Genomic DNA, 60,948 nt, shown 5'->3' with positions numbered 1-60,948 from the left:
CTCTATATCAAAAAGATAAAGTGAAAGTAACTGAGAAGAGAGTAAGGAGCAGAAACTAGACCTGAGTGTAATATAAATGATAAATTGTAGTGGCAAAAAGTACAGGATTTGGTATTCAACAAACCAGAATCCTATAGTAGTTACTTAACCTTCTGAATCTTAATTTTATAAGCTTATGTGTTTTGTGAACATTAATTCACATGTTTGAAAATACTAAACAGTGTAAATACTCAACAAAACTACAGAATGCCCAGGAAGTATTAGCTATGGTTATATTTTTTGGGAGAATTCATGGCCAGAAGGTAAATGGTGTCACTATGGTATGTGTCCATTGATTCCTCAGAACAGGAAACAATGTGCCTTGGACATTTCAGGATGCCATTGGAGAAACAGTAGGAAGCTTTGAAAGCATGTTTAGGTTAGAAAGTCTAAAAAAAAATGATAGATTTCAAATAAGGAGAACCTGTGATTTTCTGAGCTCAGGGCCACTCAGCAAATGTATTCATAATCTCTAGGTGCCATCTGTTTAATCAAAATGATTTACCTCTCAATAAATCAGCAGTGCTCTAGTGTTACTTCTGTAGGTTCAAATTCATTATGTCTATAAGTTTTTCATATTGAGAAAGTATAATATTATGAGCAGCTGGGTTAGGCCTTTCAAAAGGCCATATATGAACCAAGCTAATCTTTTTTGGGGTTTTGGGACTCAATATCAAAAATGAACCTAGCATTAAGTAAACAATTGTTGGAATAAACCTAGCTATCAGATGATATTAAAACAAAGCAAATGGTCATACTCAGTATCTAAAATTTCCATGAATTAATATTTGTTAAACGAAGAAAGATTAAAAACTCAGTCATGATTAAATCATTTGATGACTACAACCTGCAAAATCCAGAACCCAATGAGGCATACATAGTGCTGGGCATATCAATCTGTCTTGTTTGTTTAGAGACAATGTCTCACTATATAGCCTTGGCTAACCTCAAACTCTTGATCTTCCTTGTCTCACTTATTTTTTCATTGCTGGGACAACATAAAGTTAAAGCAGGAGAGGTTGATTCTGGCTCAGTTTATAGATGTTTTGGTTCATAGTCAGCTGGCTCAAAGGCAGGATGGCATGGCATAAGGGCACAGCAGCAGCGGAAAGCAGAGAGAGATCAGGAGCAGAGGGAGGGAGATATATCCTTCTAGGCTACACTGCCAGTGATCCACTTTCTCTGGCCACACTCTACCTCCAAACATCACATTTAGCTACAAATTCATCAGTGGTCTAATCCACTGACAGGTATCACATTCCCATAATCCAATCACTCCCAAAAGGCCCACCTAAGAGAGCATGAGGCTTTGGGAGACATCGATAACCATAACACACCTGCCTCAACCTCTTAAATGCTGGGAACATCCACCATCTCTGACCTACAGTAACGTCTTCTAACGGAATTAAACTTTTAATATCTTTTCCCCTCATCTATGAGAAATGAGTTTTTACTTTCCATACTTAGGCAAAACTTTAAAATGATTATTGGCACATAGGTATACTCTGCAAATTCATTTGTGCTAGTTAACTAACTGTACAAAATACTTTCTCTAAAAGTTTCATATGAGTCCCCTGGAAGACATACCCACACCATACTATATATCTCTTAATAACAGTGAGATACTTTTCACTTATTTCTTATCAGTTTTATGCTATGAAATAAATGTTGGTAGATATATTTTCAAATAAACATCTTCAAAGGATTGCAATACAACTTGGTACATTAGCATATGCTTGCACCAAATGTCATCCTGTACACATAACAAGGGTTTTATAGCTAACAATGGAAGCATAAACAGACACTAACATTTACTAATAGTCTACTACTCACCAGGAGTTATTCCCACATTTTTCTCATATAGTGCTCACAGACATAGTCCGTGAAGGGGTATTATTTTTCCTTCTGCAAATGAGGACTTAGGAGTGAAGACTAAGTAACTCGTTTAAGGTCACGTAATTACTTAATAAGATTCACATTCACTTAGTGAGATTCACATTCCAAATGTGTAAAAAATATGTCTTACTCCAAAGCTTGTGCTTTTATTCCAGGCATAATCAACTAAAGACAGGTGAAGCAGGCTATATAGAATTTCAGCAAGAATATAACCTCAAATACTAAAATAAAAAAAATGCAATGAAAGCAAATTTGCTACACTGCACCATTCTAAAGCACTTAAAAATATATGGTTCATTAATATTGTTCTACCATGACCAGTATGTACAATATCTCCCTAAAAAGGAAATACCAGGCTTACTCAAGAGACTAATATAGCCAGTTTTAACTACTTATGTCAAATGTATGTGTTGCACCCATGAGTGAAAAGAGTAAATGAAAGGACTAGGTTATTTCAAAGAATGGTTCTTCAGGAATTGCCTGATGTCACCCAAGCAGATACTAAATATCTTTTCAAACAATATACCTGCCTGGCAAGCTCAAGGTGTTGAGTTCAATTCCTAGTACAAAAAAGAAAAAAAAAGAAACATATTCTTGAGATAACAATGTCAAACTATTCCTGTAATGTAAGATCCTACAAGTAGACTATTATCTTTATTACACGATCATGGACAAAGGTTTTTAAAGCTGTGAACGATAATAAGGATCTTTAATCTCTATCAAATTACATACAAACTTTCTCATTACACTTTTAACAAAACAAGCAACAAGAAAAATGCCAGCCTCTCATCTTTTTCAGGTATGATTCTGGAAATATTTAATACTTTTAAATTATATTCATACATCTCCTTTAGGAAACATAGATAACATAATAAACTATTACATTAGCAAGCCATAGTATTAATATATAATTATACTACACTTAGGTAGTTACTTCTAACTTGAAAGAAACAGAAAAGTATGCCTTAAACATATGACTCAAAATAGCAAACTGGTTATTCTTCAGAAAGGCCAAGTAAGCTGTCTTATTTAAACTTGCACTGGCAATTTTATTTATTTTTTATTTTTTTGGTACCAGAAATCAAACTCAGAACCCCATGCTTGCCAGGCAGGCACTGCGCCACTGAGCTAAATCTCCAGGCCCTGGCAATTTTATCATAAACTTTATCTGAGCTATGTGCAGGAGGTAAGTAACTAGTCAGGTTTCTGTTCAGAAGGAAATAACCGTTTGCAAACAGACTAACAAACTGGCCAAAGACAGCATATCAAACTTAAAGACAAACACTTCAAATTCAAGACCACTCATGTGGGTCTGCATCCCAGATTACAGAAATTTTCTGTTGTCTCAAAATCCATATATCATAAATACCCTGTTTAAAACTGTGTGCAGAGAAACTTCTGAGTGCATGTTGACAAAAACTAGGATTTTGTAATGCTTACACTGTTCAGAGCCAATGCAAGGCTACCAAAACACATGAACTTCACTGAAATAATTACACTGATTTCTTTTTATGTTCTCCTGCACAAGGAAAATGCCTACTAACTCTTCTCTCTTTCATGATGGTCATTAAGTGTGCAGCCTTGGCAGTCACACCCACTGAATCCTACTGGGTGTGCATACCTCTGAGCTCACAGCTGGAGATGCCTCAGGCAGTTCATAGACACGCTTGGGTACACCTTTATTCCTTTTGTAGCCAGTCCATCTTGAGTTAGATTTTTCTTTTTCTTCTTCTCCTCCAGTGTCTTGATTGCAAGATTCCCAGGGTTTCAATAAATCAGGTCTTTCTTCAGATTCAAAACATAAGAGAAGCGACTTAGCTAGAGATTCTAGTTCCCTGTGGCCAACTTGAGATATTTTATTCTCACAATGGTCAACAGAAGTAGAAGACTCCCTGAAGTCACTACAAACATCATTGACCAAGGTGCAAATCGTTTCAACACAGTTCTTGAGGAGATGCACATCACTGCAGCATCCTACACAAGAGAGGAAAGTTCATTACCCTTTTTAGTTTTTATCAGGTATTTATTACCACTACATGACTGTAGATAACTTTTAAGGCAAAAAGACCTTTTTGAGACAATTAGAAGCTATTTAAGACTATCCAGCTACAGTGCTAATCTGCTAGATAAGTACCTGGTTTTTTAAGAACTCTTGAATTACAGAATTCTAATTACAAATTCCACTTAGAGCATATTACCTCTCAGTGCAGAAATACTAATTTGAATGATTTTCTCTAAGCAGTGGCTTAACTTCAAGAATTTTAGGGCAAGATCAGTTATGTTCTTGGAATCTTGGTATCCAGAATCATCTTCTTGTACTTGAGTTCTGAAGCTTTTCTGTGTAAATAAAGTAATACTTTAAAATACATAAAGGGCTACATGGCAGAAAACTCAGTCAATGTAATCTTAACTGCCAGTATCTTATCTTTAACAAAGTTTAATTTCCTTATCAATATTTAACTCCATTTCTACAAACAAGACCATAATAAAAACTAAGAATTGTTATTTTTCAAAAGAAATGGAAATTTTCAATTACTTTAAATTATTATCCCACTACATGAGAACAAAATAAAGCAATCATTCCGTTTACTATCCAACCATAAAAGAAACATATTTAATTTTTAAGAATTCAACTTTAAACATCTCCTACTTTACTTAAATAAAAAATTTCAAGCTATACAAATTACTTTCCTTTTAATATATCGATTATATACTTTATATATTACTTTATATTTTTATTTATCTTTATAGACAAATAATGCATCTAATTCACCTATATTTAAAATCTTGAGCACAATGATAATTACAGTTTTAGCCCATGACAACAGACTATCCAAGCAAAAGATGACAATTACTAAACCATCATCTTAAGAAACAGATATAAAATATTAACAAATTTTTACACGTTATGCCTGTTACTAAAACTAGTAAGTTACGATGTCTAAGAGAAAGCTAGAAAACTAGTATATACTTCAAATAAACATACAAAGCAATTGTCTAGCTAGGGATAAAAATACAAAAATATCTACAAGTGAACCACATGAAATAAGAAAATACACTAAACAAAATTTTTAAAAGTTAAGGTTTTCTTACTGTTTTCCATTCAGAAAAGATATTTTCAAGAAATCTGATCAATTCAATGGCATTTGCTTTCATCTGTTCAGTAACCTAAAAAATGTTAAAATACTTTATTACACAATTACTTACAAATATCCTCAAAATGAATGTAACTAAAAGTTCTAGCCTAGAAGACAGAAGACTAAAGTTCTATCTAAGACTCCAAGTAAAATACTTGAGCACACCTACATCGTCTAAGTGGAATTTCTTTCAAAATAAGTTGCACATTGATTTTTATACTAAATAGGTACACCTTTTGATATATTATTATAATAACAGAATTTTTATGTAACTATAAGTATGAAATTTCCAAAACTTCCCTTGGAATGAAGATAACATATGAAGCAAATATTATGCTCTAAGAATTTTAGAAATGTTTGCTATTTTGGTTCTCAGTTACAGTCTTCTGCTGTATATGTAATGTCCTCAGATCCCAGGTCTTAATTCCTTCATTGTAAATTATAAACTTTATAATTTATTAAATTTATAATTTATAATTTATTAAACTTATATAATTAAACTTATTATATTATTATATAATAATATATATTATGTATAATATATATTATTATATATAATATATATTACATTATATTAAACTTAATAAATTTATAATTTATTAAACTTATTTCCTTCATTGTAAATTATAAACTTTTGTTTTTATACTGCTCAATGCTGCCCCTTAGGGTGCAATTTAAATTGTCAGGTGATCTTGCCTAAGTATTTAATTGGCTTACCCCATATAGCTTTTATGAAGGGTTAACTAATATGATTTTAAAAAGTCTGAATTTGTTTTCCATTAGAGGAGTTTTCTCTAAAATTATAATTGTATTTCTTTAGACAGTCTATTTTTCAGCCTTTGGTTCTGAGTTTTTACTTACAAGATGTTATTTATGTACATGTACTAACTGCCCACAGGGAATGTAAACATATGTACTCTGAACATTAATAAAAAGAAACAAATTGACTATAAGAAAAAATTAAAGGGGAAAAATGATAAGCTAAAATCCCACCATTAATCAAAAAGTACAGCTATGGCAGACAGCAGAAAGAAAACTTGAGAAGGAAGAGCATGTTCTACAAGAAGATGCAGATAATATAAAATTGTGTACCAGATGGGCCTGACTCTTTTTCTTTTTATTTGCTTAAAACAGTAACAAAGCTAACATTGGCATCTATTTGAACAGCTTACCAACAAGCACAAATTCACATACACTATTTTCACCCCGATTTTCATTAACTTATTCTATAATTTTGGTACTTATTGCTTGCAAAAACTTTACTGACAAAATTCCAGTGGAAGATATAATATTTTAGTTTAATATGACTCTTTGCTCAAAGCTGCATTATAGAACCCAAATCAGCATAATGCCTATTGAAACATGATGAGACCCACAGATCTTGGTTGAGTGACAATGTGAGCTTCTTCTGTTTTGTCAGAGAAAAAGAACATGTGCAAGTCAGATGTGTGACTTCAGATTTTCCAAGCACTGTTTTTAGCATTCTACACACAGTTTCTCAGTCTCAAATAATTTCAGGACAATTTTTATGAAATGTTGGGAGCCGCAGCCCCGAGCCCGGTCGCCTCACTTGGCGGACGTGAGGCCTGTAGTAAAGAGTGAGGCCTGAGGTAGATTACCCCTCCCATCGAATATGTTAGTTTCCTGCTTACCGCGTAAACAACCCGCTCAACAATATAGTCTGCCTGGCAACTGATGATGTTAGCCAATCAGCTTGCCTTGCTTACTTTAACATGATTGGACACTGTACCCGTATATATACCGGTGCCACCCCTGGGCGGAAGAAGAAGCCAGATAGAAGCCCGGAAGTAGAAGCCCAAAAGGAGCCGCGGAGAGCGGACCGGTAGAGGCTTTGGGGCAGACTGAAGCACAAAAGGAGCTGCGGGGAGCGGACCAGAGGAGGCTTCAGCTGGGAGAACCCAGGGCAGGCTGTACGGAGAAGGAAAATAAAAAGAAAAGGTTGTCCACTACCAGACTTTGTCGTGTGTCCTTCCTGCCGGCCGGGAGCGGACATCGACATTTGGAGGCCCGCCCGGGGACTGATCACCCCCGCGACGTGGAAGTGGACAACGCTCCAGTACAGAGCTGCGAGACAGGTGAGTTGGGGATAAGCCTGGGCTCTGGGTGGCGCGCACCTACAGGGCTTTTAGACTCCCCTCAGGCTCACGCGTAAGTGGCGGATTCCTTGGGCCTCACGCGGTGAGTAACATATTAAAAGATGGGAAACATGCTAGGTAGCAACACTAAGAGCGAGGGTGGTTGTGGAGAAAGCTCTCAAGAGCTTACAAAAGTACGCAGGGTATCTGAGCAGGCCCAGTCAGGGAGCTCCCGAGAGGGGTCCGTCAAGGGGAACAAGGATGCTAAGGAGGAGGACGGGGCTCTAGCCTTGGAGTCGTCTGACTCCGAGGACGAGGGAAAGTTGAATGGCAGGGAGGCCAAAGAGACCAGCTGTCAGGAGCCTAAGTCGCTCAATAAGGAGTCGCAGGGTTCTTTTCCAGCGTCACGCCGCGAATTGCGCTCTGCTCAACCTGGTCTGCGGAGGAGTAGAGAGCTCCTGAGTGCGCCCCGGCGCGAGAGGGAGGCGGTCCCTCGCCACGAGGCGGCCGCCTGGGAGCTCCCTCCCCTTTCGCCAGAACAGGAAGTGATGCACGGGCCCCCATTTTCCGCCCAATCACGGCCGCCGTCTTATGCTCCGCCGCCGGCGGGTCGGTATTTTTACAGGCGGCTTTGGCAGGGGGGACGCTTGTCTCATGAGGTACATCCACCTGGGATAGATAGTGGCCCCTACGAGATATTTCCTGTACAAGTAGCTATGGGCCAGGGACGCAATGTATGGGAGCCTTTTGAGATAAAGCAGATTAGAGAACTTAAAAATGCAGTTACAACCTTTGGGCCGACTGCGCCTTACACCATTGCCATGCTGGAGAATCTGTCTTCTGGGCCCCTCACCCCCGCGGACTGGATTCAGCTGGCAAAGGCGTGTCTGCCCTCAGGCAGTTACCTGGATTGGCGAGCCTGGTACGCAGAGTTCTCTGCAGAGCAGGCTGAGAGAAACGCCAATCGAGGAAACGGGGGCTGGGGATTTAGCTCAGCGGCATAAGCGCCTGCCTTGTAAGCAGGCAATCGCCAGTTCGATCCCTGGTACCAATAAAAAAAAAAAAAAAAAAAAACGAAAAAGATAAAAATAAAAAATAAAAAATAAAAAACAAAAAGGGGGAGTAAGCCAAGGCCTGCCTCCAAAGGCGCGGTTATCTATGGCATGACAATGGATGGGCCCGGATCCAGTGGTCAGCTGGAACCGAGGCGCGGTTTGTGTTTTCCCACAGGAATCGGGACGAGAACCACTGTGGATACCGGAGAGACTGACATGGGCAACAAAGCCCTCGACTGAAGATCAGACCTGCCCTACTGGAGATCCATCACAGACCAACCAATAAGATGAATAGAAATAGCGGTAGCCCAAAATGGACAAGAAGATCCTCAGGCATATGCATGGCTTGCTCAATTGGCCCACGACCGAGTCTAGATATGGCGGGCATCCCTCATTCTCCTCCATAGGGTGACAATACACAGCAGGGTAGGTAAGTCAATGACGGGTAAGAGCGTGCCTCCCCAGCATGACTCGACCTAAGCCAGGCCCTACCCCATCCTGCACGTAAGCCGCTGGACTGTTAGATGCTGCCCAGGTCTAAATTTCTCTCCGAGGGGATTTCTTTACGGAGAGGAAATGAGTGCAAGCTTGTGTGCATCCAGGTTCCGTCCAGTTTGTGCCTGGCCCTAGAAAAAGGACGAGGGCCTCAGGGCCTTGGCAGACCATGGGACGGCCGACCAGGGTCTAAGCCAAGGACCTACGGTGGGCCTACGCATAGGGCATAAGCCTCTGCACCCAGTCCAGGAAGGGCTACGATGCGCACATTCATAAAAAATAAAAAAGGGGGAGATGTTGGGAGCCGCAGCCCCGAGCCCAGTCGCCTCACTTGGCGGACGTGAGGCCTGTAGTAAAGAGTGAGGCCTGAGGTAGATTACCCCTCCCATCGAATATGTTAGTTTCCTGCTTACCGCGTAAACAACCCGCTCAACAATATAGTCTGCCTGGCAACTGATGATGTTAGCCAATCAGCTTGCCTTGCTTACTTTAACATGATTGGACACTGTACCCGTATATATACCGGTGCCACCCCTGGGCGGAAGAAGAAGCCAGATAGAAGCCCGGAAGTAGAAGCCCAAAAGGAGCCGCGGAGAGCGGACCGGTAGAGGCTTTGGGGCAGACTGAAGCACAAAAGGAGCCGCGGGGAGCGGACCAGAGGAGGCTTCAGCTGGGAGAACCCAGGGCAGGCTGTACGGAGAAGGAAAATAAAAAGAAAAGGTTGTCCACTACCAGACTTTGTCGTGTGTCCTTCCTGCCGGCCGGGAGCGGACATCGACAATGAAATAAGAATAATCAGCCCCATTTTTATAATGGAAAGACTAAGGCACAGTTACACTATTCAAAGATACATGGGAACTAGGAAAGCAGGTTGCTGTTGGTTTCTTTCTGAGTCTGAGCTAGCCTGTCTAACAGAGGTAAATCTTTATCCCTGTGGTCTGAGGAGAGGGATGGAGAAATTCTCTGGCTTACATAGCATGGTTTACCTCAGATGAACCACAAGTACATTAATGCCAAGGTTTTTCTTAAAAAGAAGGGGGGAAAAAATGTAGCTTACTCTATGCCTTCCTGGAAATAGTCATCCACAGCAGTAGAAGATAGCAGTCCTGCACATGATCTATTTTTCTAGATTAATCAATATTTATGTAAATTAGTAGACATATAGTAAGGAAAATCTCAGGAGCCTAAATAAATTTCTACAGGTAGAAAGCATCAAATAGTTGATTTTAACAAGTTGTCACAAGATTCTAAAACAATCAATTCTCTGGAATTCAGTGTCATAAAATTTGAGTTTTTATATTCCCAATCTCCACTTCACTAACGGTAACTCTCAGTAAAGAAAATGAATCAATGATAATGATTTATAAAACCCACTTATGATAAGTGTTGGAATTGGACAGTATACAATGTTGGCCTCAGAGCTTTATAACTAGTTGTCAGACAAGGCACTCAAACTTACTGAAACTCAAAGGGATACTAATAACTCTGACCTTCAAAAGTTAGTATACGTAAAGCATTTAGTCTAGTAACTATTACAGGAAATTATTCAACAAATAAAGACCTCACAACCTGTGACAAGTTTTATAACATCTGTCAGATGAAGAAACAAGATGAGAGCACTGAGTGATTTGCTAATAGGAAATGGAAAGTGCTAGAGCCAGGTTTCAAACACTGGCTTCTGATGTGTCCTAAGGCACCCCCTCCCCCCCCCCCCACGACAGCCTTGGTTTCATGCTTTAAATTAATGCTAGCTGTAGGGAAGAAAGCTGCTTTAGGAAGACACTCAAATCTCATTGGTTCTGTGTCTTCATAATGAAATAACTGATATTAATTTCCTTTGAAAAATACTTAGTTCAAGGTAACTAGGTTAACAAATGGTAATTTCCATTTTTGGCTGAAAAACTAGAGACCTAAAAGAAAAAGACAATCTGAGAGCAAATGCTAGGTGTCATTACCATATTCCACCCTGCTTAGGATGTTGTCAGATTGAACTGTCACTGAAACATCTTTCAAAAACCATCAAAAGATTAATAAGCCAGAGGCTGCAACAGCTCAAGAACAACTTGGGAAGAGATCAGCATGACACCATGATAACACCAGCCCCTTTAATACTTCAGCACAAACTAGGATACACAAACTTCTGAAAATCTAACTCCCTGCATTAAACTATTTTTTTTAAAAAATCAACTTCATCATCATCTGGTACCATACAGTACATTCTTTTATTCATCATACCTCATTTTGTGCACTTTCCCGTAAGAGGTCATGCTGAAGTCCTTTTGCTTTTTCCAGACCAGAATCTAACAGAATCTTCATTCCTGAGCCTACACCATCCCAAACAGCATCTATAAATTCTTCCTAGAAAAAGTGTTTCAGCATTAACTGGTAAATTCTGGTTTTCGTATTTTTTTAAATTACAAGGTAAATAAGCTTTTTTAATGAGGTTCAACTGAGGCCAGAATAAAAACTAACAATCTATTAATAAATAAAATGAGCAAAATTATAAATTACTATTCCACACATAATATGTGGTAAAGTGTTTCCTCATTTTAGGAAATGCACTCTTCAGCTAGAACACAGTAACATTCTAACATAATATTGTGTTTCATTAACATAAATAAAGCAAGCTAATATAAATTCCCTATAATTATAGTTTTCAGGTGTTTATTAAGAAAACTTACAAGAGTAGATGGCTATTATCAAAACAAGAATCTAAAAGGCAAACTAATAATTATAATATCCTCTAGTATATTTAACCAATTTGGATTGAAAATATTTAAATTGTATTGTCAAACTATTAAATGCACACAATATTTGTTTTCTTTCTTTTTCTTTTTCTTTTTTTTTTTGGTACCGGGGATTGAACTCTCAACCTCACACTTTCCAGGCAGGTGCTTAAGCCGCTGAGCTAAATCCCTGGCTAGCACACAATATTTTGAAAAATAAAATGCATTTGTCATGTTTAGTGACACTATCATCAGAAGCCTCTAATATTCTTTCAGATGAAATCTTTCGAAACTAACTTTGCTAAATTACCTGGACTTTGGCAGCCTTATTATTACTACTTTCCAGAAAGTAGAGCTTGTTCCCTTTCAGAACTGCCAACTTCCCCACATATTTAACAGCTTGTCGTATGATATGGATCACTTTTTTCTGAGATTCTTTTACCATTGATGAAATATCTGAACAGCATCCCTAGAAGACAGAAATGGATCGGTGTGTCAGAGACAGGAGATCACAAAGGATGGTAATGCACGACGACAAGACAGGGGCTGAGAATACAGCTTAGCAGCAGAGCTTTTGTTCTTTGTGTTCCCTGCCCCCTCTTTGGTTCTTAACTATTTCTTTTGACCTGCTTTCTGGAAGATGCTAATCATAGCACCACAAGCTAAGGACTCTCAAACCATGTTTCCAGAGAAAATGCAGCCCCTAACACCAGTCCTGCTGGCTTCACACAAGTCTCTTCTGAGCTGGACCTCACTAGCCTCCAGTCCCTTCAGTGTCCATCACTGAGGCCTTATGTAAAACATTTCCCAGCTTACAGGTACTTTCTGAAAACACGATTTCATCTGGTAATCATAGCAATCCTGCTAGGTTGGTAATATTTTTTATTTTCCGAGTGAAAAAAATGGGAAATTCGAAGTGAAGCAGTTTGCCAAAGGACAAACTAATTTAGCACACAGGTCAGATGATGAAGTTCTGGCCAAGCGTATGTAAGTAAAAGCAACATATGGTAATTTCCAGAAACTTCCCTTAAAGAAGACACCCTTAGCTCTTTGCTTCTTTGTCACGTCTTCCATCCTTCTGCACTGAGCTCAGATGAGGCGCATCACAGTAGACCATGAAATCAAGGGCAGTACTTGAGGTCCAGCAGAGGGGTGGGCTGGAAGAAGCCTAGAACCTTTGGACTTTATGAAACACAGCTTTCATACCTACCTCCAGCTTTTATGTGAAACAAAGTAAACTTTCTCTTTTGTTTTTTAATTTTAAAAAGCGAAACAGAAAAAGGATAGAAATGATATGGAATTTGAAAAAAAAGCAGGAAATTAACACGGATTAATATATCTAGACAAAAATAATTAAACAATGACAGTACAAACTGCTTTTTGATGAACTAACAGAGGTTGATAGTATAGTTATCTATCTTGCACACAGATACATACATAACTTTATATTTGTTTATCAACATACATATAATCTTTTCCTTTCTCCCTTTTCTCCTTTCCCCTGTCCCAGCTGTTCTTTCCTTTTTATCATGTTCTTTCACTTTCATTATTACAATACCTATTGTACATTTCAGATCTTATTGCTCTTTCAGCCTCTTTTTATACCAAGGAGACAATATGATACTTAAGTGAGTTTGATTTATTTCACTTATGAGTATGGTCTCAAGTTGCCTCCATTTATATATTAAAGCCTCAAGATTATCCTTTTTTATAACTGAGTAATATTCCATTGCATAAAAATACCACATCTTTTTTAATCCATTCTTCAACTAACAGCATTTGGGCTGTTTACAAGACTTATCTAATACAGATTATGCTGCTCTGAACATGGGTGCACAAATATCGCTGTGCCATGACATTTTCAATTTTTCTGGGAATGTACCCAGAAAGGGGATAGCTGGATTGAATGGGACTTGCAATCCTGGTTTTTTTGAGGAATCTCCACACTGATTTCCATAGTGATTGTACCAGTCTACACTCCTACCAGTAGTGGAAAAGTGTTCCTTTTTCCCCACAGCCCAGCTAACATTTGTTATCAGTTGATTTCTTGATGGCAGCCATTCTTTCTGGAGTGAGATGGAATCTCAGTGTTGTTTCAATTTGCATTTCTCAAATGACCAGTGACACTGAATATATCTTCATGCATTTATTTGCCATTTGTATTTCTTCATTTGAGAAGTGCATTCATCTCAGATGCCCATTTTTGGACTGGGTCTTTGAATTCGGGGGGCCTGATGTTTTTTAGTTCTTTATATGTTCTAGATATAAGTCCTTTGAGGGGCAGCTGGCTAAAATTCTTTCTCATTCTGTAGGTTTTTTCTTCACTCCGTTGGTGATTTCTTTTGAAGTACAAAAACTTTTTAGTAAAATGCGATCCCAGTTGTTAAATTCTTTGAAGTACTACCCTGTGTAGTTTGTGTGTTGTTTATGAACTCTTTGTCTACCCCATGTCTTCAAGATTTCTACCTACCTTGTCCTCTAGTAGATTTAGTGTTTCTGTTTTAATATTTAGATATTTGATCCATTTTTACTCTAGTTTAGTGTGTGGTGATAAACATGGGTCTAGTTTCAATTTTTGGCATGTAGAAAGCCAATTTCTCCAGCATCATTTATTAAACAGGCTATTTTTCTCCCAGCAAACATGTTTAGTGCCTAACAAAGTAAACTTTCATCTTGCTTCTTCCTCACAGCCAAACCCACTCCAAACAAAACTGCTTTCCTTGTCTCCATGTCAGTAGACTTATGACTAACTCAGCAAAAGCTAAAATCAATAGCCAGAGGAAGGTATGATCTCTTCCCAATAGCAAGACTTCCTGGGTTCAAATCCAGCTATAACACTTACTAGTTATATTTCCATAATGAAGAGTACCTAAAAAAATTCATGACCACCAAACCAGACTCCAAAACTATTCTAGGATATCCTAGAAGGAGACAATGAAGTTAACAATGCTAAGAGTCCCAACAGAATGAATACACCAGACAGGGTGAGCAATTAAACAGAAGAGACAGAAAGGGAATCAGCTGCATTAAAATAATATAATGAAAAATAAGTCAGTACCTTTAAGTTATAACCATCAGAGTGAATGGTCACAATTCATCAATCAAAAGACACAAATTAGCAGAGTAGATCAAGAAATAAATCCAACAATACGCTTTATACAAGAAACACACAACCCAAAAAGAAATTCATAGACTGAAAGTCAAAAATTCAGGTGGATCCATAGTAGCAAAAGCAAGAGGCATCACAATCCCAGATCTGAACTTATATTACAAAGTTACAGTGATAAAAGCAGCATGATACTGGCACAAAAACAGAAATGTGAATCAATGGAACATACTGGAAGATGCAGAAACCACCACAGATTCAACTATCTGATCATCAATCAAGTGCCCGAAAACTTACACTAAAGGACAGAGAGCCTCTTTAATAAGTGGTCCTTGGAAACTTGGCTGTCAACATGCAAAGACTGAATCCAAACCCACATCTCACTATGTACTAAACTAAAATGAAAATGGATCAGAAACAATCTGCTGGGAGATAAAACAGATAAAATTCTTGACAGCATAAGCAAGGACTTTTTTAAAAAGAACCCCAATGGCATGAGAAATAGTAGAGAATCAACAAATGGGATCATATCAAATTAAAAAGCTTCTACACATCAAAGAAAACAACCAAGAGAATGAAAAGACCGAAGGGGAAAAAATTCTGCCAGTTACACCTCACACAGAAATTACGATTTAGAATACATAAAGAACTTAACAACATCAAACCCTCCAAAATAAAAGACCCAACCAAAAACTGGGCAACTAAAATAGATTCTTCTTTGGTAGAAATACAAATGGCCAATAAATAACAAGGAAAAAAATGTTCATAACTGACCATTAGAGAAATCCAAATTAAAACAATACTGAGATTCCATCTGACTTCAGAAAGAGCGGTTATCATCAAGAATCAAATAGTAGTGCCAGCGAAGCTGGGAGGCGGGGGGTGAAGGAACCCTTGTACATTGTTGGTGGGTACACAAACTAATACAACCACTATAGAAATCAATATGGAGATTCCTCAAAAACTAAAATTAGAAATTCCATTTGATCCAGGTATTCTTCCCGAAAGAAGGCATATTATAGTGATATAAGCATATACCTATGTGTATAGCAGCACAACTCATACAACTAAATGTTGGAAGCAACCTTTATGTCCATCAACAGATGGACAGATAATGAAAAAGAGCTATTTACATAAAGTGGAGTACCACTGTCTCATGAATAAGGACAAATAAGTCATTTATAGGAAAACTGATGCACTTTGAGATCATAATATCAACTGAAATAAACCAGACACACAACCTTATATATTTGTGTAGTTTTTCTTATATGAGAAATCCAAAATACACATAAAGAACAAAAGTATAGATCATAGGAAGTAGGGAGATAGAGTGCAGTAGATCTTTTTCAAATTTGAAGGAGATCAAGAGATGGAAGGAAGGGGAAAAAGGGGCGGCAACAGATGACAAAAGAATTGTAAGGTTTTACGTACATGTACCAACTCTTCACAAGAAATGTAATTACACTGCAAACTACATATGAACTAACAATAAAAACTGAAGAAAAAATACTGAGCAAATAAATTGTTCCAATAATAATAAATCAATTTACCTGTAAAAATAACTGTAAGTAGCCTCCCAGTTTTTTAATTTCTTGTCTCAATTCATCTTCCAGGTTTGCAATGCAGGTACCAGGCAGAAAATCATTCAGCCAGTGTTTGATTAAAACTGCAAGCTGTTCAAAACAGCAAGCAATCTGGATAGTAAATGACTGGACTGCTCGATCCGAGGAGAACACTTTGAGAGAAGGAAAATTATTGGAAAGAATAATCTCCAAATAAACATCTTTAAAATATTTTAGGGTAATCCACAGATGTCTGCCAAATGTGTCAAGTAATAATTAGAAGTGTGATATGTAGAGAACAATCATCATGTGAACTAGTAAAGCAGTGAGATTGCTTACAGTTATCTGGACTTTCTTCATCTTGTTCTTCATGAGCTTTGGAGATGGTAAGTAGCCCGTTATAAATTTTTAAAAGATTATTCATCAGGCTATCTGCTATAGTTTTTTCTTCATCAAAACTATGTCCAAGAGAATCCACTGAAAAACCAATCAATTCTTTGCATATTCCAGGAAGAAATGATTCTGCTGAAGTTGAGTAAATGGTGCTTGACTTCTCCATTAAACCTACATTGCCAGAAAATAGCCATCTTAAGCCGTTTTCAGGTACCGTATGTTCAAACATATAGAATCATTGGTCAATAAATTAAAATTAGGCTATTCTAATTTCAGCATGCCGAAGTGAAGAGTTCCTTGCAGTTATCAATTCATTTCTCAAAAGCATCAGCTCGTAGGTTGAGTAGCTTCTCAACCATTATATGTGTAACAAACATCCGAATATTCCATGTGCCCACTGACTTAATCTCCTCTACTTACTTTTCGGTAAGGATTTTCTGTAACATCTAAGAAACTATAAATTGGGGAAGCAATGGCAAGTACGTAAAATGAAATTAGAAATCTGATAAACACATAAATTGAAAACGAGGCAACAATATACTATACAATAAGGAAACTCTCAGGACCTCTACTTTAGAATAGTTCCTTCTCACAGTATATACCATACTCAAAATAGATGAAAGTCTATTAATTATCTGCAGTTAGTACAAACAGAGAGAGACTTGCAGAAAGTATTGTCCAAAACAGAAGTAAATGAAAATGTTTGAGAGAATGCATTCAGATCCTCCAGAAATAACTTTATCCTAGAGTACTAAGATATAAGTATAAAAATTCTCACTTAATATGAAATATTAGTTTTCTGATCATGGGTGATTAAAAGTAGCAAACAAAAAGGAAAGTATAATAGTTTATATGTTAATAGAGTGGGAGACATTAAAAACCTAGACTACTGTTAGGAACCTATAGCTACAGCAGGCTATTTGTATAACTGAAAACTCTTAGTTCTTAGGGGTCATGGTCACTGGTCTAGAACAAAGATAAGAATTTGGGGAAAAGATTAAAAAAAAAAAAGTACCAAACCCAAAGCTACAAGATTAACAAACTTGCACTGAAAACTACTCTGGTAAAACATCTCTCAAATAACACTGACTAATTAAGTTGCTACTAGATATGTACGTTTTATTTTGTTAGTTGATAAAAAGCCTATAGCATATTTTGATCTACCTTAGTAGTATTATAATTACTCTCCTCCCGATTTTGTGTGTGGTGTGTGTGTGTGTGTGTGTGTGTGTTTTGAGTCACGCTCTCACTATGCAGTTCAGACTGGCCTTGAGCTCACTTTGTAGCCCAGGCTGGTCTCAAACTTACAATGATCCTCCTGTCTCAGCCTCCTGAGTGCTGGGAGTACAGGTATGCCCAACCACACCTGGCTACATAGTTACCTTCCTAAAAGATAATTATATGATCAAAAAAAGGAAACTCAAATTTCTTAGTCAAGATGAGATATAATTTCTTTTATGGCCACTTATATTCCATTAGGACTACTATCAAAAAATTAACATATTACTAAATTTTTTATTTACTCAGGTATAACTTACATATTCTAAAGTACACATATTTTTAGTGTATTCCTTAGCTTTTTACACAGGAGTATGTCTCTATACCCTGACTTAAATCAACATATACAACACTTCCACCGCGCCCCCCACAGGCTTCCTTCTTCTAGCCAATATCCCCCAACAAAGATAACCACTATTCTAATCTGAACTACCATCACTTCTGTCACAATAGATTAGTTTTACATGTTCATAAACTTCCTGTAAATAGAATTACACAGTATATATTCTTTGTATATGCCTTTTTTCACTTAACATTTGGTTGGGGAAATTCATCCAAGCTGTTGTGTGAACCAGTCATTACTTCTTTTTTATTGTTGTGTAGCAGTACAGTGTTACAGGTAGTTAACTTTCTTTTTGCTTATTGTTCAGGCTAGCTCTTAATGCCTGGGCTCAAACAATGCTCCCCTCCTCAGCTTCCTGAGGAGCTGGGAATACAGATGCCACCACTGTGCTCAAAAGTAATTTTTAAATTACTACAAGTAGTTACACATACAAATTTAATATATCCTTCCTTTTATGAATAAAATGAATATTAGTACAAAATAATTAAAGTAGTTATTCCTATACCTTTTTCTTTAAACATTTTTCCTTTCCTTTCCTTTTTTCCTTTTTTTACCTCTCTCCTTGTGTTCCTTCCTTCCCTTTTCCCTTTCTCTTCTCCTTTCTTCTTTTTTTCTTTCCTGTGGTGCTATGGATCAAACCCAGCCCTTAAAATATACATCAGAGTACAAAACTGTACTGTAGAAGAGGTTATGTAATTCAAACTCCTCACTTTACAGGGGAAACAGAGGTTTCTAGGAAATGAGATGATTTGCACAAGACTACAAAAGTTCATGATAGAGCCAGGACTTAGTCCTTTTCTCACCAAGAAAATTTGACTACAAAAATAAAACTTGATTCAAGGGGCCGGACATTTAGCTCAGCGGCCTAAGTGCCTGCCTTGCAAGTAGGCAGTCATGAGTTCAATCCCCAGTACTGATAAAAAGGAAAAAGACAAAAACAACAACAACAACAACAACAAAAAAACCTTGATTCAAAAAACAAAAAATAAATACCTGATGAATGTGAAGAACATAGATTCTGAACTGGGTGGACGTGTACATCATGTAAACAATCAGAAATTCTTCTATTCTTCATCAAACTCCTGCTCCTGAAAAAAGAGAAATAAAAGAAGCAGTTATATACTACATGGAATGATACTATCAAGAATATTTATTTTTAAATTCTCTAAAGAAAATGGATATGTATAGGTGTACTTTCTATCAAGGGCTAAATTCATCATAAGCAAGAATATTACTATTTGTAAGCAATATTCTAAGCATATAGTTAGTTAAGCAGATATTTATTGAACAATGCTATTTACAAGCTTTGAACTCTGAACTGAAACACAGCAGATAGAATGTGGCCTCACTAAACGTAAACTCCAAAACAAAAAGAAGTCAGTCAGTCAATTACAGTAAAGAAATGAATGCTGGGAAGGCACAGAATGCTGTGGTAGATCCTGGGGAACTTGCTTGGCCCAAGTGACTGGAGGCTTCTCTGAAACAGTGATTCTGAAGCATGAGCAAGAGTTAGCTCAACTGGCAGGGGAGAGCTTGGGAAGCAGAGGGCGGCAACTCAGACACAGATGCCAAGACATGGGGAAATGTGCTGATAAACAAAAGCATTGTACATGCAGAGAAGCTAGCAAGCTTGAGGACTGGAGCTGTAATGTGGGGGAGAGAATGGCAAGAAATGAGGCTGGATGGAGGGCAGGAGCCAGCCTGAGGCTGACCTTGTGCGCCAGGTAAGGAAGCTTGCATTTATCCTCAGCAAATTACGCAGGCGTTATGGTCTGCGTCTGATCCAGTCACGGGAGGGGTGCTTTTAGGAAGCGGCGGAATCTGGGATCCACTGTCCAGCGCTGGGACTACGGGTGTAAGCGCTACACCTACCTACCATAGGCTGGGTAGCCTACATACAATACACAGGACCGAAAAAGTCTTCTCCATGCTCCTCCCTTTTTGCTGTTGTTGCTTTTGATGTCTTCTGCCACCATCACCTATTGCTCCTGTGCCATGCCACCCTGCCTGGGAACCAGCTGATTATGGACTGAAACCTCCACAAACACAGCAAAATAAACCTTCCCCTGTTTAATTTTGAGAGTCAGGTATTTTGTCTCAGCAGCAAGAGAAAAGTAAGAAAGACACCAGGGAAGGATTGTAACCAGGGAAACGATCTGGGTAAGTACACATCAAAATAAGAACCTGTGACACTGTGCAAAGCACGCCTGTGAGATGTGGCAACAGCTCAAGTGGAGTCAATGATTTTATCCACAACTGCTCTTTTCTCTCGCCTGTAAAGTTCAGAAATCTCTCCTTTGAGTGTGACTGCTATTTAGGCATCACTCTAACTGCTTCTCCAAAAAAGAGCCTACTCTCTCTACTCCTAGAAGCTGCAGACCACTTCCATTTGCCATTCATCTATCACTTCTCTAAACTCCAAGGCCAACTCATGATGTCAACTTGAGCAGTGACCTAGACCTAAATACAGTGATCTTGTGGTGTCCTTTCCTAACAATACTTTCTACTGCTGTTGACCACTCAAAGAAAAATACTATTTGTTGAATACATTGTTAAACAAAGCATTTTTATCAGTAGACTAACTGTTTCAAACATACCTGTGAATCTGTATAGCAACACAAAAATATGAATGATAAAAAAGAGAGAAAAACAATTCTCAAATATAGTACTACAGTTTTTATAATTAGACATGAAATGAAAACGTACATTAATTTAGAAGTTCTAAACTGGGAAACCTCTTATTCTTACAACACTACCATACTTAAACAATGTTTAAATCCAAATAAAGAAAATGCTTGTCACATTCCTTTCAAAGAGTTTTTACTTAACCTCAGAAGAAAATTTACTTTTAACTGTCAACAGTACGTATCAAAATTTATAGGCAGTGAAACCAGCCTATTTTATTGCAGAAGAACCGAGGCATCTCATTGCCCAGTGGCAGTTCTATAATTAAGAATCTGTCAGTGTTTCCATTACCTACAGGCATTCTCAGAGTTTGCAATTCTGTCATAAACATCCTTACAAGGCTGAAACTTCATACACAAGGTCTCAGACTAAGAGCAATTCATTTTTTTAAAAATATGATACTTTTAAATTATAGAATTTCTCAAAAATATCTCTGCTGAGTGAAAACAATTTCAAAATCTTATAAAATAATTTTGATTTTTCAGTAACATTCTAAATTTTTTGTTGATTTTCTAGCTAACCTAGAAGTCAGCAAGAAATAATATATAGATTGCCAGCATTCAGTAGGCTAAAATTTTAGTGCCATGGATTATTAGTGCTCATAGAGTAACAACAATTCTAATACACAATTCCTTTTACAATGAAAACAGTAAGAAACCAGCAATCCTAAAATCGAAGACATTCATACATCTTTCTGAAATGAATTTGTTGGTCTGGCTTAAGTTTTTGGGAAGTTTGTATTACTTTAGATTGGCTAAGTGTCATAAGCCCTGTCCATCAGTTCCACCAAGGACCATCTTTAGTTCACTTTAGTGCCAGAGCCCAACTCTAACTTGAGTCCTCAAGATAAGTCACCTGTAGATACTGAATCAAAAATCCTATCTTCTCTGTACTCTAAGATTTAATTTTTTGTATCTGTTAAATACTCAACAAAAGTTCAAACTACCATTTTTGAACATGCACCCACTGTAATAGTAGCTCTATTTACATTATTGCTAGCCTCATACCAATTCTGTAACATCATTATTACCGGTTCTGTGTTGCAGATCATAGTGGTCACAAAAGTAGCAAAAGCAGCTGCTATACACATAGAACCTTATTTACCTTACAGATAAATACCTGAAAGGAGGTACCTATTACTGTCTCCATTCTAGAGATGAGAAAACTGAGGCCTTGAAATGTGTGGTCACTAGTCTATGACTGCATTGAGCATAGATAAAAGCGCAGAGCTCTAATATTGGAGCCTGTAACCTTTTTACAATGCTACATTACAGAGGATACAGACAGATTTCCTACATAGAGAGAGCTTAGAATCTGTTTGGAGAATACGCTTTTGTATTTCATTCAGGATACTGCTTGTGTTGGCTTAGCAACTATTAATGTAGTTTAGCTGTAGCATGTAACAAAGCAGACATCTAGAAAAGTTTACAGTACTACAAAGTAGTTCCATCTCTTTGAGAAAGCAAATGAGGTTAAAATAAGCACTGTCAAAAGCAAGGGGCTTGAAAATGTTTAGAAACCCAAATGGATCCAGAGCTGCAATGGAAGGAATGAAATTTAAAAAGACAAACAATTTAACCAGAAAGACACCACTCAAGATGCCACTCTCTCATTTGCAATGGAGAAGTAACATGATAGAGCAGTTGAGAAAACTGGAAGATTTGGCGTCACCTAGTCTTTGATGTGAGTGCCAGCTCTTTCTCTTATCGGTTCTGTGACTTTGGACACATTATTCAACTGCATTTATTCTCAGTTTCTTCATCTATAAAATGGGAGCTAATTACACGGCTTACTTCATAGGTTTGTGGTGAACATTAAATGAGATCCACGCTTTGAAAGCATTCAATAAATGGTCCTGATAATGACAGTTTCCTAAATCTCCTCTTCTAAGATGTAGACCTAAATATATTACACGTACCTACATGTTCCCCGGGAATCCCAAATTCATTATGCTCAAAAAATACTTACCCACATCTCAGGGAACATCATTTTCCCCTAGTTAGTCATGCAGCCTAAAACCGGCATCAGGCTTGAGCCTGTCAACACTTTCCACCCCACAGACACCAAGTCACACCGATTGTGTACCTCGCATACAAATATATTAAAAGCTTGATTCTCCTCTCCAGTCCTTCTGCCTGGTCCTAGCTCAAGTCTTTTTTAACAGCCCTACCTTTATTTTGCTCAATTCCTGGTCCACAAGGACATGGAGTATTTTGTATTCACCTTTTTTCCCTCAGAACACGGCAAAGGGTAGTCATCACAGAAATATTTGTTTTAAAAAAAAGGGCAAAACTCTCCAAGTACAAGGGCTGTCTCAACTGTTTTGCCTCTATAATCTGAGCAGCTGAGGGCTAAGCAGAACTAGATCTTCTCTGAACACTATCACTTCACTGCAGATGTTTTTTATGTCTTAAATTAATAAGCCACATTAGTCATTAATCAAGTTCTCTATCGCCATGACATTCTTTTAGAGTGCTCTTGCTAACTTGACTGCATTTAAAATTCTATAACTTACATATAAATGTAATATACATACAAATACAATATATTACATATAATATTTTATATGTAATATAACATATATTACATATAATATGCCAAGTTCTTAAGAAAGGGTAATTTAACAGCAACACATTTTTATAGGCAATTAGATTTATGCTACTCTAAGTTGCTCTTAAAATTTACATGATAAAATACTGAACAGTTTTGTTCCTCTAACAGACTGATAAGCAATTTAATGCTCTACTAACTTAATCACTAACATACTATCCCACTCACATTTCTAGGTTCCCTTCACAAACCTGTCCATCATGACAATAGTTTTTAAAAATTTCTTACTCTCTCCCTCTCTCTCTCTCTGCTCACCCCCTCCCCTCATATATCCAGAACAACAAAACCAACAACCACAGCATTATTACCTCCTTCTAGAAAATGAAGAAATTGGAGCATTTGTAATGTCAGGTTCCCATTCATCTTCAGGATCACAAAAAACATCTTCACCTCTGTTACTACCATTACTCTAAGAAAAAGAAAATACATAGCTTCTATTAATTTTGAATGAAAAAAATTAAATAATAAAGTTGAAATTATAAGATACAGTAAAAACAAAAATAATAACATCCTCAGGGTAAATACAGACATCGCTTAAATATATTAATCATAATAATAATTTATATATTTAATATTTATAAGATATCATTTAAAATTCTACCAAAATAAATACTATACAGAGTTTAATTCAGAGAAAGTATAATTATGTGGAAAAATAAGAACTGCCATGAATGGTTGAAAGTGGGAAGAAGCGAATAGGGAGGGAGACTGTCTCACTAGGTTTTAATGTGTCCAGTGCTGTTTTTAGTTGTTTTAAATACACAATCAATTCACTTTCATGTAGAAAATTTGGAAATTGTTAATACACAAAAGCACAAAGAAAAAAGTTAAAACCATTTACAAATCCATCACTTAGAGAAAAACACTGTCAATTCTTTGGTATAATATAACTAAATCTTTTTGGATTTTCCATTATGAGTATATTTTACATGCCTAGAATAAACCCTGCTGGCCACAGCTTCAGTATGCTTTAAGTATTGCTCTGGGTTTACTAACATTTATGATTTTTATAACTGTGCTCATATGAAGATCAATTTATAATTATCTTCTGAATCACCTTTTCAGCTTTTGTAGTCTTTGTTTCTTTTGTTTTTAATCAGTTATTATAACACTAGACATTCCACAGTAGTTAAAACAAAAAGGACTTATTCATTACTGAAAATGTAAAAGAAAATACATAAAACTGATTGGAATAAGCGACTTTTCCTCTCCAATTATTTTTTTAATCTTTCTTTGAAGCTAGCTTACTGACAAATTTTTCCATGTACTTCACGGTGATTCCTCTATTAAGTCAGTTTTCATAATTTATTTTCTCCTAAAAAGTCTTTTCTTTCTAGAAAATTGTCAAATTTAACACCATAAAATTTTACAATGTATTTTTTTATTATTTTATATTACTTTTTAGATCAAGTTACATATTTAACTTATTTTTATCTTTGTATTAAATAAAGCATTAAAAAGCTGTGCCCGATGTATTTAACTATAATACCAGCACTCTGGAAGGCTGCAGCAGGAGAGACAGAAGTTCAAGCTCAGTCTGGGCAAAATAGCAAAACCCTGTCTCAAAAAAAACAAAAAACAAAAAGACTGGAGATAGAGTTCTGAAACTTTGGTTCAGTCCCCAGTACCAGAAGAAAAAAAAGGCATTACAGCTATAATTTGGCAACTTCTTTTAAATTTTTTTTTTTTTTTGTCTTTTTCCTTTTTTATCGGTACCAGGGATCGAACTCACAACTGCCTGCTTGCAAGGCAGGCGCTTATGCCACTGAGCTAAATCTCCAGCCCCAACTTCTTTTAAATTTTAAAATGTCTTCATTACTGTTATTATCTAAGTAGTATAGAACATAATTCCACTACAGTCACATTTGAAAATGAGATATTCGATAGTCACAATGCAACAATTTTAATTCATGTTGCAATTATTTTAGAGACAAATAATAATATAGAGCAAAATTAACTTTATTTTCATATTTTCATAAAGCATCACAATAAGTTCTATGTGATTCAAAAATATAAAATGAAAAAGCAGAGAATTGAACAAGATTTCAGTAAGATCTCTGGTTTGATAGACTCAGACTTACCAAATTAAAAATGCCTGTATAACAAAATGAAACCAAGAAAAAGATTATATAATCAAGACAAAAATGTATATGATAAATACTTTAAAAGACTTATTACCAAACTATCTAAAGAACCTGTATAAATATAATAGTTCATTACTCATATTTCACTTAATGAAAAACTCAAAGTGTCACAAATACATAATTTATCCATAAGGAAACAGAGTCAAAACCTCAGATCCATTAATTATTAAAATACAAACTGAAGAACACTGGGAACACTGGCAAGTGATGATACTTCTAGCAAGCAATTTGTCAGTAAGTAAAAATTATAAGTAAAGTAAGTATGTAAAAAGTAAATAAGTAAAAATTATAATTTTTAAAAATCCATATTTGGTCACCATTTGAGAAGTAGAAGGCAAAGGAATAAGACATTAAAAACTAATACATACAGAGATACTATTAAAAGCAGCAAGCAATTAGAAACACCCAAAGCACAGTAACAGAGAAATATAATTGTATAAAACGTACATCATTAGGAATAGGAAGATGCAAATTGCTTTATGTCTGTCAAATTTCTTCGCCTATAGTTAACTAGAAATGCAAAATCTTAAAACTCAATTGTAACTCAATATTCAGCACTAAATTTCTGTATCATACATATATTGAAACAAACTAATAAAACGTCATTTAAATACATGTAAAACATACGCATAATTATTAATATTTGGTTGAGTAACTGATAGATTATCTTTTATTTTTCAAATTTTCTTCACTTTGAATATGGCTTTTATATAGTTTTATTTTAAAAGATGTATAGAGATTTTAATAATATTCCAAACCTCATAAAATTCTTTCATTGCTGCAAGTTTAGATTCAAACTTTTCGAGACTCCAGAAAGTTGAGACCCCAAGCTGCAGGTTACGAACTCGAATAGATGTCTCAGAATGACCTTTATCTGGAGCATCATGCCTGAAACAAAATCAAATAAAAATGCTTACTCAAAATATACACCATCATTCATACTCAGAGTTTTCTGGAATTGAATAAGTCCATAAAAATTCACTCCACTGATTAAATAATTCCATGTGAAGCATTTTTATTTTAATAATAAACACATCTAATACATACTACATAAAAATAATTTCTCACATATAAATATTTTAAATTTAAAAAATCTACAAAAATGTATTTCTTTTAAAAAGTGGAATGCAGGAATGGGGATACAGCTGAATAGCATATTTCAATCTTTGGGGCCAAAATAAAGAGAAATTTAAGTCAAAATAAAAATCTATAAATCCTTAAAATATCTAAAATTATTCTGCTTATAAATATATTCTTGTTATTTGTTGAAATCTCATTTACTCCCAGGCAGTGTCACTGGGGTCTCTTATACCAGCTCTTTCCTATTAAAAGCAGCAAGCAAAAAAAAAAAAAAAAGAGTACCACATAAGAGACTTTAGAAAAATGACTTTCTTTAAAATCACGTCAGCCAACTGGTTTAAAACAAAGAACTGCTTTATAGTCAGGATAAGTAACTACTCACCTGCCAAAAACATAGTGTTTTTTTAACTTGCTGCTGATGGTATTGGCTTCCTGAATCATCATTGAGACTTTCATGGAGTTCCAACTTGACTGAACTAATAAAAGCATACAAAGAGGATTCAAAATACATATATGATCACTAACATGCATCACAAGACAGAATAATTCCAGACAAAATGATTTGTTTTTTTCTGAGACAAGGTTTCACTATGTAGTTCAGGCTGGTCTTGAACTCATTATGTAGTCCCAGCTGGCTTTGAATTCTCAGAAATCCTCCTGCCTCAGCCTCCTGAATGTTGGAATTACAGGCATGTGCTACCATGCCTAGCCTAGAAAAAAAATGATTTTAAATGAATGGTTTAACTCTATAGCCCAGAAAGATAAAAGTGGTACTTGAGTGATTTGTTTTCAATCCCTGTTCTCAAGATAAAATATTCTTCATATAAAATGAGGTCTCTCATTTGCAAGAATGGTAGAAACTGAAATTGCTATCAAGAGGATAAAGATGTTCTAAGAGAGAAAACCCCAAAGACAATGCTTTTCTAACATACTTATTAGGTATTTTTCTTTTTCCTAATTTCTAATAAAGACTTGCTCACACTAGAAGTAATCCTTTTTAAAAAAATTTTGTCAGCAGGTATCCTATAGGACATAAAAATAAAATGGCATTAAAATACAACGGCACACTTCTGTAAGGCCAGCATTTGGGAATCTGAGACAGGAAGATTTCCAGTTTCAAAACCAACCTGGGCTATATAGTGAGTTTGAGGCCAGCCCGGACTACAAAGCAAAAACCTGTCTTAAATAATGAGGAGAGGGGGGAAGGAGAGAGAAAGGGAAGGGAAAGAAGAAAGAAAGGAAAGAAGGAGAGAAGGAGAGAGCAGAGGAGAAGACAATTTAAAATTCTACTTTCTAATTTAAATGTAAGATTTTGGATGGTTTTTTCTCAGGACTTTTTTTTTTTTGGTACCAGGGATAGAACTCACAACCTCACACTTGCCAGACAGGCACTTACACCACTCAGCTAAATCCCCAGTTGGGTGGTTTTTTTATTTGGTTTTTTTGTGTGTTTGCTGGGGGTGCTGTTTATTTGCAGTGCTAGAGATTGCATTCTATGTCCTTGCACAAACTAAGCACATACTCGTTCTACCACTTAACTACACCCCTAAGTGTAGTTTAATATTTTACCATAAATATTTTCAGCAATATCTAAAAGCAGCCATTTTAAATATATAAAGGCAACTAATAAACATTTTAGTAATTATATATAAGAACAATACCTAACTTTAGCAAATGTCTGTTAAACATATACTCACTTGTAAAACTTTTATCCCTATTATTCCGACTCTGCTGTAGAATTTGTACTTCTTTAGCAATTTTTTGCTTTTCATTTTCTAAAGCTTCCAGAATTTTTGCATGACGAATGCTGTGGTCTTCTAAAGCCTGACAGATATTTATTTATACAGACACATATATAAGGATGCAAAGAGAGAAATTGAAAAATCAGATTCAGATGATAGTTATGTTAACTGAAATCACTACAGTAACTATTTATATACATATCCATATCATTTTGCATACTCTAACTTCCTACAATAAAATCAATTTTTAAAAAACCAGATTGATTATGGTAGCACACTATTATTGGATCTCATTTTACAGTATTTTCATTATGTATAAATGGCTAACACTTTATTAAACATAAAAGGCCTACAAATTATTTATAAAATGTCTTAATAATGTGTTTACCTACAATAACATCAGTAGGAATTTTTAAGGGTATAATCTATTTCCTCTGGACCCAGAACAGCAAAGCATGTGGTCTCACAATCCCAGATTTGAAGTTATATTACAAAGCTAAAGTGATAAAAACAGCATGATACCAGTATAAAAATAGACACGAGGATCAATGAAACACAACACAGATGCATAAATAACACCAAGCACATTCAATGATTTGATTTTTGATAAGGGGGTAAAAAACATATACTGGATAAAAAATATTTTTAATAAATTGTGTTGATAAAATTGACTATCTACATGCAGAAAATTTTAGACTAATTTTAGACTAGTATCTAGACTAATACCTCTTACCATGTACTAAAATTAAATCAAAATGGATCAAGGATTTAAGTGTTAAAACAGAAACACTTAACCTGGTAGAAGAGAAAATAGGTAAAACTCTTGAAGTCACAGGCATAGCAACAACTTTCTTCACAGAACCCTGCTTGCATAGGAAATAATACCAAGAATCAACAAGTGGGACTATATCAAATTAAAAGTCTTCTGTACAGCAAAAGATACAGAGTGAAAGATACAAAGTGAAAAGATACAGAGTGAAGGGACAACCTATAGAATGGAAAAAAACTTTTTGCTAGCTATTCTTCAGGTAGAGGATTAATAGCCAGAATATATAAAAAAACAGAAATTTAGACCCCTACCCCAAATAAAAGACCCAATCAAAAACAAAACAAAACTGGAAAGTAAAACGAACAGACAGTTCTTAGAAGTATAAATGGCTAATAAGCATATAAAAATACTCAATTTTGGTGGTCATTAGAAAAATATAAATTAAACAATACTAAGAGATTTCATTTCATTCTAGAAAGAATGGACATCATCAAGAAATTGAATAAGAACAAATGTTGGCAAAGATGTGGGCAAAAGGAAACCCTTTATGTGCCAAACACATTCACTGGAAGAAAGACAGCTTTTTTAGTAAACAGTGCTGGAAAAACTGGCTTTGCATATGCTAAAGATTAAAGTTGGACATATATCTTTCACCATGCACTAAACTAAATTCAGAATGGATCAAAGATCTAAATATTAAAACACAAACATTACATCTTTCTGGAAGAGTGTAGGTAAAACTACTGCAGACATTGGTGTAGGCAAAGACTTTTTTTTTTTTTTTTTTTTTTTTGGTACTAGGGATCGAACTCATGACCTTGCGCTTACCAGCAGGCACTTAAGCCACTGAGCTAAATCCCCAGCCCATAGGCAAAGACTTTATGAACAAAATTCTGATTACACAAGAACTGTCACACAAATCAAAAACTGGAATCTCATCTTACTAAAAAGTGCACAGCAAGAGAAACCACCAACTGAGTGAAGATACAATCCACGATGTGGTAGAAAATGTTTGCCAGCTGGTCCTCAGAAAAAGATTATTATTGAGAATATATAAAGAACTCAAGAAAATCAGATTTCCCAAATTTAAAGACCCAATCCAAAAATGGACATCTGAGATAAATACACACGTCTCAGATGAAGAAATACAAACAGCAACTAAACATATAAAAAATGTTCAACATCACTGGTCTTTCGAGAGATGCAAATTAAAACAACACGAGATTCCACCTGACCCCAGAAAGAATGACTATTATCAAGAAATCAACCAACAACAAATGCTGGATAGACTGTGAGGAAAAAGGAACCCTTCTCCACTGTTGCTGGGAGTGTAGAGAGGTGCAATCACTGTGGAAATCAGTGTGGAGAGTCCTCAAAACTCTAGGATTGGAGATCACATTTGACCCAGCTATTCCCTTTCTGGGCATCTTCCTAGAAAAATTAAAAACATTGTACCACAGCAATATATGTGCACCGATACTCATAGCAGCAACAATTTGTAATAGCTAGATCTTGGAAACAACCTAAATACCCATCAACTGAGAAAAGGATAAAAAAGATGCTGTACTTTTATACAATGGAGTACTACTTAGCCATAATGAAGGACAAACTTGAGACTTATAGGTAAATAGAAGCAACTTGATACCATATTCATAGGTGAAATAAATGAGACAGGCATGTGTAAACATTGTATTGTCTCACTAGTGTGAGAAGTTAAAAGAAACCATAGATAGATACATAGACAGACAGACAGACAGACAGACAGACAGATGTAGATGAATACATAGTTAACATAGTTATAGTATTGATTCTCTGAGTTCACTGAAGAGAAAGGTTTGCACTGGTACTGTTCCGACAATTGAATTCAGATGTCCTGCACTCTGGGTGACCAATTTTGGGATGGCAATGTGCCAGGTTCGTGTCATTGTCCCAATTGTTGTGTTTTGAAATTGCTTTTTTTTTTCCTCTTTGAAATAAAATGGATTAAAAAAAATTAAAAATCCTTTTACATTGCTGATGGGAACGTAAGTTAGTACAACCGTTATGGAAATCGGCAAGGAGACTCTTGAAAAACTGAAACTAAAAAATTCTATTTGACCCAAATATTCCCTTTCATGGTTATCTAACCCAAAAAGTTAAAAGCATTGTATTATAGAGATACATGCATACTCACATCCCTAGCAGAACAATTCATAACAGGTAAATCTTGGAAGCTACCTATGTCTCACCAACAGATGAATGAATAAAGAAAATGTGGTATTTGTACACAATAGAGTACTACTCTGTCATAAAGAAAGATAAGATTGAGTTATTTGTAGGAAAATGAATGTACCCTCAGTCCATTATGTTAACTGAAATAAATCAGACACACAGGCTCAAATATCCCACGATTTCTCTCACATGAGAAATCCAAAATACAAATAAAAAGCAAAATAAAAGGTAGTAGAAAGTAAGGAGACAGATGTTTCTCAAACAGGAAAGGGATTAAGAGATGGAGGGAGAGAGGGGATGAGAAAAAGAATTAAGATGTATTATGTGCCAACCCCACCAAGGAGTGTAAACATTATATACTATAAATATGCACCAATAAAAAAGTTTAAAACATTTTAAGGGGACTGGGGATTTAGCTCAGCGGCATAAGCATCTGCCTTGCAAGCAGGCAGTCGTGAGTTTGATCCCTGGTACCGATAAAAAGGAAAAAGACAAAAAAAAAATTAAAAAATAAAAGGATTTTTAAAATAATCTTTTTCTTCTCATTAATATAAAGTAAAAACCTTCCGAGAAAAATAAAAACTGCTCAAAAAGGGCACACTAAAGAACATATGCTAACTAAATAAGACACAAAAACATTTGACACAAAAAGGCATTATAACACCCCACTAATACTGTTTTTAAACATTTAAACAGCTTGTCTTTCTCCTAAAATTCTGAGGTGGTCTATGTCATAGAGCAGACTAGTAGTGCCATCACTACATCATAGGTACCAGTACTTTGGGATTACTAGGAGTATTTTTCTTCTTCCCCTACCCTCATCTCTGACTTCCCTCAAGCCACAAACTTAAAAAAAGGGAAATAAAATTGTCATTTGGGAGTAAAACCTTAAGATTAAGATAGCGTCAAAGCAGAGGTTAAAATGGTGGCCCTCAGCTTTGATCATTCATCAGTATCTCCTACAGTCCTTGTTAATCGGACTCCGGGCTCCACCCCAGGGTTTCCAATTCCACCCCAGGGTTTGGCTCTGGAATGATCCGAGAACCTACATTTTCAACAGTAGTGTTAGCACTGACAGTACTGGTCCACAGACCACTGTTTGAGAACCACTAACATAAAGAATGCCTAAAAATACTGTCAAGTAACTAAAGATCCTAACATTTGGGATGTACCTTCAATCTTGTGACTTGATTAATGTAAGTCAGCCCTAGAAAGCTGCCTCTGTCCTCTATGAGAAGACAGAAGTAGGTGTGTGAGCTCCTAAGACTGAGGTATTGAATGCCATGCTGTGAGTTCTCTTAGCAAAAAGCCTACTTGCTGTTCGTTCACAGTCAGACACAGTTCAGGATAGACCCAAGACACGCTGTGCCCTTCCTACTGCTACAAGTCACACCCTGGCCATTTCATTTATTTACTTTATTTGGCATGACAGAAGATATGACAGTAGTAGATGTACAAACAAGAGGAGTAGAATGGAACCCATTTGGAAATAAGCGTTCTGTTTCTTCCTAAATATCTTTGTGCTGATGAGCGGTTCTGTGAGCAGTACCAGGATGTAAGCTTCAGTAAAAAACAGTTCTCATTTAAAGATTCAGACTTGGCTCAATTCTATGAAGACACTACAATGCTTTAAAAAAAATTCACCTTTTTGTCAGAATGGAAAAAACAAACTATAAAATGAAGTTACCTGCTTTGTAGCCAAAGTTTCCATTTCTAATCGCTTTTTATTGACATATACTTCCTGTTCAAGATGCAGTTTTGTCTTTTCTAATTCCTCGATTTTATGATTAGCCTTTTGGTTATTTATTTCCTGCATTTTCTTTCTTTGAGATTCTTCTTTCTTTAGAGAACATTAATACGAAGTTGAGGCAAAAATGCACAGCAATTTTTTATATGTAATATCCCCCAAAATACAAATCTGTTCCTTAAATCAATGCACAAGAAATCACTAATAGAAGAATAGGGCTATAGCTCCTCCACTTGATTCAGGCTAGCTCATCTAACTAAAAATAAATGCCACTAGTTAACTGTTTTAGAGTATCTTCTCTAAAATGGATTCTGGGAATAGAAGGCTGCCAGTCCCGCAGAGAAGCCCCTCTATTTTCTCCCCCTTTCAATAGCCCTGTCTACTCCCAACTTGCTTCTTGAAGTAAAATCAAGGAAGGCCAGTATTCACTGTGGCTCTCACTGCCTAAATCTCTGTTAGACTCGCACTTCGCAAGAGTCCCAGTTACTGTTAAGGCAACACATCATTTGGGCTGCACTATCAAGAGGTTAAACGCATTTCTGCATGTTACCAGTTCTGCTTCTAGTGCTTGTATTCTGCTTTCATATGCTGCTTTCTGAGAAAAAAGTTCTTGCTGAGCCATTTCTTTTGCAATTTGGATCCCTTGCATCATTTCTTCCTTTGCCTTCAACTGTGCCTCTTTTATTTCTGCCTCAAGTCTACAAAGAAGCAAGATTTTGACAGGTTACATTGTGAATAATTCCTTATGTATCAAACAGCTTCTAATCATACTAAAGTGTTTTCTATTGAACATACTTTTACACTTTCTTATATTATATCAACAGTGTTCTTAAAATTGCCATTGGTTCTATAATTGACAAAACATACAATGGCATGAAAATTTGCTTATTTCCAACTTGTTCTTGTAAATCTCTGATATTTAAATGAATAATTTTTTCTAATGCTTAGTAAGTTATATAAACATATGATAGTAAACAATGCAGTAAATATTATAGTTAACAATATAGGAAACACAAAATAAGGATATTCTATATTTAAGTCATAATGGTTAGAGAAAGCACTATACCTTATATATCAATAACTGTTGTGTTTGGGTCACATTATTTTAAAAAAATACGGATATGACTTTTGTAGGGAGCCACTGAAGTTGGAGATTGATCACATGTGTAGGGCTAAAGCAAGGCCAGCCCAGAAAAAACAAAGACCAAAACAAGCTATGTAACTGAGTTGTTCCAGCACCAAGAAGGCAAGGGACCCAGGCCTGCCAAGCAATGGGTTGCTAGGCAAAAGGGCTGAAATTGACATCATGTTTCCCAGTATATAAATAAAGGTGCTACAGTGGTTAAGCAGTTCCTTTCCTCCCATCAGGAGGATAAGTGCTCCACCTGACCCCAGTTTTGTCTTTTATTTTTCTCATTCTCTCCCTAGTCCTTAACCCCAAGAACCTCAGGAGCCGCATTGGGTTGTGGCAGACTTTAAAGGCACAAGAGCTGACAGAGCCTGTAGCATAATTTTCAACTTTTATAACAATTTGACAGTTACCAAGTCAAAATATTAGTTAGCTTTATCACCTTCTCAATACACAGGAGAAAAAACATTTACAATTACAGGTAACAAAATACCTTTCCTTCCCAACAAAAACAAATGTTTTAGACTTGCACTGCATAGAGATTCCCATTCCCAATTCTAAGAAAGAATAAAACTGTTATAGGAAAGATGCTAGTGGTTACCAGAGCTAGGGAGACAGGAGAATGAGGCGCTATTGCTTAATGAATGCAAGTTCAGTTTGGGATCATGAAAAGTACACAGTGCTGATGGTAGAACAAAAATGTGAAAGTATTAAAAAGCCACCAAACTGTATAAAATGGTACATTTTATTTTCAGGCTTTTAAAAAAATGATCCAAAGTAGTACACTTGTTTGTCATTCTTTCTTCTCTAGGCCTCTTTAGTCAGTAAGTCTTGCTGACTTTTATCTCTTATATTTCTCTCCTATCCAACTACTTTACATTTATATTTACCTTTTCCCCCTAGTTTCTTAGTTGCATTCACAGCCTGTATATTTGCTCTTCCTCTAATCCCTTCTCCAGACTGTAGTCATGATAGTTTCTCTAAAAATGTGCCATAATCATGAGTGTGTCATGTCTGCTTAAAATTCCTTAAAAGTTCTCCTTCCTTTAAGATAAAGTCAACACTCTAAGGATATCGACAAACCAGAGATCCTACAATATAGCATAAACTAAAACTGGGGCAAAAAACAAAAACAAATACACATTTCTTCACTCTTCCCAGGGTAACGTCTAATGCCTCTTTGGAATCTGCTACAGGGCCATCTTCTCATCCCCTACAAACCTTCTCTGACCTCTGGTGGGGATCAGATGTCACCTAAGAAGCTTCCGCATCACTCAGTATAGGACTCTGTCAGCTCCATGAGATGATGAATTCCTCCAGGGTAGGGGCTAAGTTTCAATTACTATTACTCTTTGTGCCCCTAGCAATTAATACAGACAGATTACATATTAGTTGCTCAATAAATGCTTATTGAATCAATGAATGTATCATGAGGGGAAAAAAATCACATCACTAGAAACCAAAAGACTTAACTACTAAAGCCTTATATAATGTGATTAATTCTGTTATATGCTTCTCTCATATACTTACTATTTTTTATATCAACAATAATACTTACTGTGATCTCTGTGCCATGAGTAACTCATTTTTAGCAAATTCAAAGTCTTTAGGACCCTCGCTTATGAAAGTATCTCTACTAGATAGCCTTTTTCCTTTTTGGACTTCAACTGGGTGATTAAATCTAAAATAATGATCTCCACCAAGAATCACTCGATCACCCTAAAGCACACAAAAAAATTTACTTGCTATGAGTCTGAACCAAAATAGTTACATGAGAAAAATTATTATGTTAAGCAAGTCCAAGTAATGTTACATTATTAATAATAAGCATAAAAATCATAGCAACTACCATTACTTTCTATATGCCAAACACTGTGTTAAATATCACATATATAATATTATTGTATCTCACAACAACCCAATGAGACATATATTATCCGAATTTTTGGAAAGGGGAAACTGAAAAGCACAGACCTAAATAACATTAGACATGCATTGAGAGCTTACTAATTTCAGGCAATATTCTAAAAACTACAAACAAATTTTTTAATTTAATCCTCACTACCCCTACCCTCACCACATAAAGAATAATCATATGTTTTGTTTTGTCTCCAACAGACTACTTTATGCCTATTCTCCTGATATATTTAGTACTGCTCTAAAAAGTGTCCTGAATGGGTGATATTCAATCACCTAGTTGCCAAATATCACAAAGTAAATGGCAGAGGCAGGATTTTAACCCTGTCTGGCCCAACTGCAAAGTCACATAATGTTGCTGCCAGTGTCTGGCACTGGTTCACAGTAATGTAACTTTTGTCTCTCTATATAGAAAGGTAAAGAATGAATAGAGTTAGGATTTTTGAAATGCCAAGTTTTTAATCCAGTTCAACTCCCTTATCTTACAAAATACAAAAAACTCAGACTCAAAGAAACTGAAAGACTCGCCCAAAATGAGTTTCTTATGTTGTGAAACCCATCCACTTACATGATGTAACACTGTGGGTTCCAAAATATGTTTCCCATTCACGTATGTCTTTGCTTCAGCAACTGGGATAATACTCACTGTCCCCCCAAAATTTTTGATAGTACTGTTAAAATAAGAAGAACACTGTTACAATACACTAAAAAATAAGAAAAAGGCAATATGAGATAATCCTTCCTGAGTTAATCTTTTGATGTTCAGATCAATTTGTAGCACTAACAACCTAGATTTTATTTTCCTCAACAAGATATTAAAATTGTATGAATAAAACATGGCCTCACTAGAAATTTCATCCAGGGGCTGGGGATTTAGCTCACTCAGCCCCTTGTAAGCAGGCAGTCGTGAGTTCGATCCCTGGTACCGATAAAAACAAAAAAGACAAAAAAAAAAAGAAAGAAAGAAAGAAAGAAAATTTCATCCAACAGTGATGGGAAGAATTTCCATTCTATGTATTTTGATTATAATTTCTAAATACAAATCAAAAATTTGACACCAAAATGAAAAAAAATACACAGAAAAAAAACTCAAGAAAAAATATTAAAATACTGATACTGATTTCTTATGAGTGGAACAGTTTTAAGTATTTTCATTTTTGTAAGTTTCTAGTTTTATAAATGAGCTTTAATAACAGAAAGAATAACATTTTTCCTCCATGAAAAGTGAGGTATTATCAAGGGAGGAGAAGTACAGATTAAAGCACACTCCACTTAATCTAATTAAATGAACCCTAATCCATTAGATGACACTGGAAAATCAGCTATACATGCCACACTTTCCACACAGTCTTTTTACTCACAGAATAAGAGAGAGTCAAAAGTATAATTCATCTTTGGACTAAGTATATAGAAGGAGAAAACTGCAGTAAAAGCTAAGTCTTAACTAAAGATCTCTTAACCAAAGATTAAGAAAATATGTATTTTGAGAAAAATAGTTCAATTAACACACTAGAGAAAAAGTATGCCAGGAAAAGTCTACCCTTACGCAGTGTATCTTTCTCACCAGTCCAGGATCTTACCCAGGAAAAAAATTATGTAATGTCTACTTGTTCTGATTCCTTTCCCCTCCTACTTCTATTTATCTTTGAAATTCCATGTCCTAGCACCCTACATAGTCTGGCTTCAACCACTATCTCCCTCATCTTCCACTGTTTCCCCATAAGAACTCCACTTCACAGCCAATCAGCCATTGCAGCACCCTAAATTTTCCATAACATGGACTTCCTTCCTTCCTTTATGTCACTCCTTCAACATAGGATGTCCTCATCCTTATCTCTACCATCCTTCCAAGCTCAGCTTACTTGGTAGAATCCTTGAAGAAGCACTTTATTAGAAATAAGCTAGAAGAGAATTCCAGTATGTGGTACTCATCTAATACTTGATACACACATTAATGAGTACTGAAGTCTTTTATTCATTGAGCCCCTACAGCCAGATGTATGTCATCAATAAAAACAGATAAGAAATCACATGTCATGAAGTTTATGGAATAGTAAGAAAAACATTGATCAGTATACTAAAAAAGGAAGTACAGAGTTCAAAGCAAGCAAAGGCCTTTCTAGTCACTTACTGAACTTTTAATTCTTTGGGGATATGTTCCTGTCTTTAGGGTCAGGGTTAGGATTAGAGTTAGATATTACTTTGCTCATGGGTAGGGAGAATCAATGTAATGAAAATGGTCATATTTCCAAAAGTATTATACAGATTTAATGCAATCCCAATCAAAATACCATTAGCATACCTCACAGAAGTAGGGAAAATATTCCTAAAATTCATTTGGAACCAGAAGAGAATTAGAATAGCAAAAACAATTCTTGGCAATAAAGGCAAGGCAGGAGGCACCACAATTCCTGGCTTGAAATTATACTACAAAGCTACTGTGATAAAGTCAGCATGGCAACCCATGTCTGTAATCCCAGTACTTGCGAGCCTGAGGAAGGAGCATACTTGCAGATTTGAGACCAGCCTGGACTACATAGTAAGTTCAAGGCCAGCCTGAATTGTATCGCACTAGCAAAACACATACCTGAGGATCAATGGTACAGATCAGAAGATGCAGAAACAACTCTAAACACGCTGTCACCTTATCTTTTTTTTTTTTTTTGTACCATACATCAAACTCACAACCTTGTGTTTACCAACTGGCACTTAAGCCACTGAGTTAAATCCCAGCCCAACTTTATCTTTGAGAAAGAGGCCAACAAGTTCACTGGAAGAAAGATAGGCTCTTTCGTTCTGGAAAAACTGGCTTTTCACAGGGCAAAGATGAAACCTAGACCCATGTCTAATCAAAATGTATCAAAAGATTGAAATATTAAAACAAAAACAGTAAACCTACTAGAAGAGAAAATAGGCAGAACTCTTGAAGACATAAGTACAGGCAAAGATTTCAGGTACAAAATCCTGATTGCACAGGACATAATATAAAGAATCAAAACTTGAATCTCATCTTATTAAAAAGCTTTTGTACTGCATAAAAAAATCACTAACAGAGTGAAAAGACAACCTACAGAGTGGAAAAATTTTAAATTAGGTGTCCCTCATACAAAGGATTAATATCTAGAACACGTAACAAATTGAAGCTGGACATGATGGTATACGACTATAATCCCAGCACTCCAGAGGCTGAGGCAGGATTACCATGAGTTCAAAGCCAATTTGAACGGTGCAATGAGACCTTATTTCAAAAAAAAAAAAAAGAATTGAAAAAAATCAGACCCACCAAACTTAAGAGTCACTCTAAAAATGGGCATCTGAGATGAATACATACTTCTCAGATAAAGAAATACAAATGGCAAATATATGAAAAAATAGTCAACATCAGTGGTCATTTGAGAGATGCAACTTAAAACAATGCTGAGATTCCATCTCACTCAAAAAAAGAAGCCTGTCATCAAGAAATCAACCAATGACAAATGCTAGAGGTGCTGTGGAGAAAAAGGAACCCTTCTCCACTGCTGCTAGGAGTATAGACTGGCGCAGCCACTGTGGAAATCAGGAAATCGGTGTGGAGATTCCATGAAAATGGGACTAGAGGTCCCATTTGGTCCAGCTATCCTCTTCTCGGCATCTTCCCAGAAGAATTAAAAACATCATACCACAGTGATATATATGCACCCATGTTTACAACAACACAGTTTGTAATAGCTAAACCTTGGAAACAACCCAAATGCTCATCAACCAAGGAATGGATAGAAAAGATGTCTTTTTATATATGTGATGGAGTACTACTCAGTTATAAAGGATGAACTTGAGACATTTCTAACCTTGATACCATACTCTCAAGTGAAATAAACTGGACACTTGTGTAAATATCATACCTCTCCTAGGTGTGAGAAATTGAAAGTGTTAAGCAAGGACCAAAATGTCCAACAGATATTGTGAAATAGGAAAAACCTGTTCAAAAAGAAAGAGCAACTAGGGAGAGGGGAACAGGAGAGGAAGGAAGGGAAAAGGAAAAAAATGATAGAAGGAGGATAAAATGGAAACAGTTTTTGTAAACAAAGAGAGGAAGAGGAGTTGAAGGGAGGGGAGAAATAAGGAGAAAAAAAGGAATCAAGATATATCATATACAGGTACAAACTCTCTATGATGAATATAATCATTATGTATATATAAAACATTCCAATAAATTTAATTAAAAAAGAAATGGAAGTCTAATGAAAATAGGCACCCCGACTTTCAAAAGAGTAACATACCAATGATCCTCAGCAATCAGCACCCCAGATAACTGAATGTCGTGGCTTGAGTTTGGTTTATACTTTCCAACTGTAGTTGTTCCTTCTTTTATCATATATAGTAGCATCTCTGATAGTTGTGGATCCTCATTCAGATTAACAAGGTTTGGCAAATGGTTGTCCATTTGAAATGTAATTCCTGCTTTCTAGTAGAAATCGGAAAAAAATTAATCTGAACTACAACATGGAATTATTAAATTCACTTACAACATCTATACTATTAGAATGATCTGTGAAGCCTTAATAAATTAAAGGTTTCTTGGAAGAGTTGTAGTTTAGTGGCAGAGTGTGTGTTTCACAGGCATGAGACCCTGAATTTAATCCCCACCATCAAATAAATAATTATCATCATTCTTTTAGACTCCTAGAGTTCTATTGATCTTTCTTTAACCTTCATCAGCTTCAATCTACTCATGTATCAACAAATTGTGTCTATTCTTATTGATCAATTGAAGGAACAATTCTTTTTCTTGCATTTTCATTGTCATCCTTAATTTAGGCTCTTAGTAACTATCACGAGAACTCCCATTGTAGCAGCTTCCTGTGTCACCCTGTCAACAATTTCTTTTGCATAGATTAATTCTGTTAAAAGAGTACTTCCAAAGTGTCAGTTTCCTGACCAAACACATAAAAAGCTTCCCATTCCTATAGGGATGAAACTGAAATTACTTGACCTGTAAATCAAGTCCGTAATAAACTAATCATAATATATGTTTCCAATTGCATGACCTTAAATAAACAGCTTGTCACAATAAATCACACACTCTTCTGAGGGCATATTAAATTTTCTCACATTTATTCTCATAAAAGTTTCCCTTCCTAGAATGCTTTCTTCTTTATCTCTGCTTATCAAAATCTTTTCCAAACTTCAAAGCCCACCTCAAGTTCTACATTTTCTAAGAGTTTTTGGTAAAAAATAGACTGGCTATTTCCAAGTTTTTCCTCCTTTCTCTGAAATACCCTACCAATCATTTGAAATACGTTTCTGACTACAACTACAAATACGTTTTGTTCTTGACTTATCTTCCTCAATCTTCTTTACAATCTTGTTTCATAAAAGTTTTTTAATTTCTATAAAAAATATTCAAGAACTTTGCATCTTTTAACAAAAACAAACAAGCTGGGCCCAGTGGCACACACCTAAAATCACAGCACTTTGGAAAGTTGAAGTAGGAGGATCATGAGTTCAAGCTTAGCCTGAGCAATTTAGCAAGATCTTATCTCAAAACATAAAAGAGCTGGGGATGTAGCTCAAGCAGACTGGGCTCAATCTCCAGGAGCGCAAAAAACAAAACAAAAAAATAAAACCCAGAACTTGCCTTCAGTCTTGTAGTCTCTCTCCCCAAGTTTTCAAAATGTACATTACCAAATACTGTAGCTCCTTTGTGTGGCTCTCTATTCCATCTCTGTCATCCCTCTACCCATTGTCATATGGGTTTTTTCTCCACCACCACAAAGACTTCACAATTTCACAATGCAGTGCTCACATTTCTGAAACCTGGGAGTCATTCTTGACTTTTCTGTTTTTCTCCATACCTGTATCTAAAAATAACTCCTTATCCTAACAATTTTACCCCTTTTCTCTTTGTTTAATCTAACTTCTCTCCTACCCATTCCTATGGCTATTACCTTACTCCAACGTCTCATTCTCTCTTGCTTGTAACCACAGCAGCAACTTCCTAACAATTTCCCTGTCATCAAGCTTTTCCTTACTCAAGTTCATCTCCCACACTTTTGCCAGAAGAACCTTTTGAAAAGTCTGCTCATCTCAGTTCTCTCCCACCCAAACTCTCTCCCAACTCCTTAAATTTCTCACCACATCATCACCTGAATCTTGTATCTTGTTCCAGTGTCAACTCTGCACCAGCCTTAATTTGCAACTACATGAAATGTCTTTATTCTTTGGCATCCAAACTGTGTTGTACCTCCATGTTTTTTAAATATGGTTTTCCTTTACTTAGAACATTTTGACTAAGCAAATTTCTCTGCACCATATAAAACTTTGCTCAGTCATTTCTTTCTCTTTGAAGTCCTCCTTGATAATATTCTCTTCAATTCAAAGTTATTTATTCCCATCTCTCCTGCTTTTCTTTTAGATACTCTTAATTACAATAGAATGAATAGAATTTGTTTACCTATTTAAAAAAACCTATTTAAAAAAAGTCATATAGTTCCACCTAATGAAATCATACACATTTCACTCTTCTGATTACTAGTGATCTGAGAGTTAGAACTTAGATACTCATCTTGGTCTCCCTTCATTGTTTCTGGCACAACAGACATTTAATATATAATTATGGGAGCAAAGTAACTATATCAAGACAGTTTGTCTATACTTTAACTTTCCAACCAGCTTATAAGTGATACTTTATAGTGATACTTTATATACTTTAAGTATCACAACCTTGATCTTGACAATTCTTTACAATCCCTCCTTATGACACTGTTTTGTGCAAAGTTGGTATATAGTATTTGTAAAATTTAATTTACATGTTAGTGTATTTCTTATTTCCAAATCAATTTAGAAAGTTAAAATGATACCTGTAATTCCTTTGTCTCTTGACGTTTTCTTTTTTCAGCTTGTTCAAACTTTTGTTTCCATACTCTTTCCAAAAACAAAGAATAGTTAAAACATCTACATATACATCACTGATAACCAGAGATGACCAATAAAGTTTAAGAAACTTCCTAGTAACATTTAAAATGTGATAGTCTCAAATTAGGCTGTTCTATTCATATGGAAAATAGACAGAAAAATGGACTCAGCACCCTCGTAAGGTCCCTCTCAGTCCTCTAATTCTATAGCAACATGTTTAGCATTTAAGGGGTGACTATGTTCACCTTTGCATTTCTGCCATGTCTCTCTCCTGCTGATGGAGTTTCATTCGTAAGGATGTGATTTCTTGTCGACAGAGCCTGTATCGTTCAGGGTCAATATTTGGATGGTTTCTCTGAGCTGCTTTTAGCTTTTCAATTTCTGCTTTCAGTTCTAAAGATTTATAAAAAGATGCATGATTAACAACATTTGATATACAATTTCCATAATAAGCATATTCATCCAATCTTTTGTTTCACTTGAAGTTGTTAATATTACTAAATGAAATACTTGAAGAAACCAGCTTTATTTTATTACATGATTTATAAATCTCTTCCAAGTCAAATGTGCTCCCATATTAATGAATCCCCTTCATAACAGAATGGATATATAACATACTCTCCAAAGTGAGAAAATTCTGAGGTAAAGAGAGCATTATATATGTTAATTATATAGTACTGGAACAACAGACATAAACTGAAATTATTCTAGGCAAATCTTACTCTTAAAGACACATAGGACAAGTGGGGCTTGGTGGTATACCCCTGCCATCCTGGCATTCTGGAGAGCCAGCACAGGAGGATGTCTAGTTCAAGTTCAGCCTGGTCAACTTAGTGACTCAATGATAACATCTTCTCAAAATAAAAAATAAAAAAGGAGTAGAGCTACAGCTCAGTGAGAAAGCTCTGGGTTCAACCCCCGGCACATAAAGAAAAGAAAAATGAAAAGATTGTTCCAGCTGAAATATTTAATGAAAACAGTCCAATTGGTAAAACAAGAAGGGATTCAAAGGGAAAAGAATGGACTATGGTTAGGAAAACCAACTCAACTGACTCTTGTCTCGTACCTCTGAAGTGTTTACTGCCTTCTGCTGCTAAACGGGATGAGAGGATTTCTGAGCATAGCTGTGAACACCTGTAGTCCTAGCTACTAAGAAAGAAGGGAAAAACAAACACTTCTATTGTTAATTTTGCTGCATGCACTTAAGACTATACTTTTTTGGTTCATTTTTGAGGGAAAAAAAAAAAGACTATATTTTTTTTATGCTTGTTGTGACCCCTTTATATTGCTTTTCTGAAAATTTGCATATTTTAAGAGTGGAATTATAGGGCTGGAGAGTTAGCTCAGCAGCATCAGTGCCTGCCTGGAAAACACAAGGTTGTGAGTTTGATCCCCGGTACCAAAAAAAAAAAAAAAAAAAAAGAGTGGAATTATAAATAGGTATGGGAAAAACTCTTTGACTTTCTGAAAATTACTTAAGACTAAAATTAATAAGCGAGTCTCAACTATAGCAAAATAGATTTTTAATTTTGAGAAAAATACTCACCTCGAATTAACTTAGCATTCACATCTTCATTTACTCTGGCAATGTTGACTATCAAACGAGCTTGGTTAGCATATCTAAGTGTGCTTAATGTTTCTTCTATGTTGCTGGCAGCAGGACTTATTGTAGCAATCATTGCAGTTTTTGAATTTCCACCTAGACTTTCTTTTAATAACCTTCAAGGAAAAAATTCATAATTAGATTGCTTCTATAACAACCCAATAATCATTCTCAAAAGCAAAAACCAAACTAATATATAATGCAGTGTTATTCTCTTCATTCAAATACCACCTAAAACTTCTTTGGTATGTATAGCTTTTTTTTTTCTTTTTGAGACCAGGTCTAACTGTGTAGCTCAGCTGGCCTTGAGTTCAGTATGTAGCCCAGGTTGACCTCAAACTCACAACAGTCCTCCTACCTCAGTCTCCCCAGTGCTAGAATTACAAGCATGCACCACCACACTCAGCTATAGCTATTTTTAGATCGCATAAACACTTTATTTTTTGTTGTACCCCAAAAAAACAAGGCCCCAAAATGTTGTTCAAAAAACGGGGCAAGACGTCTTTAAAAAGTGACGCTTTATTTTAGCTGGTACCCAGCGACACAGCCTGGAATCTGCAGAGCTGCATAACCAGGTTAGGTTACAGAGGGGTTTTTTAAAGGTGAAACCGCAAAGAAGAGAAAAGGGAGGGAGCTTATACAAAAAGGGTATTAAGCTCTACAAAATGTTTTACAACCAGGACCCATTGGTCCTGGGACCGAGTGTTTTACAATCAGTGGTCAGCAAATGTTTTACAATAAAGGGTCAGTGGGTTATGGGACCAAATTGCTCTTCTGGAAGGGGATAATTCACAAGAAACGAGAGTTGAAACATAGGTCAGGGTAACGACACTTACAGAACAGGATAATGGTGTTTTAATTAGGTTACAACAATTTTCTCTTATATCTTTTAATCTATGAATAATCTATGCAGAGGTTTAAAACATGCCTAACTATCAAAAAGTTAGTAAGATACTTCTCCCCTTAAGAGACTATGGGCTACTTCAAGAAAGGGACTATATGTCTTCATCATCCTTACCATAGTCTTTAAGCCAGGTACTCAATAAATGCTGAAAATGATGAACAGACTTATAAATAAAAATTCTGTGTTGAATATGTGTAAAATTCTACTTTAGAAAAAAAATGTAGAATGAATTTCACTATCTTAACTTTTCAAAGGAAAATAAAACAGATTTTCTATTATAGGTTATAAGGGAAGAAATATATTATAATTAAAATTATAATGATTTAATTATAAATAATTATATTTTCAATTAAAAAGATAAATTATTGTTAAAGATATAGTCCTTGTCACGATTATATGCAGATGCTCCTATAGTTAAGCTGAATTTACATCCCAGTAACTTTCTACTCAAAATGTGCCATTTTCACAGCATGATAAAATAGAAAAGTTTTAAGTCAAACACTTGTAAGTTTGGAGACTATATGTGTGTATTAATGCTTATAAGAAGTGAATATTAAATGCATATGAGTTTAATTTTAACAATATATTCACTAATTAAAAAACTCATCGAGTACTTATGTGTAACCATTGTCTTACAGACAAAAAATATTCAATTTGACTGTATACACAATAATGTTTGATAATATGAAACAAGTTAAACACTAGTAAGACTGGTTGTTTTAGATTCATATAGTACATAGATATATTAAGGACTTTTACATTAATAATTTAATCCTCTCTATAATCATAAAAGGTAGGTATTGACAATAATCCCTATTTTACAAGTAAAAAAAGGCTAAACTATTAAGTGATTTTTCCAGTCACAGAGCTTCTAAGATGGAAAGCTGAGATTCAAACAAGGCAGTTTGGCTCTGGAATTCATATTACTAAGCATTTTTCTCTATCCCAAAGTTGTAGAAAGTCAATTTCTCATTCTGTTTCTCATAGTATTCATTGTATTTTATATAATTTTTTACAGTTCAAAAGATACTTGCCATGTAAGAACAGATTCACGGTAAGGAATAAAAATCCTCTTTCGGTTTGCTTGTTCAGAAAGGGCAGATATAACCTTTCCCAAAGTTAGCAAAGACTTGTTAATGCTCACACCTTCCTGTATATAAGATAAAAGAAAGTTTTTTCTTAACTTTTGAGCAATCAATTTATTTCACAAAATATATTTCTCCTCTAATATAATTACTGAGTAAACACTTTCTTCCATAAACTTTCTTATGACTTGAAATTTATTTCTCTAAAAAGTAATCATAACCAAAAAGTATATACTCTAAACCACAACAATATAGTCTAGAAAGCTACAGCTAACGATACTTTTTTTGGTCAAGTGTATTCAGTTTGTACTCTCATGAAAACAGTGCCCCCTGGAATTTCATTAAAACAAGAAGAGCAAAGCAGGTGGTGGCCTCGCACCTCAAGTTACTCAGGACAGTGAGGCAGGAGGATCACTTAAGTCCAGTTCGGTACCAACCTGAGCCACACAACAAAATTTCACTTAAAAAAAAAAAAAAAGAATGAGATTAGCATTTCTTTTACCTTTAGTCGATCTCCACTAGTATGGGTTGCAGAACAGCGTTCACTGCCTGCCAGGTCTACCAGGTTTATGCGGCTTGTTATTGTGTGATCATGTTCCTCCCCTTCCACAATTTCTGTCTACAGCAAAATGATATTAAAATAATTTAAGTTCTTCCATGACTTGCTATGAATATCAATCTTTAAAAGACAAACTATACAAGATTACAAATAATTTATTATTAAAACCATTCCTTCTTATCACCAGGCACGATGGTGCATGCCAGTAATCCCAGCACTGGGGAGGCTGAGCAAGAAGATTTCTGTGAGTTCAAAGCCAGCCTGCACTACATAGCAAGAGACTATCTCAAAAAAACAAACCAAAGAAACCATTTTCCCTCCAAAAAAGAAAACCCTTCTTTCACACCTGTAATAATTCATAAGGCATAAATATTCAAAGTCTACTGAAGTAAATACACTGAGCAATGGCTGGATTATGACAAAATTTTAAAAAGGACTTTAGAAGGATTAAAATCCATAACTAATTATATTAAGCAAGCAACATAAATATAAAACATACATAAACATGTTACTTACCCTCAATATAATGTTTAAAATTAATGTAAATAATCAACAGTAGAGAAAGAATTCAAGACTTACAATAGCTAATGAAATACAGTATAGCTTTTAAAAATTTTCTCTGAAATAATTTTCATGGCATACAAGTGTGAAGAAATTTTGTGAACTTATTTAAGTATGATTATAAAGCAACCGAAAAATTACAAAACCAAAAACATTTACAGGAGTTTCAATAGTACAACCTACAGTTGAACTGTTAAAAATCTTTTATTTCCAGGTGTTTTCCCAAAGATTCTGTAATTACTATATATTATTGACAATATATTATCTACTGATAAATTCATATCAATAATATGATAAATATTTGATCACCAGTACCAATTAAAAGAAAAAAGAAAAAAAAAAGTGAAAAAAACACGATAATTTAAATAACAATGAAAAATAATATACTGCTATAAATGCCAAAGGTCCTTTAAAGTTACTGTGTTTATTTTCTAAATTCCATTCATGTTTGTATAGTTTCACAACGATACTTTTATCTTTTGATTTACAAAAGAAAAGAAAAACAAAACAAATGTATTTATTATCTTACTTATAAAAATAAAAGCAACGAAAAAATACCTTGGTCTGGGTCATCACCAGGGTAAAAACTGAATGAGAACGGGAGCTTTTATCATTCATACCAGTAGCAGCAGTTGCTCTCTGTTTATTTCCCAATTCCAGCCAACTCTAATTAAAAAGAAGCAAGGGAGGTCAGACAGGCAGACTGTAATTCATTGGAAAAAAATATTAAGGAGCAATGAAGTTAAGAAAGTACATTTGCTTCTTAAACACACATAACACATGTATAGTTTACAAAATGACGTTAATGTGTTCATATTTTAATAATTTATACTAGCTTTGCCTTTTCTTTCAGAAACCTGAATCAGAAACAGTATCTTTAAAAAAGCTATTAACTATAAACTGACATGATGGTTATCTATTTTTATTTATTTTTAACTCAGAACAGCAATTCTTTTGATTAAAACTTTTAAAAAATCAGTACATAATAAATTAACAAGATTAACCTTACATTCATGCAAACAACAAATAAGGGAAAAAATTCTTATAAACATTCATCAGTATGCTCTATCTATTAAAAAGAAGATAAAATACAATTATTCTTACCTGGATATCGGAGTAAGAACTAATAACATTCCTATTTTTTAAGAAGAAAAAAAAATCAACTTTACTAATGATTATAATCTGGTTCTCATAGGACAATAAACCTCCAATTACATGATTACTCTCTAAAGATCAAAATAGGCCAATTCATAAATATTATAGTGATTCTCCAGAACCTTTCATTGCACACACCACTGCACCTGGCTCATTCTCTTTTTTCTTAAAGGGCAGGAAGTAAAATAATGCTCTAATTTTACCAAAAAAGTATAACTTTAAGTACCTTAGTAACTTAATATTATAACATTTAAATCTAAATCACAACATCAAAAAAATAAAGATTTAACACATATATGCATAGGTATCATATATGTGTGGACGTACAGGTTCCCAAAAGAAAATCTGATTTATTAAATAGAACTAAACTTATACTGAATCACTTTTTATTTCCTTTAAGAAAAGTATTTAAAATGTTGAAAGAGAAAGTCAATGACTCTTGGCACACATAAAATTCTTAACATATTGCCTTCTTCCCTTTCCAGATTAAAGTAATAGACAAAAAAAAAAAAAGAAGACTAAGAGGGACATTTTAACTTAATGAGAAGATAAAAAGGTGGAAAATCGAATATTTATTTCATATTCAGTTAATCAACACTCTATGCTGGGCACTTTACAGACTGATGTAAAAGATATAAACAAATATAAAAAGAAATACTATTTGGAGGAAGACATAAAATTCAATTAAAGACAGAGAGCTAAATAGGTGTCCAGGGTATCAGAGAGTACAATGAGGTTATGAAAAAGCAAGATCCACTCTATTCATTTATTTCCTCCTCCTTGCTCTTTCTGAGCCAGACACTTACATTGACAGAGCTTCAACAAATGGTCCAGAAATGGGATGCTCCCTCACTCTCAGCTAGGAGAAACAAATATTACCAGAGTTAAGAGTATGAAAAATATTTTATGTAATCATTTTTTTCTATATTTTGAGTTTAAGGTAAAGATTTGCATTTATTTTGTCCAGAAATAAATACATAGATTCTCACAAAAACAAATCTTTAAGAAACAGTTTCACCATAAAAACTGTTTATAGTTGCACAATATATAAAAATATACTATCCATCAAATGTCTTCCTAGTTTTTTTATTCTTAAGTTAAATCCTGTGGCAGCTATTATTTATATACATCTAAATCTCTCTAAAACATTCACTAGATTTCATACATTTATGATTTTTCATTTTGGTTTACATTTTAAACTTTGTGACCAGAAATTCCAAAACACACAGAAGTCATAGAAGAAAACATCATGTTGTAAATCTCTGACATTGCTAAACGGGTAGTGGCAAAGATGGTAACTGGACTTGCACTTCTTCTGCTGCAAGGTCCTTTATGAAATTTAAAAAATATAAAAGCACTTTTTTTTAAGTTAATTTTATAATTATCTACAAAATGCAATTTTACTAATCAGTCCACTAAAATACTTACTATATTTAAAAAACTTTTTAAAACTTTCACTATATTTTGGCTTACAGACTTCAGAGATTTTGTGTTTGACTTAGGTAATCCAACTAAGTCAGAACAATTATCTGATCTTTAATTTTATTTGATTAAAATGAGGTTAAATCTTAACCAACTTAATATTCAGTGATAATATCTGGCTTATTTTCTAAATAACAATGTAATACAATTTATATCCCAAGAATTTGCTATTAAGTAAAAGCATTTTAGTAGACTTAAGCTTTACTATCCAAAGAACTCACATAATTATACATTCTTATAGAAAAAAGAAATTGAACACAAAAATGATAAATTGTTTTAATCTTACTGGTTGCTTTCTCTGACCATTTTCACCTTTACAAACCAGAAGGTCGTGAATTTTTTCATTATATACTTCAAAGAAGCTCATTTCAAAATGATAGCTGACCTAGTGGGAATAGAAACATAGAATTCAATTTATTTTAAAAATTTTTGCATGTTTTATAAATTGTGTATCTGGCAGGAGTCTGGTGTCCAGAATGTATGAAGAAGTCTTACCAATCAACAACAAAAAGACAAGTAACACCGTTTAAAAATAATTAAAAGATTTGAATAGACATTTCTTAAAGAAGATCTAAAGTGGCAAACAAACATTTAATGAATCTCAACATCATTTGTCAGTAGGAAAATGGAAATCAAAACCACAATAAGAACTCACTTTGTACTTACTACCATGGGATATCTGTAATCCAAAAATAAATAAATAAATAAGGAAAACATTAAGCATTGATGTGGATATAGAGAAGCTGAAACCTTCTTCCACTGCCTGTAGAAATGCAAAATGGTGCTACCACTGAAGAAAATACTTGGCAGCTCCTCAAAAAGTTAAACACATTATTTTACCATCTGTCCCTATTTTATACATCCAAGAGAAATGTGAATGAACATTCAAATAAAGATTTATACATCAATGTTTATAGCAGCAGTATTCACAAAAAATTAAAAATAAGCCATACTGATATTGCCATACAATAGATATCAATCAGCTATAAAAAGAAAAGAAATACTAACACACTACAACATGACAATACATTATGCTAAGTGAAAGAACTCAAACATAAAAGGTAACATCTTGCACAATTACATGTATGAAATTTCTAAAATAGGTAAATTCATGGAGATACACAGTGGATACACATGGAGATACACAGTGGAGATACACAGTTGCCAAAGCTTAGAGAAAAGAGGAAAAAGGCTGTAATTACTTAATAGGCTGGGCTTGAACTTGCAATCTTCCTGCTTTAACCTCTCAAGCAGCTGGGATTACAAGTACACACCACCATGCCAGAATCAGGGCTGTCTTTTTCTTTTTCTTTTTTTTTTTTTTTAATGAAGAGTAAATATGATTATGTTATTTGCCTGCTTAAAATTCTTCTCTAGCTTCCGAGATTTTTAGAAGATTGGTTTATGAAGTCCTTCATGAGCCAAGTTCTGCCTACCTCTCTAGATTCATCTCCTGTCACTCTCCAGCCTCAAATCTCATGTTCAAAACAAAGTAAAGCACGTATCATTTCCCAAGGGCTCCCTACTTTCTTGGTTTCAAACCTTTATACTGCTTCTTCTGACTGGAATGTTTTCCCTCTTTTTTTCCAAAGTAAAAACTACTATATTCTTTAAAAACAAATTCAGACATTCCCCTTTCAAAGAAAATCTGTCTCCCTCCAATCTTAACATATTCCTTACTTTCCTTCCTCCAATGGTTTGAATATATCCCACAAAAGAACATATGCTGGAAATGTAATCTTCAAATTCATATCCTTGTGTTATTTGGAGGCGGGACTTTGGACGGTGGTGAGAGCTGGATAAGGTCCTGCTGGTGTGATTCCGATGACCAGATTAACAAGTTTACAAGAAGGAGAGAACTGCACTTGACCTGCTTCTTGTCATTTAATACCTTCTGCCATCTTATGATATAACAAAAATATCCCCATCAGATGTAAATACCTTGACACTGGACTTCCATGCTTCTAATACAGTGAGAAGTAAAGTTTTTCTTTTACAAATTACACAGTCTTCAGTATATTTTTAACAGCAACAGAAAAAGAATTAAGACAATGTTACATCAAAGTATTTTCTTGAATTTATTTAGCATTTAATTGACTGGATTTGCCTATTGACTGGCCCATTTCTCTTTTACATTCTCTTGACTATAAAGATTAGGTTTTTTAATCCTATAACACCAAATTTAGCACAATATTTTCTCAATTTTTCTCATTAAAGTGTAAAAATTATAAATCTCCACAGTATACACTAAAATTGTTAAGAATCTCCAGAAGACATTTCTAGCACAAACCCACAAACCTACAGACATACACCCACAGTCCCCTCCCCACTAACATACACATCCATACCTGCTATGCCCTGGTAAATTTTTATAAAAACCTGGTGATTTTTATAATTAAGCAAAATCTAATACACTGCCTGGCAACACCAGATGCTCATGAAACACTTGCAGAACATAAGAATGAATAAGTGAAAAAGCAACCAAGGACTGCTCAGGTGTGCTACAGCTGATAAGGCATGGCTTTCAAGTTGAATCTGAGTTCAAACTTAGCTTCACTACTGTTTCTGCTTTGCACTGTCCAAGAATTTGCCCACTCTCCTTAGTTAAGTCTATGCCCCTGATTGACTGCAGAGACATATACAACAGTGTGTATCTACCACACATGAACTACTACACATACACCAAGGAATAAAACAAAGGTGGAAAAGAGAAGAGATAATGCATTTATTGCCAAATCCACTTGCAAAAATTGCTTCTAATTTAGAATTCCTCATCCTCCCTCTCTGCATTACTTGAAAAGAAAGTGACATACAAGTAAGAATATTATTGTGTGTATCTCATATTAGCTAGTTCCTTAGTAGTCATGACTCTGATTTGAATTTGAACATACCTCTTGGTTTTGTTTTTGGGCTACTTGAGCAAAAAGATCTTCACAAAATCTTGGAATTATTCCTGGTTCTTCACTAAATCCCATCATCCTGAAAAATACATTATGAATAAGAGGAAAGTAACATTAATTAGTTTTGGATATAAAAAATTATTTTTAGAAAATGGGCTGGGGAAGAAAAAGAATAAGCTAGTTAAAGTTCATAGTTAATACCAAAGAATCAGGGTTCTGGAACCAAATCTGCCTAAATCTAAACCTTAATTTTACTAATTATTAACTGTGTGACTTTGGACAAGATACTTAACCTCACTAACCTCAATCTCCTCCTCTTCTGTAAAATTAGAACAATAGAAGTATCTAATTCAGAGAGTTGTCGTGAGAAAATACGGGCAAAATCTTTAGCACAAAGCCTGAAATATAGTACGCACTCAATAAATGCTAGCTACTATTAGAATTCCAAATATTTCCTTCTAAAATGGGTATTATTATCATAGCTACCATTTATTGAATGCTCCACTTTTTAATATTTTTTAAGTTGTTAACTGACATGGAATAATTGTACATATTTATGGGGTACAGAGATACATTTTAATACATGTATATAATGTATCATGGTCAGATCAAAGTAATTAGCACATCCATCACCTCAGACATTTATCATTTCTCTCTTCTAGGAACATTAAAAAAATTCTCTTCAGCTATTTTCAAATATACAATTAATTATTTTCAGCCATAGTTACCCTACTATGCTATATCTTTTTTAAAAAACTGTTCTATCTAAAGGAATTTTTAGTACAGCTAGTTACTTATATAAGACAAGTGTATGCGAACACTGCTGACTTGATAAACAAGTGTCCCACAGTTTTATCCAGGTTTATGCACCGTAAGTTAACAGATACTCAGTACAGGAAAAATACTGCCAAACACTAGACAACACTAGACTGAGACTAAGATGCCTTACTACTAATTATTACAAAAACATTTAATACTTGTAATACGTGTGAGTACAAGTAACAATACTAGTAATAATTGGGAGTCAAATTCAGTTTACACAATATTAATTATAGTAAAATGGAGCCAATGATACATATCTCATATGTAACGTGAAAGAGACAGATTAAGTTATTTATACATTTGCACAATACAATATATAATAGATAAGGCTCATCTATGTAGTTTCAAAACTATGTTTTATCAACCATGCTGCCTCTCACAAAAAATAAAAGATAAGGATTTCTAGATAGTTCTATCTACAATACAACTTACGTGTATGACTTTCCAGAGCCAGTCTGACCATAAGCGAAGAGGCAGGTGTTGTAGCCTTCAAAGGCTCTTTGTAGAAGTGGTGCTGCCAGTGTCTCATAGACAGTCATCTGGCTAGCATAGAGAGGATGACATTCATCAAAAGACCAGAACGAAACATCATAAATAAAAGTATAAGCTTGCTGCATGTCAGGGTGTTCCACAATTATCTCTTCCCCATTCATGAAGACCACCTGAGATTCCTTTTCAATCTTCTCTCTTTATAAAGAAGCACAAAGGAAAAGTCAAGTTACTGTAATTATTGTGGATGCCATTCCCACAAAACATAGTAAGGACCTGAGAAGTAGTTAAATCTATCATTCCTTCAAGACAATACTTTTATGTGGAAAATTGGGAAACTCAATTCAAGGTGGTTTCTAATATAAGTTTCTCATATCTCTCATGCCATTACTCAAAAAGGAAATGGAATTTCAGATATCTTGTCCAGAAAACCTAAACTACTTGAACAATATTTTCCCTAGTTTTCTCTTGAACCATACTTTTTCCCATCCCACCTGCTATAATCTATCTATATACTTCAATTCAAATCTGGAACCATTTTATTACAAAGAAGTTCTGGGGTACATATCTATATAAACCTGTCATAAAATACAAATATAATTTCAACTAGCTCAGTGCAATACAAATTTAAATTATAAATTCCTTTTGGCTATTCCTTTTGGCTATTGTTTACATTGTTAATCTAAAAGTCTCTCTTTCCACTAATTTATTTTCCCTTACAAATCACAAATCTTCATTTTTTAGTTTCTTCCCTCATTCTTCCATTTCAAACGTAGGTAGGAATCTTTCACTTACTTTAGATCTCTGGAAAACATTACCATTCAACTTCTGGGCCCGTATGTCAGCCCCTCCCCTCCCCCACTCTTCCACCCCTTGCCCTAAGAACCTGGTCAAAATCATAATTTATCCTGGAAATCACTTGCCTCTGCAATTTGACAAGTGCAGCTCCAGGGACTCTCTGATGAGTCTCAAACCTTGCACGTCGTCACTTACTAGGTTCTCCACAGTGAAGTCATTCATCTAATGCTTTGTCCCTACCACCTCTGTCCTACTACCTCTTTTCCGTTCCTTGTCCTTGAAGCAGAGAAGCTAGACTTTGAAAACTGAGTTAGGCTTCCTAACATCCTCACACTGACTCGCCCTCGTTCTCCCCCTTAGTACTGATGCATTTCACTAAAAGTCCTTATATCGCTTGTATAACTTGTTGTTAACTCCTCACTCTCTACCTTCGAGTTGGAGGTTCCTTCCACAAAGCAGTGGTCACCATATCCATTTTGAACTTGCTTAAATACACAGAATCAAATTAAAAACTACTGACCCTCTAAAGTTTTTACTGACTCCCCTTAAAATACTTATAAATAAGTTCCATCTTCACATTTGATTTAATTATATCCATCTTGCTCAACTCTTTTCAATCTGTGACTTATACCTCGATCATCTTTTTAAAAAAATTTCCCAATTGCCTTTGGAGAGTTTATCATGCATCAAAATCAAACATAATAAATCACCATTTTTTAATAACAGACAATGGTGCTGATGATCACCACTCAGTAAAGGGTTTAGGAAAAACACCTTTGGAAAACAGGTAGGTTGTTGTAGATTTTTTGTTGTTATGGTGGTGGTGGTGGTGGTGGTAGTGGCAGTAGGGATTGAACCTATGGCTTTAGCACTGAGCTATACCCTACCCGCTTAATTTTGAGACAAGGTCTAAGTTTCCCAGGCTAGCCTCAAACCTACAATCTTCTGCCTCAGCCTCTCAAGTAGCTGGGATTACAGGTGTACGCCATTGCACCTGAGAGTTGTGGCACTTTTTAAAGACTTCTTTTTTTAAAGAAGGTCCTATCATATATCAGATTTGAAAGCAGGCTGCTTTACAGAATTAAGTGACTCCTAATACATTCAGAGAACCTTATATACAAAAAATAATGATTACATTTTTACAGCTAAACATTGTTTTGATTTTAAAACCTTCCCAACAAGCTTGAAGACACCTGAATACTTTCTAAAAGCAGAGGAATTAAAAACACATTACATGGTACTAGCTTGGCCTTAGATTTAAAACAGATAACATACCGTTTGCTGAATGGCCTTACACGTACTGCCACAGTCACTTGACTATTTTCTACTTTCAAGAGGTCTGTTTCTGTAGAGGTATTCTGAACTGCAGTTTCTTCTTCAATAGGGAGCGCATTTTTTTGAGAAATTTCCCTTTTACTTGAAAAAGAATTTTTTGGCCTCTGTTTAACTTGAAAACAAGGTGTCCTATTTTTCAGTATTGATGTACCTGGGCTCTTGGGATGAGGCAGGTCATGCTTTGGTGTCGATTTGTATTCTGTCGTACATTTCACAGGAGTTCTTTTGTCTAAACTTCCAAATTTACTTGAATTTTTTGCAGTGTCCTTTCCAACACTAGGATGTAAGTTTTCTGTTCCCATTACTTTGATATTCAAGTTACTCTGGATAAGTTTTGTTGCCAGTGGTCCTGGTCTACCAGCCTCTCTCTGATCCTGGGAACCCATGAGTGAGCTACTGCTTGAGTGCTTAAGCGCAGTATTTTCATTTGCCCTACTGAGGGCAGAAAATGTTTCTTTATATTTCTGATCACCCATTAATGCAACGTCTTTGGAATCCTCTGCTATCTGTGTATGAGATGTAACAAAAGAACTTGGATTGTTATTTACGGTCTTCACATTTATCCTAGTTCTCTGTGAAGCACAATTACTTTCTGTTTCATTTCCCACATTCTGCCGTGTTTTCCACTTTTCCGCAGACACTGTTTTAGCACGACGCTGTAGAGTAAGACTTGTTTCAGCCGTTTTCTCAGTTGTGTCTCTAGACTCATTAAGTAAAGAGGATTCTTTGCTTCTTGTAGCTCTTCTTTGAAGTGTCAATTTACTTGTGGGGTTAATGGTAAGGGATGTATCTCCTGTTGTTTTACAGGCAGAAATAACATAAGTGCTATTTAAGTCTCTGATTTTACATGCAGCTCTCAATAATGGATCATCTTTTTTGCATTCTGACATATCTGACTTCAAAGGCAATTTAAGTTGGCTACTGTGAGTGACGCCACTCAGTGATGAACTCTTTTGGGAAGAAGGAACTTCCAGGAAAATACCGTTATTTCTATTATGAATAGTGTGCACTGACATTTTGGCAGCAAGTTCTTTTTAAAAGAATTAAGAACCGAAGTTGTTCTTTGGATCTTTATTTCTTTTCCAGGTATTTCATATACATGTTTCCTGAAACACGCTGAAAAAAAATTAGATTACATAGATTACAAACATGCTTCAAAAATATTGAGAATCTCCTATTGTAAAAGTTAGTTCTCAGAGCTATACATTAGAATAAATCACAATCTCCAGCTCAGATATCACTTCTAAGCAGCTTTTGACAAATCTCTGCCTCAGAAGGCATCCAGTAACTACTGAACTATTTATTGAGCATTCTATTTATGTCAGGTTCTGCGGTTCGTACTACCGGCTTCAAAGACAAGATCTTTTTCTTATTTCTTTAGTCTCGAAGAAATGAAGATACAAACAAGCTTTATATCAGATAAAATCTGCCAAATGGTTTAACAGATGTTAAAAGTGAATGTCAGTATACAGATAATTGTTTTTAATACTCCCAGTTTGGGGAGTAGGAAGAAAAACTAGAGAAAATCTTAGCACCTAAATCAGAGTCGGGAGCAAAGCATTTTTATAAATACCATTTTAGTTGCATGCTGAATGCAGCAATTAAATTGATATAAACATAATGCCAACATTATTCATTAGGAATTAAAATAGAAAGAGAACAGTGCCAACTAAGAGACTTGGCTTTTAGTCAAATATGCATCAAACTCCTTACATGGATGTATAAGCAAGTCTTTAAATTTGCATGTCTAACTCGTAAATGATACTGACTTAAACTATTCCGGCCATGATGGCTATTGAGGAACAAATAAATAAAAACTCACCTTTAAGTGAGTCTTTTAAAGTTTTACAAAAATAAAACAGTCAGCAACAGTCACAAGTCAAACCGAAACACCCCACACATTTGTTTTCATCTTCTAGTCACTACCGAGAACTGTGGGCAAAGAAAGTACCTCTCTCTCAAAGCCAACCGACTCGGCCCGACTTCAAGGGGGCAGGCGGGACCCACGGCCCTGAAGCCCGGCCTCTGGGTGGGAACACAGCCGCTGCCCTGCGCCCTTCCTCCAGGGACCCCCTGCAGCTGACCCGAAGTTCTGGAGACAGCAGCGGGGTCCGGCGTTAAGACGACTAGCTCGCGCCCGCAGCGAAAACCAGCAGGAAAAGTATCCACACGCCCACCAGCAAGGTCCGCCAGCTCCGGGGTCCTCCAGAGTCTACACTCCAGTCACTTCCCTGCCTCAGTGCTGACTCCCGCGGTGACCGCAATTTGAATAGGCGCCTCGCCTTCTGATTGGCTGCTTAACGTTGCATGCTGCGCTGCGCCTTTACTTCCTCCCTCCCCCCGGAAGCGCCTGCGATTGGGTTCCGCCTTCATCTCCCTGGCAACAGTCATGCGCCGACCTGTCACCTGCTCATCCCACAGAAAGAGGAGCAGTGATGAGCCGCAGCTGGTACCTCACTAAAATGAATTTTAAAAAAGACTGCAGTGACATTCATGTGGATCTCTAATGTAAAAGAAGCATAAACTCTGTTTTACAGTCGAAGACTTCGCATTGTGAATGACTATGTTTCCTCACGTTAATCATAATACCCCGCTAGTATTTCCTATGCAAGATTTGTGATGGGAAACGCAAGAAATGCCTTACCCCGTTTTGTTAGTCTTAAAAATTCTGTAAGTATTGATATTATTCCCAGTTTGCTGAGGCGGAACTGAGGTTTAGAGTTAATACACTTGTGAAAGGTCGGGCAACCAACAAGTGATTTGCCTAGTCCCAAATTGATGCCATAAGATTTAATTCAGTACAATAAACTTTACAATAATATTTTGAAACAAGAAAGACATACATTCTGAAAAACAACCAATTCCCCTTAAAGGACTTTAGTCAAATGCACACTCTAAAGCACTAATATTTTAATGGGCCAAAAAATACAAGTAATGGAAATTATTCAATAGGATAGAAAAGGAAATCAGAAGACGCTTCAACTACATAAAAGAATTGCATGGATATTAAAGCAATCATTCTAAAATGCACTCAAAGTCTTTCCAAAATATTAAAATTCAGTTAGAAGGATACCGTCAGAAAATATATATCACATTTATTGAGGAAATAGTAATTCAGTTTAGAAGCAAAAGAGGATATAACAAAAAGACAAAATCAAAAACATGAGAATTTTAGTTTACGTATGATTTTATTACTTTTAATCATGTAAGACAACTGGAAATATAAATATTGAAAGAGATGTAAAGGTCTTTCAATTTTATAAGGAAAACAAGTGTACAAATAGACTATAAAATGGCTAACAATACACCACACAAAATTGGTTCACCTACATACAAAAATATTTGATATAAAAATAGAATGCAAACACTGAAACATTAAATGTAAGTTTAAAAAGAACTCACATAAAAGACTTCTTTTCCATTTTGACGCTGCTGATTATGCACCAGAATTAAAGCATGTTTCTAGCGGAGTGCATCTGGAGTGCTTCTTGAGGGCAGACACCCTATCTGTTCACACTTTATCCTTATGGGTTAATATGAGACCTGATATATAGCAGATGATCAATAAATATTTCTTGAGTAACTAACAAACTTCTAGAAAGTAGTATAATAATGTATTGAAAGAACTATAAGGACTTTCATACCATTTGACCTACAGACTACATAAGAAAATATTTTATAGAAACCAAAAAGTTCAACAGAATATTACCTATTCTTACTCCAAAGTGGAAGAAATCTGAAAGTCTGACCACAAGAGAAGGCTATGAATGTTTAAAAACTGGAAACAATAATAAATTGTGTTACAATTTTTGTGTCCATTTTAAATTAACAGTAACTGTAAGTTAAGCAGGATTAGACAATGCCTGGCCCACAGATAGAGCCCAAATCTGCCCACCAGACTTCAAACTCTGATACATCTCATCCTGTTCTCCCTAGCAACTGGCAAGGAATTTTCATAGGAACTGTACCAAACACTGGCTACAGTTCCCTTCTTCCTTCATTCTCTATGAGAAATTTCTGATTTAATTCTAGCTACAGGGTTAATATTCTACACAATCAAAGGCCACTTGTGAGCCATCTCCAAGTTGACCAAGTTGCTCTTTTCATGATTTACAAGCTGAGATGGCTCTTTTCTCAACAAATCCTGTTCAAAGCTGACTAGCAGAGAAGGATGTTTAACCACGGAGTGGCTCAAGTTCCT

The 60,948-nt window shown here is 35.3% G+C and overlaps 1 protein-coding gene across 2 annotated transcripts; it reads right to left on the bottom strand.

Annotated features, from left to right (window-relative positions):
• Positions 1-2,613: 2,613 nt before the first annotated feature.
• Positions 2,614-59,005, bottom strand: Kif14 (kinesin family member 14). 2 transcript variants are annotated; one of them, XM_003474851.4, is made up of 30 exons: positions 58,699-59,005; positions 56,688-57,863; positions 54,558-54,812; positions 53,295-53,382; positions 50,690-50,788; positions 49,728-49,780; positions 48,871-48,901; positions 48,325-48,432; positions 47,149-47,265; positions 46,596-46,711; positions 44,601-44,773; positions 43,300-43,447; positions 43,000-43,063; positions 40,420-40,604; positions 36,729-36,831; positions 35,802-35,962; positions 33,665-33,812; positions 33,055-33,207; positions 28,343-28,469; positions 27,028-27,121; positions 26,324-26,453; positions 23,730-23,830; positions 19,120-19,214; positions 16,452-16,676; positions 16,101-16,285; positions 11,755-11,913; positions 10,954-11,076; positions 5,029-5,103; positions 4,134-4,272; positions 2,614-3,909 (listed from the first exon to the last, which is right to left on the bottom strand). In XM_003474851.4, exons 2-30 carry the CDS (start codon positions 57,761-57,763, stop codon positions 3,524-3,526), a joined length of 4,917 nt encoding a protein of 1,638 aa, XP_003474899.2. In that variant the 5' UTR covers positions 57,764-57,863; positions 58,699-59,005; the 3' UTR covers positions 2,614-3,523. The 2 variants fall into 2 exon arrangements, with proteins under 2 accessions (XP_003474899.2, XP_063095747.1); XM_063239677.1 differs by having other exon boundaries at positions 58,832-59,005.
• Positions 59,006-60,948: the final 1,943 nt, after the last annotated feature.

Source organism: Cavia porcellus, unplaced genomic scaffold (assembly GCF_034190915.1).
Source record: "Cavia porcellus strain 051 isolate PalLab524CR breed Dunkin Hartley unplaced genomic scaffold, mCavPor4.1 scaffold_29, whole genome shotgun sequence".
Classification (NCBI taxonomy): Eukaryota; Metazoa; Chordata; class Mammalia; order Rodentia; family Caviidae; genus Cavia; species Cavia porcellus.
Note: the sequence above shows the minus strand (reverse complement) of the source record. Positions and strands in the feature narration are given on the sequence as shown.

What these genes read in the sequence shown, in the direction of transcription:
- Kif14 (XM_003474851.4), bottom strand. Translation starts at nt 57,763, where the DNA reads ATGTCAGTGCACACTATTCATAATAGAAATAACGGTATTTTCCTGGAA. An exon ending in AACCCACAGTGTTACATCAT is followed by an intron (nt 35,963 to 36,728) that starts GTAAGTGGATGG and finishes TGTGTGCTTTAG; the next exon opens with GGTGATCGAGTGATTCTTGG. An exon ending in ATGTTCTTCACATTCATCAG is followed by an intron (nt 16,677 to 19,119) that starts GTATTTATTTTT and finishes CTGGCAATGTAG; the next exon opens with GTTTAATGGAGAAGTCAAGC.